Source organism: Protopterus annectens, chromosome 10.part0, assembly GCF_019279795.1.
Source record: "Protopterus annectens isolate FY-2018-M chromosome 10.part0, PAN1.0, whole genome shotgun sequence".
Lineage (NCBI taxonomy): Eukaryota > Metazoa > Chordata > Ceratodontiformes > Protopteridae > Protopterus > Protopterus annectens.
In genome coordinates this window covers 1,165,649,833-1,165,721,921 of record NC_056744.1, presented here as the reverse complement: position 1 = coordinate 1,165,721,921, position 72,089 = coordinate 1,165,649,833, and positions in this window count along the sequence as shown.

The window sequence follows — 72,089 nt, the reverse complement described above, 5'->3', positions numbered from 1 at the left end:
TAAATCAACTTATATTCCCAGAGGGCAACAACAATAATATTGATGCAAATGTGCAAATATGTTTCAGGGAGCAATTTAGAGACTATGAAAAACTTTATAAGTTTAAACATCTGCAGTGGCAGAGGTTTCACCTCGAGGCATTTTTACATTATAAAATTGTGCCAAGAGGTTTATGGGTTCTAACAATGCCCACATATGGAGATTTATACCCAGAGCGCCTAAAAAAATGTCAACAGATGAATCTTCAGTTAAGCTATGATTATATGCATTTGTTGATTAATCACTTTTTACCACAAGAACAGGAGCTGGTGAAGGAACTTAAAGAACTTTATATTCATCTACAGAACACATTTTCTGCAGATATCATACTAGATAAAATAGATACATTGCATGAACAGATATCTAGTTATGATAAGCGGCTGCAAAATGGTAAACTTAAGAAATTGCAGAGAGATATGAATGATTTCCAAACTGGGAAGGTCTTTTCATGGCCGAGGCTTGCTACAACTAATAGCGAACAGTCTACTGAATATTCGAATATTCACTGACCAATCATGCGGAGGGAAATAGAAGAGGAAATTAACACACAGGAAACAGTGATTGAGAAAGCGCTCACTCCTGAAGGGGCACAGACTAGTATAAAGAAAACACAGCCAATGGCTAGTAGTGTTGAGAATAGAATCATTGACAGTAACCCTAATAGAATCATTGACAGTAACCCTAATACATTAGCAAACCATACAACATCTATGAATTATTTTTCAGAAGAACTGGGCCGACAGAAAGTTACTCAAATTATACCCTTTCAATGAGGTTCAGGAGTCGAGGACGAAGGGGGAAAGTTCCCAAAAGACAGTTTGTACCAGAGAAGCAACAGAGACTAACGAGAAGCAAAACCACAAAGGATTGGTTTCAAATATTTTGAGTATATCTCTTACTGAAGCACAACTCTCTGTATTAGGGAAAGGACTATCCTTTATCCCTGCACAAAAAAATTGTCTTAGTAGATATATTACAGGAACTGAGCCTTTTTGCTAGAAACCTCACATTGAAGACTATTTTTAAAACAACTGACAGTGAAAGTCGTATTTTTGTTAAACCTAGCACTTTTGTTCCTAAACAACATCCAATTGTTGAGACATTTGTTTCTGTTTATGAACATGAAATAAGACAAATATTCAATAATGGCACAGCACCTAATTATTTTAATATGAGCAGAGATGAAAGTATTGCTTTAAGTGAATTAAAGATGCTGCAATCTGTATAGATAAGGCATGCCAATAAAGGGTGAGGGATAGTTATATTAGATAAAGATTTGTATATTGCTCAAATGCAGTTGTAATTGAATGATGAGCAAACTTATCAGATAATAACTCGTACACAAGTGAAAGGAATCATAGATAGAATAGTGATCATGGTATTTGATCTTTTGATTAATGGAATGATTACTGAGGACCTGTTTAAATACTTTACAGTTGAGAATCCTGTCTATCCCACCATATACCAGTTACCGAAAATACATAAGAATTGCAAGACCCCTCCGATGAGACCAATTGTTTTGAATAAAGGGTGGGCCACCAAACCCTTGTCGATATATGTAAAGAAATGTTTACATCCAGTACTAGATTGTTGCAACAGTGTATTAAGAGATAAAAAGATGTTCTTAGAAAAGCTGTATAATAAAATCAAAGAGGTAAATGGGGAATATTTCTTTGTCACATTGGATATTGTGTCATTATTTACGGTTATCCCTAATATGTGGGGGATAGAAAATGTTAGAAATTTACTAAATTCTAAACAGTTTTACACACATGAGAAGATTAATCTGATATGTTCCCTACTCGAGATTATTTTAGAAAATAACATATTTAATTTTAGAGAGGAATACTACCTACAAAAGGCTGGCGTAGCTATGGGTGCACCTTGTGCCCATAGCTACGCTAACCTAGCTCTAGTTGAATGGGAGTCTAATGCATTTTTGTCTAATGAATTTTATAAGGATAAATTGATCTGGTATACTCGATTTGTGGATGACATGTTTTTTTCTGTGGAGAGGTACACAGAGAGAACATGAGTTATTTATAGAATATTTGGTTACTACCACTACCTTTTTGAATTTCACCAGTAAGATCTCCAGGGAAAGATAGATTTCCTTGATGTAAAGTTAAAGAAATATGATGTATTGGGAATTCAAACTAGCATCTATAGGAAACCTACTAGAAGGAATGCCCTGTTACACAGGGATAGCATGCATCCGCTGTTTGGTAGAAATAATGTAGTGAGAGGACAAATCTTGAGATCAATGAGACTGCATAATGATGACTCACTGCTTGAGCCCGCTCTGAACAATCTCAGAGCTGAATTTCTAGAGAGAGGATATTCTAGCAGCACGTTTGATAAACAGGCCTCTGAGTTGGCCAGTGAAATAAACACCAGAGGTAAGGTTTTTTTTCTGAGAGAGGGGATGGACTGGATAATCGTAACAATACAAGTAAGCTTAGATTTCCTGTTACATATACCAGTGACATTGGTACCTTTTGTGAGGTATTTAATAGAAACTGGAATATTTTAAGGACAGTTAAGGATTTGGAAGGTTTTGTAGAAAATGTACCGCACTTCGCCTTTAAGAACAAGAGATCTTTAAAATGCCAGCTCTGTCATAATAGTAATAAGAAAAAGATGAATGATCTATCCCAAAGGAAAGGGACATATATGTGCAGGAACTGTTCAGTGTGTAAATATGTACATTCTTGTACTACTTTTGTACATTCAACTTTACATTTTGAGTTACATGCTAAACATTATGCAGACTGCAGAACCAAAAACATAGTATACTTTGCATTCTGAATAGCCTGCAATGTTTACTATGTTGGAAAAATGAATCGTATGCTTAAAGAACGCATACAGGAACACTATAGGGATATTTTGAATAAAAAAGAGACAAATGCTTTGGCAAAACATGTGGTAGTGGCAGGCAGTACACATTATTTTAAATTCATAGTGTTAGAAATCTTGGAGGAAGGAATAAGAGGGGGTGACTTTAAGAACAAAACAGAAAAGGCAGAGCAGAGATGGATTTTAAAGCTTAATGCATATAGTTTTCCAGGAATTAATGAAGCCATTTCGTTGAAACCCCTACTAAAAGATAGGGCACTTAGACATTAATGATGTATGATATATATATTTTTACAAATGTTTTTAAATATATAAAAATATATATTTTAAGTTTTGTATAAGTTCTTTTTATAGATTAATTGAATAACTGGATTATTGCTTACTTATGTGAGTATTTAAAAGCAAGTGCTACTGTGAAGTTTGTATTCAGTCCGAGGAAGCGGTCAGGGAGGCCGTGAAAGCACTTACTTTCTTTGTGTATATTAAAGTGGATTTCTACAGCCGTGGTGAATTAGCTCATTTTTTATTCTTTGGACTTTTGTTTGTTGTGAGCTGATTCTTCATCAGTGTACTGGTACTGTTTTCTCTTTACCATTGACTTGATATCCTCTGCAAGAAGGCAAGCAGCTGCAGTAGGCTGTGACTTACTGGTTACAGGGAGAGACCTTGCTAGGGAACTACCACTGAGCCCCAATGAACAGTTCCTAGCCAACATAAGGGATACAGAAATCTCCCAACCACATCCCAGGAGAAGCTTCCAGGTAAACCTCGTTATCTGAAAAGTTGAATACTATTGTACAGTTAAAGAATTTAAATGAATAAATTAATTCTATTTCACATGTATTTATTTATTTGGTTGGGGGTATTCCTACAGTTATAAGATTAGCTTGGAGTTTTCAGCCACATTCGTGTTTAGGAGATTGTTTACTGTAGCTATAAGGGGGCAAATGTATTATCCCCTGTGTTACTGTTGATTGTGATTTTGTTGCTTAATTTATTTCAGGACCATCAAGCCTCCAGGAAAGCTTGCCTTCTGCAGTTGGTAAGACAAATATGTTTATGTCAGTACTGGTGATTCATTTAAACAAATAATGTAGTGAGGGACTGATCTCAGGTGTGCTGTATGTATTGTTGGACTGTCTATAATAGTGGCAGCAGTTTTACTTTATTAGCGTATATCGCATTATTGTAGTGCCTGTATTAATGTATTTCTTTGTTTCTTGTTTTTTATCACAGGTGAATCTGACAGTGGAACTGTGGTCGCTGTGCCACCTGATGTGAGTGTATCAGCAGACAATGATGATGAAGGTGGCCAACCTGAGGCACAGTGGGGGGGTGCAGAGGTTGAATATGACACACAGGTTGACATATTGCCATACCCTGCATTTACACTGGACACAGCCAGTAGACCTATGCCTACCCTGTCCACTGAGCCCACAGATATTGGACAGATGGAGGATGAGGACATTAATCAGGGAAGTATGGCTACCGATGTTTCAGTGCTTGTTGAATATGGCTGCAGCCAAAGTGTGGGTGAGGTGCCACACAGGAGGATTGATAGGGGTTCTTGGAGGGGGCCTGCTGTCCTTCCTCCACATGGTAATGTTGTCACTTCCCATGCTATTTAACATATATTTAGGATTGTCATGGAGGCACAAGCATGTTTCCATAGGTGCTCCAGACAAATGTTCAGAATTCTGGATGTGGCACAGTCTGACACGGGTGACTGCCTCCACAGTGCTGCCAATTCACTGGATCAGATTAATGACATGTTGGAATGAGGGGTGTCTGTCATGGAATGAGCAGTGTCTGTGAAGGAATGTCTGCTGGGAGGGGAACAGCATCCTTGTGGGTGTGGGTCAGCCACATTATCTGCTGTCAGCCAACATGGCCATGCCTGATCACACTCCCATAGTGCCACTGCTCCATCAATGAGTGTGCTGTCCACACAGATATGGCAGACCATGGGGTCATAGTCCTGGGTGTTCCCATGAAGGGAGTTCATCCAGCAGACAGCAGTCATGTTCAAATAGCAGCACTGCATCTGAGTGTGGTCCTGGACGTCAACGTGCCAGTGAAACTTCTGGCAAAGCCAGTTATGCTCGGGGATGACGAAAATGAACTGCCACCTCTACCATGCATGGCCCACACTTGTCTAACACACCAAGACATAGAGCTAGCACTCAGCTTGGCTGTGGTCATGCACACACTTGCACACCAATTTCACCTGGAGGACCCCCTACAGACATACACACAAGAGTTACTCATTTTGTCTCATTGCCCATTTCTTGTTTTGTTAAAATGTCTCCCTTCTTCTCCTTCTTACTCACACACACTCACCAACCTTTTGCATCAGCTCAGGTTTCTGCTCCTTGTGATGATGTGAGGTATTGCCAGCTATGCCAGGAGAAGTAGAACATTGGATGTGTAACATATGCCAGCATAACTAGCTGGAGTTTTGTAAAAAATTATATGTCATTTGTATATCAAACTGATGATTTGTACAGGTGCTTGTGTTGAAAATGTATTTGTAAAGTTGCTTGTGTTAAAAAATGTACCAACAGTGGGCCCTGCTGGACAGAAAAGAAATACACCTGTATGTCAGACTGTACTGTAATTATTAAAATTAATATAGTGTAACAGAGGATTCCAGAAGTGAAGAGGCTAATCTCAGTCCAGCTTACATTGAAATATAGTCTGAAATTAAATTACCTGGCTTAGGCCATAAAGATTGCATCTTACAGTTCTGACTGCAGCCAGAGACAAAATGTCTGTGAAAACCAGGACTAGAATTCCTACTGTATTGTCCTTACTGGTGAACTAATTGCCACCCTGGGAGGGTGGAAGTTTTTGAAATGGTTTTATAGCTTCCAGATGCTATAACATACCTTAGCAAAATTCTATTTGTGTGTATGGTAACACATATGTGCAAGATTCTGGCTCAATTTCTAGTAAAGGGGGTAGTGTGGGAGCCAGAAGTCAAGTGACCAGATATATGTGATATTATGTAATCCAGCACTGAAATGATGTTTTAATACATAAAACAGAAGTCTCAGGGTAGTCTGTTTTTGAAACCTGACAAAGAAGGATCACTCACCCACTTCATCTTGCCTTGCTTTAGTAAGTAACCAGGGAATAGTAATTCTTTAGATCAGTTAGGAAATATAGTGAGATTAGCTAAATACTGATTTTCTATATCTGTGTAAATCTATCCATCTGTGTTATTTTTAATATTTCCTGTGATTGAAACTCTGGTGTTCATAGGTTCATAGGTTGGTACTAGGCTATCGGCCCTAGGGCCTATACAAGCCTAGCCATAACAATTCCCTGGATATTTCTTCCAACAATACTTACTTCCCTAATCCCCTGTCTAGCAGGGTGACTGATGTGATCCCCGGGGTGAATTTCCTATCTCCCATCCAATTGTCAAAGTTCCTTTTGAAGAGCACCAAGGAGACACTCTGCTTGACATGTATGGGCAGTCTATTCCAGAGTATGGGGAGTGTCTGAGTCAGGAACCTATCCCACCAGCATGTTTTGTTCCTTGTGATGACAAGGTTTAGATCCCTGGAGCGTGTGGCTCTGAGGGATTGGGATTTCTTTAAGTGGAGCATGTCCAACAGCTCAGGGTTTGACATGGCCTTGTATATTAAGCAGAGATCGCCTCTGAGTAGACGATATGCCACAGAGTATAGCTGGAGTTTTTTTAGACAGTCAGGATAGGAACCTGCTTTAGGCCTGTAAACAGATGTTTAGCATTTTCAAGTTATTATTTAGTATTCAATATATTTAAACTTTTCATTGTGGCTGGTCTTTTAAAGAATATGTTAACCTTTGAAAGTACTTCTATTTATTTGGTGACACTGTGGCCACTCCTGAAAGCCTTGATGCATTTGTCAAACTCTAACATTTGTATTCGTATTAATTTTACTCAGTAATAATTAGGTACCTTTGTAAGAGCCTTAGAGTAGCTTGCTTTGTAGTGTTCTGGTGGCAATATTTCCCTTACAGTCTGGGCAGAGGGGGAATAGCTGGTAAATCTGTGCCAGTATTTCCCAGGTGTTTGTGTGCATGAAAATCAAATATCAAAGAGTGTTTGTGTGTGTGTGTGTGTGTGTGTGTGTGTGTGTGTGTGTGTGTGTGTGTGTGTGTGTGTGTGTGTGTGTGTGTGTGTTTGTGTGTCAGTTACTTGGAGCAGGGACATACAGCGCTGGTTTCACAGAGAGGGTGGTGGGGGACTTGGCTTGGAACACTTAGCTGAGGACTCAGCTCTACAACTGTATCAGTGAGGAGTTTTATTTGGGGTCTGTAGAGAGAGAGCGAGGGAAACCTAGTCCCAGGGATGAATGTGATCCCTGTGTGCTCTTAAGGGAAATTGTGCTTTGGTTTAGACAGCTGCATCTGGATATACTGTGTGTATCTATTTTATTCCAAGTGAACATCCCTCACCAGTGTCAGTGGTTAGGCTTGAGGTTCCTTGATTACTGGCCCAGAGGAGGGGCATCTCACCCCCCTAAACAATGCATTTATATTATGTGATCGAACAGTGAAATGTTCGAACACATAATCATCGACCACAAGATATCAAAACACCGTAATGTCGAATGGCAAAAACAAAAAAACACCCAAACCATTAAAACACTCTAAGCAGGAGAGCAAGCCCCCCCTACACCCCACGCTACTTAAATATACCCATTCCAAGATCACACTACAGTGCAGACAATGGAAAACTTCCATGTCCACACTGTATGGAGATCTCCATTGAACCGTTCAATATTTTGACTGTTCGAAATTTAGGGGTCAATTATTACGTGTTCGAACATTTCACTGTTTAATCACATAATATAGACCCCAAACAACACCCTGTGCAAGTGATGATACTGTGACATATTCCTGGGTTCTACCTTTCTGATTTAGGGATACAAAATCTGTGTCTGATGCTAAGAGTGCATAGCTAACTTACTGCTTAGTATATCTGCATTTGTATTGTTTAACTGGTCATTGTACATCTAACTTATATTGGCCTCAGGAAGTTCAACAGTTGATAGCATCGAAATGTCACAACTTTATAGTGAATGCTCTTGTGATGGTTGTGAAGTAAGAAACTGCAATGTGTATAATTACTTTCTAACATGTCTCTTACATGATTTTCCAGTCCAAACGTATGGTGCACATCCGCCATGATATTCAGTACGATTGTATGACAACATGGCATTTTCTTTTCCATTTCCTTAGTATTCTTCACTTAAATTTCTTTTTTTGCCACTGTTTGCACAATTCATCGCATAACACAAACACTGGAACCAGAGAACCTGAACCACCTAGGAAGCAGACAGCCAAAAATAGAAAATATATTGTGTACTATATTCCTATCTGTGTATTCCTGCTATATGGGCTGGCATGGCCTTTACTTTTTCCTATAACATATATACAAAGGCCTGTACACCCAATAATCCTAAAATTACTTGCCAATATTGTGCTCTGCTTACCATTATGCACTGCTGAGCACTGTATTCGCATGATGGTAAGCATAAGGCAACATTTTCAAACAGTGTGCACACTCCCAGTAAGCGAGATAACTGCAATTGGCAGGAAAACATCATTCTAAATTGGTCTTGATCTGTGGTAGGATAGGAAAGTGGTGAAATGGGGAGCAAGCAGGGGGAAAATAAAGTGAAAGCAGGGCAGGAATGTACAGGAGGGAGGGAGGAAAGAACCATAGCTATCCATTTCTTCACCACTAAAAAAATTATCATATGTGCAGAATATTAGCTGAATTTGCACTGTCACCTCTGGTGAGAGTGGTGACCACAACATGATCATGTTGTACAGCCAACAGGACTGCATCAAGTGTGGCAAGAAGACACATGCGTGAAATGGAGAACTATGTATTGGACTAATTTTTTTTGTGGGACAGGTGCCCATTTTTTGTTTTTATTTTTCAGAGAGAGGGGAATGTTGAGAAAGGGATGTAGGTATGTCTGGCTCAGGTAGGATGCGTAGGTGAGGAAGCAATCACAGACAGGACATACAACACAAGACACAGAAATGGTGAAGGACACAAGAGGTTGGTGAACACCATGGTTGGGGTCAGGGTGGTGACATCTGAAACCCATGGTCATCAAGCTGGGTGACAGTGAATCAAGTCCTCACCAACTGGACTGTTATCACTGCAACCTCACTGCCTCACTGTGCCAATGGTTGCAATGCCTGATATCTGCATCTCCTCCTGATATTCTGCACAATGATGAAGAGCACGCACTCCATCCAGCATAGGCATGCACCAACCCTGGCAGTTTGTCACAGATGACAAAATCACCACCTGTGCCACTGCTCCCAGAAGTAACCACTAGCCTATCCTGTGGGGCAGAACTACCTGAGAGGCCAGGTAGTGCAGGGGCAGCAGAAGGAGTACTGCCAGGTTGCATCCCAGATGTGCTGGGCCTCAGTGCCGTAGCCACAGGAGGTGAGAGCAGGAGGATCCTTTGGGTCAGGTCTAACCTGTTGTGTTGTGAAAAAAAAGAGAAGATAAGGGTTGGGGTGAGAGAAAAGAAAGGGATAACATTAGTAACTTCATATGCGACATACAATGCATTGATACATTTATTTGACTCTATTCTGTTACCTTTACTTTTAAGGCTACCAACTCCTAACAAATAACTCTTTTACTTTTAAGACTATCCAGCTCATCACAGATGCACACTATGCTACAGATTGTAGCAAGTAATCCTTGATGTGTGCATATATTGCACATATGTGTATTGCAATTATACAGACTACAGTTTACAGCAGGCCATTTGTGCCACTGGCATAGAGGTTTGAATTTACCTTAAAATATTGATGACACATTAAAAGTATTGTATACCTGGGAAGTGTGGCATGTGAATCCACAATCTCTCACTACTGTATAATACTGTACTGTTGGTTTGGCCTACAGACTAATGCATGAATAGTTTAATTTTACAGTTGAGAGATGCCTGCTCACTTTGATATTAGAATATTTAACTGCTGGTTTGTGCTGTGCAGTAATGCATACATGCGTGTTCTTACAGTTGAGATATGCATGCTACAATAACAGTACTGTTCTGATGCATACATACTACATGCTTCTCTCATCTGGGCCAATCTAGCCATGTGGGTTCGCACATTCAGTTCTCTCTCCGTGGCAGCTGTGGAAAAAACAGAATAGAACAGAATACCATTATGAATACCAGTCCTGACTATATTCAGCTTTTAATTCTTACAAGTAGTCTCTGTAATTGATACTTACACATCTGTGGAGTGTCCCCAGTCCTACAATCCCCATTCCAACTTGTGCGTATGCATCTTTGTCAAAGGAAAAAACTTCAAAGACCAATTCACGTAAGGTTCAAGTAAGGCACCCTTTATTAACTTGCAGCAAGGAGACAAAGCATGCTGGCAGAATGGTTTGTCTGGACATTAATAATTAGTATGGCATTTTTATACAGTTCTTTACATGCTACACAGAAATGTTACTTCTATTGCTGACATAGTTAGACACAGCTTTCTGTATTGTTCTACAGAAAATGTTACTAGACTAATTGCTGACTAGTTGAGAATAACTGCTGATTTACAAAACATTTTAGGTTCATAGGTTCATAGGTTCATACTAGGCTATCTGCCCTAGGGCATTTATAAGCCTAGCCAGAGTGTGTGTGGCTTTCACCACCCCTTAGGATGAGAATACTATACCCATTAGTTTGCTGTGCCTCTGTCCAGCAGTGACACAGAGATGATTCCAGGGGTAAACCTACGATCTCCCATCCACTCGTCAAGATTTCTCTTGAACAGAGTCAGTGAGGGGCTCTGCCTCACATGGACTGGGATTCTGTTCCATAGTGTAGGGAGTCTCTGGGTGATGAATCTGTCCCTCCAGCATGTCCTATTTATATCCGTGTTGAGGTTTAAGTCTCTTGCTCTCGTGGCTCTGGTGGATTTGGATTTTTTGAGGTGGAGCATGTCCATTAATTCCGGGTTGGACATGGCCTTGTATGTCAGGCACAGATCACCTCTGAGCAGACGGTATGCGACTGAATAGAGCTGGAGTTTCTTCAGTCGGGCAGTGTATGACATATGTTTGAGCCCCTTTATCCTTTTGGTGAGGAACTTTTGGGGTCTTTCTAACTGCTGCAGGTGTCGGGTAAGGTACATTCCGAATGGGGTGTTGTACTCAATCATTGGTCTGATAAGTGAAGAGTACAGGGGTACAATGAACTCTCCTGATCTGGATGTGAATCCCTTCATGATCAGGTGGGCAATGTAGAAGGTCTTCCTAACCACTTTGGCAATGTGAGTGTCAAAAGAGAGGTTACTGTCAACTTGGGTCCCCAGGTCCCTGATAACTTCTTCCGTGTTTAATGGATTACCACCTATGTGGTAATTAGGGGTTACCTTGTTTTTCCCAAAGGGTATGACTATACATTTTTGGCATTTAGCTTAAGGCCATGGCTCTGGCACCAGTTATCCATTTCTATGAGACCTCTCTGGAGGATGTCTGTGTCTGATGGAGTGTCAATTATGGTGCCCAGTTTGCAGTCATCTGCAAATTTTGTCAGCCACAATCCCCCTATGTTTGTCTGCACTTCAGAAAAATAAATGCCGAACAAGAGGGGGCCCAGGACTGAGCCCTGTGGGACACCGCTCATGACCTGCTTAGAGTCTGACATGGCACCAGCAACTCTAACCCTGTGGGTTCTGTCCTTGAGCCAGTTTGCAACCCATCTTGTGACATATGGGTTTACATCTAAGCTGGTGAGCTTTTCTATGATGCCCGAGTGGGGTATTGTGTCGAACGCTTTTGCTAGGTCAAGGTAGGTTGTGTGAACTGCCTTACCCTCATCAATGGCCTTAGTGACTGTTTCGAAAAAGTCGACCATGTTCAAGAGGCAGGATCTGCCCTTGACAAAGCCAAATTGGGTAGGATCCAGTGTCTGTAGGTCCCCAATGTCTTTATTTATGAGTTCCATTATGATCCTCTCCATAGCTTTGCAGACAAGGCTCGTCAAGCTTATGGGGCGGTAATTTCCAGGGTCCGTAGAAGCACCGCCTTTGTGGAGTGGGACCACAGTTGCCGTACGCCATTCTTTGGGTACGTATCCTGTAGTAAGGCTAAGATTAAACAGCAGCCTTATGTGTGGGTTTAGTTCCTCATTGAGTTCATGTAGCACACAGCCGGGGACACCGTCCGGTCCCATTGATGCTGTGTTTTTGCTTTAGAGAGAGCAGCTCTCACCTGGGCATCTGAGATGTTTGGGAGGCTAGACTCTGGTGGGATAGATATTTCTCCTTTTGGGGGTGGGGGAATTTGCACTGAACCTCTCTGCCAGTATGTTGGCAATGTCTGTGGGTTCAGTGATTTTTGTATCATTTTGGACTAATTCTGAGCATATCTGGGAGTTTCCACCCAGGTTTCTAACATAGCTAAAGAAGGCCTTATGACTGTCTTTTGTGTCATTAGCGATTTTTCTCTCAAAGTTGGCCTTGGATGATTTTATGAGTGATCGTAGTTTTTTGCTAGTAGTGATCAGAGATGCCTTCCCTTTTAGGGATTTTGCTCTGTCATGTAGTAGTTTTCTCCTCTTGTTGTAGAGTTTGTTTATGGCTGGGGTCCACCAGACCGGGTGCCTGCCTTTGGTGGAAAGGGTCTTGATTTTATTAGGGATTGCTTGATCCATACATTCCTGGAGGTGCTCGTAGAAGGCATTTGTAAGGGTTTCAGCAGCGTGGGTTGTGGTTTCCACTGGCTCAGGGGCCTTAAAGGATACCACTCCAGTCTTAAGAAGTGTGAAGTTTGCTTTTGAGAAGTTCTTCACTGTGGTCTTTTTTGCTGGGGTTGGGGGCGGGATGTGGATCTCCAGTGAGATTAATTTATGGTCTGATCTCACCAATGAGGGATATACTTCCGGTGTGGAGCATTTTGTCCCCATGTTTGTGATGATCAGGTCTAGTATATTTTCTCCTCTTGTGGGAGTGGTGACTAGTTGTTCCATAGCATATGAGTTTATGAACTCCAGGAACCTTTGGGCTAGGGTGTTGGGGCTTGAGTAATGTTCCCAGTCTATGTTTGGGTAGTTGAAGTCACCCAATACGATGGTGTTTGGAGAGACATTCATACTCTCCAGTGTCTTCAGGAAGGCTGTGTGGGTTTCCTGAGTTTGAGAGGGTGGTCTGTAGCATGCTACAAACTGTAGGGCAGTTTTACCTATGGTTAATTGCACCTGGATGGTCTCCGATGCTTCGTGCATTGCCACTAACCTGGAAATGTGGGTATCCTTTATGAATATGGATACTCCCCCTCCTTTTGTGGTTCGGTCCGGATTTTGGGGCCGGAACGCATGATATGAGGTATAACCTGATAGTGCTGGGGTGCTCTCAGGAGCCTTGAACCAGGTTTCAGTCACAGCACAGACATCGATGTTCTCCATACTGAGGAGGGCTTCGAGGGCGTGCATCTTGAGGTTTAGACTTCTGGCATTGAGCAGTATTACCCTTAGTTTTTCTCCATTTTTGTTTTCTAGGGCGGTAGGTTCATCATTTGAGCCTTGCCTAAAAAAGGCACTATGGGGGTGGCAAGAGCCTTTGCCAATATCCGGAAGCCCAGGGGTGACAGGTACAAGCCATCCCTTGCGAAGCAGCGTGGCTTGTCAAGCATGTCATCCCAGGCAGACAGACACTGGATCCCCTTAGAATGACACCAGTAATTAAGCCAATTATTAAAGCTGATCATTTTGTCTCTGTATTGTGGCATCATTCTTGGTGAGGGTAGGATACTGCTCAGGGTCAGGGTCATACCGGCCTGGGCTACATAATCTGAGAGCTCCTCTATGTCTCTTTTCATGTAGTCCAGGGAGTCGTCTCAGGTCATTCACACCGGCATGGACAATGACTGAGTCATACTTGTACTTGCTGTGGAGTGACCTGAGTGCTTGTGTTATGTGGCGGATTCTAGCGCCTGACAGGCAGCTTACTGTGATCTTTTCCTTGTTCAGTCTGGTGAGTGGGACGTCAGTGTGTCTGACTATGGAGTCACCTATAACAAGTGTGTCTGGCATTGTGTTTGGCCTTAAGGGCTGTGACTGTTAAGCACATTGACTTTGAGAACTATGTGTTGCATGTCTTATGTCTTGAGGTGGCAGTTGCTTGGGTGTCTGCTTTGGAGGCCTCAGTAGTTTTGGTAGATTTTTGATCAGTGCCTCCGAGTATGTCTTTGTGTGTTTATGTGTTTGTTTTGCAGTTGTGATAGTTCTATGTGAAACTGGGTTTGTGGTGTGCGTGGTTTCCTTCTCCTCCTGTCTGGTCTTGCCAGTCCTGAGTTGAGAGAGCTCAGCCTCCAGTTTGGCTATATAGTTGCATCTCTCACATGTATTTGTGTTTTGTGGGAGAAGGAGTGGGTTGTCTGTGTACATGAGGCAATTGTAACATTGCCTCAAGATGCCCAGATTCACCAGCTGAACAGGAGAGGACACTAGCAACTGACCCTTGACATGCTAGAAAAAGTGAAAAAGTTTGCTGTGTAACTGAGTCAGAAGGGACCTATAGGGAAATGGGTACTCATTCTAGGCTAATGTAGTACTTTGTTTAGTATATAAGTACTTTACCTATATAAAAATGCTTTAGGAGCAAGTGCTGAGCTTTTGAGATAGAGAATAGACTGTTTAGATTGCAAGTAGAGAAGTTCTAAGGGAAAAACTGAAGAGCAGACTTTACGGAGCCAGAAATAGTTTAACTTTGTTTAACCGGCGCTGCCCGATGGTGCTCTATGGGCAACTCCGCGCTAAATCACGCAAAAGCGCGCTAAAGCGGGCTTTATAGCGGTGGGTTGAAAAGAGCTAGGAATTGACCCAAAATGGCCAATAGACTACAAGTTTCTGGCTGGAACCACTCCTCTAGGGACAAATAGGCTGCTCAGTGCTCCCCACTCCCACTGGTGAACAAAGACGCTTCCTTTTATCCAAATAAGGATATGGAATAGCACAGGAACCAAGACAAAGCCCAGAGATCAGCAAACTCTGAAGACTGGACTATTCTAGTTCAGTAAGGCGGGAAAACAAGATTTTTTTTTTGTTTTGTCTTTTTTGCAGAAAACAGAGGAAAAACAGACAGTAAATGCTATAAATGCTTTTAAATGGCTAGCGCACTTGAGTTTGTTAGCCTACAGGTAAAATTAAGCAACAAATAACTTTTTAAAAGTGCAAAACAGTTAATCAACACAAAAACAGTTTAAATAGAATGCAGAGCTGTATAAACAGGCGAAAATGCAGTCGCTAAGCAGTAAATAATCAAAAAGCCAGAAAAAAATACTTAAATCAGGAAAAAGTCACTCTTTTGTTCTCTGCTGCTTGTAGAACTCTGCAGGACACCACGAGGAGCGGTGCTGAGTTGAATACAAGCAAAAAAGCGCGCTAAAGCGGGCTTTATTACAGGGGGCTGAAAATAGCTAGGAATTCACCCAAAATGGCCAATAGACTACAAGTTTCTGGCTGGAACCACTCCTCTAGGGACAAATAGGCTGCTCAGTGCTCCCCACTCCCACTGGTGAACAAAGACGCTTCCTTTTATCCAAATAAGGATATGGAATAGCACAGGAACCAAGACAAAGCCCAGAGATCAGTAAACTCTGAAGACTGGACTATTCTAGTTCAGTAAGGCGGGAAAACAAGATTTTTTTTTTTGTCTTTTTGCAGAAAACAGAGGAAAAACAGACAGTAAATGCTATAAATGCTTTTAAATGGCTAGCGCACTTGAGTTTGTTAGCCTACAGGTAAAATTAAGCAACAAATAACTTTTTAAAAGTGCAAAACAGTTAATCAACACAAAAACAGTTTAAATAGAATGCAGAGCTGTATAAACAGGCGAAAATGCAGTCGCTAAGCAGTAAATAATCAAAAAGTCAGAAAAAAATACTTAAATCAGGAAAAAGTCACTCTTTTCTTCTCTGCTGCTTGTAGAACTCTGCAGGACACCATGAGGAGCAGTGCTGAGTTGAATACAAGTGAAAAAGCGAGCTAAAGCGGGCTTTATTACAGGGGGCTGAAAAGAGCTAGGAATTGACCCAAAATGGCCAAGAGACTACAAGTTTCTGGCTGGAACCACTCCTCTAGGGACAAATAGGCTGCTCAGTGCTCCCCACTCCCACTGGTGAACAAAGACGCTTCCTTTTATCCAAATAAGGATATGGAATAGCACAGGAACCAAGACAAAGCCCAGAGATCAGCAAACTCTGAAGACTGGACTATTCTAGTTCAGTAAGGTGGGAAAACAAGATTTTTTTGTTTTTGTCTTTTTTGCAGAAAACAGAGGAAAAACAGACAGTAAATGCTATAAATGCTTTTAAATGGCTAGCGCACTTGAGTGTGTTAGCCTACAGGTAAAATTAAGCAACAAATAACTTTTTAAAAGTGCAAAACAGTTAATCAACACAAAAACAGTTTAAATAGAATGCAGAGCTGTATAAACAGGCAAAAATGCAGTCGCTAAGCAGTAAATAATCAAAAGCCAGAAAAAATACTTAAATCAGGAAAAAGTCACTCTTTTGCTCTCTGTTGCTTGTAGAACTCTGCAGGACACCACAAGGAATGGTGCTGAGTTGAATACAAGCGAAAAAGCACGCTAAAGCGGATTTATTACAGGGGGCTGAAAAGAGCTAGGAATTGACCCAAAATGGCCAATAGACTACAAGTTTCTGGCTGGAACCACTCCTCTAGGGACAAATAGGCTGCTCAGTGCTCCCCACTCCCACTGGTGAACAAAGACGCTTCCTTTTATCCAAATAAGGATATGGAATAGCACAGGAACCAAGACAAAGCCCAGAGATCAGCAAACTCTGAAGACTGGACTATTCTAGTTCAGTAAGGTGGGAAAACAAGATTTTTTTTTTTTTCTTTTTTGCAGAAAACAGAGGAAAAACAGACAGTAAATGCTATAAATGCTTTTAAACGGCTAGCGCACTTGAGTGTGTTAGCCTACAGGTAAAATTAAGCAACAAATAACTTTTTAAAAGTGCAAAACAGTTAATCAACACAAAAACAGTTTAAATAGAATGCAGAGCTGTACAAACAGGCAAATATGCAGTCGCTAAGCAGTAAATAATCAAAAAGCCAGAAAAAATACTTAAATCAGGAAAAAGTCACTCTTTTGCTCTCTGCTGCTTGTAGAACTCTGCAGGACACCACGAGGAGCGGTGCTGAGTTGAATACAAGCGAAAAAGCACGCTAAAGTGGGCTTTATTACAGGGGGGCTGAAAAGAGCTAGGAATTGACCCAAAATGGCCAATAGACTACAAGTTTCTGGCTGGAACCACTCCTCTATGGACAAATAGGCTGCTCAGTGCTCCCCACTCCCACTGGTGAACAAAGACGCTTCCTTTTATCCAAATAAGGATATGGAATAGCACAGGAACCAAGACAAAGCCCAGAGATCAGCAAACTCTGAAGACTGGACTATTCTAGTTCAGTAAGGCGGGAAAACAAGATTTTTTTTTTTTTTTTGCAGAAAACAGAGGAAAAACAGACAGTAAATGCTATAAATGCTTTTAAACGGCTAGCGCACTTGAGTGTGTTAGCCTACAGGTAAAATTAAGCAACAAATAACTTTTTAAAAGTGCAAAACAGTTAATCAACACAAAAACAGTTTAAATAGAATGCAGAGCTATATAAACAGGCGAAAATGCAGTCGCTAAGCAGTAAATAATCAAAAAGCCAGAAAAAAATACTTAAATCAGGAAAAAGTCACTCTTTTGCTCTCTGCTGCTTGTAGAACTCTGCAGGACACCATGAGGAGCGGTGCTGAGTTGAATACAAGCGAAATTGGGGCTTATTTTAGCCCACCACAAACTTTCAATTCTTCAGTTGTGCAGTTCTAATATATGTGTTACATTTTGCCTAGATTCAAGATACATTTCTAGCTTAGGTACAAGTAATGCTGACTATGGTTTATACTTTCAAGCATCCATTGTGCTCCTTATCAAAGCTTCTAAATAGCTGTGTACTTTCTCATGGCATAAGTAGAAAATCAATAACTCTTTGTTAAGCCTCATGACACTAGTAGAAATGAAATACTTCTTGTTATTTGCTGACATTAGCAGAAAATAGAATGCTTCTTGTTAAGTTTCTAATAGCTGTGTAGATTCATGCAGTGTGAACAGAATAAATGTATTAACCCTTTTAAACCTCAAATGCACTAAGCATGCATATTACTAATACATATTTTTCTAACATTTCCCCACTTTTAATACTTTTATTCTACTTTCAAAATAAGCATAAACAGTTTTTTTTTTCTTCCCCTAACCTCTTCCTACTCAGGATTTGCAGTTAAGAGAGTCATTCAGTTTAAACTTATGAAAGCATTTTCAATTTTTCAACAATTCTTCAAGTTCAGCACCTTGGTATAAGGTTTCTGAAACTGACATGTCTATAAAGTCTTTAACCAGTCTTTTCATGCAGGGGATGCAGCAGCACAAACATACCACCTGCAGGATCATTCCTACATAGATGGCAATCAGGATGTTCATTAGGATACTGCCCCACCCCCTAACAATCTCTGGAAAAAGTCCGTCAATGGATTTGGTCCAGGCTTGGTCATAGTCGACACCTGCTGAATTACCTCAAGGTGATTGTCTATCTCGTGTTTGTGGTCAGGAATATACGAACAGCACTCTTCCTGGATTAAAGCGCAAGTACCTCCTCTCACCGCTAGGGTGAAGTCAAGAGCCATACGGTTTTGAAGTACTACAGTTCTCATGGCAGTCAGTTCATCAGTCACCAATTCTAGAGTGGAAAAGGTTGCATTGCTCATTATTTCAAGAAGTTTAGAGAGTTTTCTCAGTTCCCAGATTGATTTAGTTGCTCCATATGCTGGCAGTACACCTGCCCACGAGATGATGGTATCACCCAAGTCCATATGTGACAGTCCATTTTTCCCTAGGTTCACAGCATGATGGTTTTTCCAGCCTGCATTGATTTGCCCCACTGGGTTGACAGGTTTCTTGATTTCTCGTCGAACATTCCGAATTTTCCCCTGAGGTAAAACTGCTGTGTGTCGTATGGCCGGACCAATTCTCAGGTAACAACTTATATGCTTTCCTATCACATACAAAGTAGCAATCTTCTACTTTGATAGTAACTTTACTATGTCCTGGCTCTGGATGAAACATTTTTTGTCAACTATAATCAGTTGTTTATAGAGGTCAGCATTAGGTTTTACTTCATCAGTTGTCCTATGCATCAGTTCAAAATATGAATCATAGCTTGTGTTGCAATAGGAACCTGTGTTATCAGTTTTATTGTAGCATCTATAGGGAACAGTCACATTTCAATTGCTCCAACCCACTTGAACTGTATCAGTTTTGTAAAAACACACAGTCCCCTTCTGTCGAACAGACAAGTGCAATGCTACTTTATCTTGTGATGTGACATCTGATGTATCATAGACTAAATTTTCCCAGGTCTTGTTGGCTCCTAGGGGGACTGAAGTTAACAATAACCCCCCGTATGCTGTTGGCAAAGCTGTGCAAATCCAGCAATTCGAAACATTGAAGGTCTCAGCATACACATATTTGATTGCCTGGTAAGTGTTGAAGTTTGGGTGCCACTCTACGTGCAACTCTCCACGCTTATTCAGTTCAGTTTGTGTGGCTGGGAAAAGGAATGGCCACAACAAAAAGATTATTGTCACTAGTACAGTCAACAGGATGAATATGCAATACTTCTGAGGAAACGGTTGTTCTGCATTCCTCTTTTCTCCGACTCTTCCGAATAGGTGTATTTGGATTTTTCTGGAATCCATCGTTTTTGCTTTTGACATGTGATCTTACTCTCTGCCCTAATAGGACCTTCAGCACCGATGGTTTCTTCACTGGGGTTGAGACGGATCAGTCCTATCGATCTGAACCCCCTTTGTAGCCAGACTTTGTGCTGAGGGCCCCGATGGAGAGGTAAGATTTTTGTCCAGTTCAAAGTTTTTAACTAGTTTGCAGTGCGTCAGGTGGATCCACGAAGCTCGCTCTCCTATCTTGACTGCAGTGGGTGTCAAAAGAAGCGCCAGGTATGGACCTTCCCACCTTGGTGATGACCAATTCTTCTTTTTTATGACTTTTATCCACACCCAGTCCCCAGGTGTCACTGCCACCTCTGATGTCTCGGTTTGCTTTCTATCTGAAACAGAATTTGACTGCAACAGATGTTTAGAATTCATGACTTTCTTCATATATTCAGCTAGTGTAAAATCAACTTCCTGGTCTGAAGACATGAGAAGTTTCCATTGGGGTGTACAATAAGCCCTTCCAAAGAGTTTTTCAAAAGGAGTCAATCCTTTTGCAGTCGGAACAGTTCTCATGCTCAACAGCGCCAGGGGCAAACAATACAACCAATTCTTTCCTGTCTCAGCTATTAACTTTCTCAATTTGTTTTTTAATATACCATTATGCCTTTCAACTAGCCCTGCAGATTGCGGATGGTATGCACAATGATTTTTTAAAGAAATACCAAAATGCTTACTTAACTGCTGTATGGTTTGGTTTACAAAGTGTGTACCATTGTCACTGTAGATCCTTTCCGGAATGCCGAATTTAGGGATGATTTCTTTGACAAGTACTTTTGCCACCATGGCTGTATCTGGATTTTTGGTTGGAAAGGCTTCCACCCATCTGGAAAACATATCTACAATGACAAGACAATACTTCTTATTTTCACATTTGTTCAATTCTATGAAATCCATACAGATAGTATGAAATGGATATGGTGGTGTAGGGAAACTCCCTTGCTTGGGCTTTAATGCCCCTTGTGCATGATGTTTGTTGCAAATTTGACACGTCAAACAGAATTTTTTAGAGTAGTTTGTAAATCCATACTTTGTGAACACCTGGTTCACCAGCTGTACCATTCCCCCTGTTGAGACATGGCACTGCCTATGGCTCAACAAAGCTGCATATCTAAACAAATTAGATGGTAGTATCGGTTTCCCTTCTTTAGAGATGTACAGCCCCTTTTCGAGAATTGCTCCTCGTTTTACCCATCTTTGTTTTTCAGCTTGCGTAGTAAGTGTCTGCATTGTTTTTAACATTTCTAAGTCTAAAATCTCAGAGGGTTGTAGTTCCTCATTTAAAAGAAATACTTCTGTGGCTGCTTGTTTTGCAGCTGTATCAGCTTTTGCGTTACCTTTTGAAATCCTATCTTGTTGCTTGGTGTGAGCTGTGCATTTATAAATGGATACTTTCTGAGGTAACTGAATAGATTCTAAAAGATCTAAAATAAACTGTGCATGATTTATAGGTTTGCCAGTAGATGTTATCATTCCTCAGTTTCTCCACTGTTGCGCAAAAACATGTACAGTAGAAAAAGCGTACTGGCTGTCAGTAAAAATGTTTACACGTTTACCCTTTGCTAAGATACATGCCCATGTCAAGGCAATCAATTCTGCTGCCTGTGCAGATAAGTTGTGTGGTAAAGGTTTTGCTTCTATAATCTCAGTGTCAGAAACTACTGCATATCCTACTAGGTTCTGTCCTGCAGGACCCCTTTTGCATGAACCATCCACGTAGTATATCACCTCGGCGTCATCCAAGGGGACATGCGTGAGATCTTTTCAAAGTAGTGTCTTTTTCTCATTTACCTGCAGGCAGCGGTGCGGTGTGCTATCTTCAGGGGTCCGGAGCAGAGTAGAAGGGTTCAAAGTCGTGCATCGCTCAATTGTCATGTGAGGTTGGCTCAACAATATAGTCATACAGGAAAGATGTCTAGCAGGGGAAAGATATGCCACCTTTTCTTGTAGCAAAATAATCGCAACTGCATGAGGCACTTTCAAAGTGAGACGGTGGAATAAGACTACTGAGGCTGAAGCCTGTACTGCCATTGCAGCTGCAACTACTGCTTGTACACAGTGGGGTAAGGACCGTGCCACTGGGTCTAGCTGTGATGAATAGTAAGCAATGGGGCGTTGCTTATCCCCATGCTGTTGTGTTAACACTGATGTCATATAACCTTGCTTACAATCTACAGTTTGGAAAAAACATTTATGGTAGTTTGGTAATCCTAGAACTAATGAGGACGCTATTAACTGTTTCAGTTTGCAGAAACCAGATTCTGCCTCTGGTGTCCATTGTAACAAATCCTGTGCTGCCATAGGCTTCTTATATATAAGGTCAGTTAGCGGTACAGATTCCAAAGCATAGTTTGGAATCGAGCTCCGGCAAAAATTAGTTGTACCCAGGAAGGACATCATTTCCTTCTTGGTAGTGGGTTTTGGTGCTTGCAAAATTGTTACTTTTCTGTCCTCATCTAGTGTTCTACCTTCCTTGGATATTACATATCCCAGGTATTTGACTTGTTTTTTCCAAAGCTGCAGTTTATTTTTATTTACCTTATGTCCTTCAGCGGCTAAGAATCGTAATAGCGCTATGGTATCTTCTCTACAATCTTGCTGGGTGGGGGCTGCCAACAAGATGTCATCAACATAAAGTAAAATCTGACTGCCTCTTGGTGGGGTGAATCCCGCCAAGTTGCTTGCCATTTCTTGTGAGAATATTGTTGGACTTTCACAATATCCCTGTGGTAGTCGCGTATATGTATACCTTTTCCCCTGAAATGTGAATGCAAACCAATACTGGCTATCAGGGTGTATCTGTATCGAAAAGAACGCATTGCTGATGTCTACCACAGAAAAATACTTCTGTTGAGGTTTTAAATTATTCAACAGGGTGTGTGGGTCTGGCACCGTAGGTGCCCTTGGTATTACTGCATCATTTACAGCTTGTAAATCTTGGACCATACGCCATTCTCCATTTGCTTTTTTAACTGGAAATAAGGGTGTGTTACATGGTGAATCGGGAGATTCTACTAGTATCCCTCCTTTAAGTGAGGCTGCTATAATAGGCTTTATCCCTGCCTCTGCATCTTTTCTTAAGGGATACTGTCTTTTCTGTGGTCTAAATGCTGACTTTGGCGTGATAGTTACTGGTCCCGCTGTACGAATAAGTCCTACATCTGATTTTCCTGTTGACCATAGAGTCTCTGGTATATTTTGTAAGGCATTCTCTTCTTCCTTTAATAGGAGTGCTAATCAGCTGTCCTTGCTAGACTGCAAGTGCTCGGCTGGGTGGGTCTGAGTTATCCAATTCAACTTCTGTATTTGTATTCCCTGTTCTGATAGTTCTAATTCTGTCTGTTTCTCCCATCTCATAACTTTTTCTCCTAGGTCTGCCCATTCTATATTTCCATTTTTGGTTACGCTAACATGTGGTAATCAATTAGATTTATAAAGTGCAAAGAACTCCTGGGGCAATGAACAGCTGGCTACACTGTTCCCTTCTGTATCCCAGTACAGTTTATGTAATATCAATCTGTTTGCATGATTTTTAAACAATTCTTGCTCACATTCCTTATCAGGTCCTGGTGTGTTACAATAATACAGGGTACAGTGAAACAGGTGTTGCTTATCAATGTCAAGGGAGGGGAACTTGCTGATGGCTACATTCATTAATTCTTCGGTCACAGTCCCTGGACCAGTCGTAACCAAGTCCTGGCTGTACCAATAAAACATTTCACCCTCCGATTGCACTGCAAAGGTATCAATTTGTCACTGTGCTTTCATACCCTGCATGGTTGGGACTACTGCTATACCGAATAGTTGCATGAGGTCTCTGCCCAAGAGGTTTACTGGGCATTTTGCAGAAACAACAATTTTGCTTTTCTGAGTCAATCCTGAAACTGGATCAGTTATTGCAATATTACGGGAGAGGGGCTCCCGATACAGCTGTCCATTAGCTGCTTTTACCAGTATGTAATCAGGTGACTCCGTGTTTTCTGGTAGTTTGGAGGGATGTATCAGGGTTCGTGATGCCCCTGAGTCACACAAGAATTTGACTTCCCTCCCTTCTACCAAGAGTGTAACTTCTGGTTTCGTGTCTGCTAAATAGAGCTCCAAGCTCAATAAAGCTAGGTCTAATATTTCATTTTCTTCATTGTCACTAACTTCTTGCACTTCCTTTATCTCTGCTGTCACATCCTCTACTCCCTCTATCACATTCTCATTTGTTCTTTCTTCACTATCCCCTTCTAGTGATTCCTCACTACCATATAGTCAGTCCTCACCCTCCTTGTCTTCCATTGTTGCCTTCTTGTTTTTCCTGCAATCCTTTGCCAAGTGTCCCTTTTTACCGCATTTAAAACATTCACCCCTTTTCTTTCGCCCTTCAAAGTCCTCTGATCGTTGATCAGATTGTTTGTTTCCCTGTGCATTTTTCTTGCCCTTTTTCCCGGACTGTACTACATCAACTTCTGCTCCATCTTCTACAGAAAATACTTGAGCTTTCTTTTTCTTTTTGCTATTAAATGCCTTTCAACATGCCTAGCATATTCAAGTAATGACTGTAACCTGCTTGTACGATGGTCTACCATGTGTTTTGTAATAAAACTGCTTATAGGTGCAATACTGCCCTTTAAAAATGCATTCTTTAACTGCTGTTCATATGGGGAATCTTGTGTTTGATCTTCAGGAACCTGCATTCCACAGTGGTTGTTAAAACATTCTAATAGTCTGGCATAATACCGGTCAATAGTTTCACCTTCTTGTTGGATGCATTGATTAATGCAAGTCCAGTCTGCCCTAGGCTTCCATTTTTCAGAGATGCGGTCTGTAAGACCTTTTACTCTGTTGTCTAATTCTGCACTGCTATGTGGGAGAGGTCTTTGTGCAGCGTCACGGGGATTCCAGTTGCCACTAAGCATGTGCCAATCTGGCCCCACAATTTGTCTAACTACTTTTTCTACCTCTTCTCCGTTTAGGTTATAACTCAGCCTCATTCCTTGCAAATCTTCTGAGAATTTTCTAAAATTAACTTTCGGGTGGGGAATTCTCTCAGTGGCTTTCCGGATATCTTCCGGAGTCCAAGGTCTATACACTACAATAGTTGGGTCCTGATTATCTTGTCCTGCCTGAGGATTGGGTAGTTCTATAAGTGGTCATATTTCTTCTTCACTCATAGATCGTGAATTCTTAACCATTTGATATAATTCGATGCCTTCATTTGAGTTACCTGCCCTTGTTCGAGACCTGGTCCCGATGGGATCTCTAATATACGTTTTTATTTTCATAATGCCTCTTTCTTCAGTGACCACAGGATATCGTGGGGGTGGACTAACCTGTTCACTTGCTTCATATTCCGGTAAGGGAGGCGGAGGTGCTGATGCTATAACTAAGCTATTGTCCTCCTTGTCTAAAAACATTGCTTTTGAATTTTTGTTCTTTTGTTCCCTACGGTTTACTTCCTCAATCCACATGTGTGCTTGAGGAATTCCTAATTTACGTTGCTTTTTTACCCGACCTTTGGAATCGGTATTGAGCTGTTTGATAAGTTTGATAAGTGAGGATTTTTCTAATTTTCCGTCAAATTCATATTTATTAACCCATTTTGAATAATATTTAGTATTGTCGGCGCGCTGCGACTGCATGTATTTTACGTCCTCTGTTAACGGCGGATTTTGGGGTCTTTTTGTGCAATTATTACTCATTTTGTTCTACCCTTTTGATCGTTACGTAACTTCTCTTATTTTTAACGTGGTACCACGGATTTTGTTATAGTCTCTTCAGAATGACTGCCTACTTATTCTGTTTCTCCTGCTCTATGACAAGACAGTAATCTTTTCTGTCCCTGACTTGTAAGCAAAAATACAGTCTTGACAGAAACAATACAAATCTGGTCCCTGATCTAAAACAGAAAACAGGAAAAAGTAGATTCACCTTACCTGAGCCTGCGTGATTGATCACCTGATTCGTGGAGACCCGTCCGTCAGTCGCAGATTAGAAAGTGGCTGGCCTCTTTTGAACAACAATTCAGTCGGAGGGCTTTTCAAATAAGAAGAACCGATTTGGTTTCTTCCCCGTACGGTTTCAACCACCTGGCCCGTCTGATCCGAGGTGAAGAGAGGGTTCCGGTCCGAAGGACCAATCTGTCAAAGGAAAAAACTTCAAAGACCAATTCATGTAAGGTTCAAGTAAGGCACCCTTTATTAACCTGCAGCAAGGAGACAAAGCATGCTGGCAGAATGGTTTGTCTGGACATTAATAATTAGTATGGCATTTTTATACAGTTCTTTCCATGTTACACAGAAATGTTACTTCTATTGCTGACATAGTTAGACACAGCTTTCTGTGTTGTTCTACAGAAAATGTTACTAGACTAATTGCTGACTAGTTGAGAATAATTGCTGATTTACAAAACATTTGAGAAAAACAACCTGGCCTTGGGGCTTATTTTAGCCCACCACAAACTTTCATTTCTTCAATTGTGCAGTTCTAATATATGTGTTACATTTTACCTAGATTCAAGGTACATTTCTAGCTTAGGTACAAGTAATGCTGTCTACGGTTTATACTTTCAAGCATCTATTGTGCTCCTTATCAAAGCTTCTAAATAGCTGTGTACTTTCTCATGGCATAAGCAGAAAATCAATAACTCTTTGTTAAGTCTCATGACACTAGTAGAAATGAAATACTTCTTGTTATTTGCTGACATTAGCAGAAAATAGAATGCTTCTTGTTAAGTTTCTAATAGCTGTGCAGATCCATGCAGTGTGAACAGAATAAATGTATTAACCCTTTTAAACCTCGAATGCACTAAGCATGCATATTACTAATACATATTTTGCTAACAATCTCACTCCTCCAGAGGTCATTGTACTGGTGTCTACATTACTCTCCAGTGTGGGAGATACTGGTATCACTGGTCACAGCCCAGGCAAGACAATCCCATGCCTCTGGCTTGTACTCTAAGCTGGAATAGTTCTTCTGCAATAGTCAGTGCACATGTTTTTTCACTAGGAGTCCAACAAACACTTTGGACTCCTGGACACCCCATTTTTGAGCACAGAATCTCAATCCCTCACCACGCAATCCTGCCATACCTGCCACAGATCAAGACTAATGCAGAATGATGTGTTCTGTCAATTGCAATTAAAAGATTTACTGCGAAAGTACACATTGTTTCAAAGTGTTGCTCACTGCTTACCATCAAACAAACATGCTGCTTGGCATCACACACTTTCAAGCATTTGTGTGATGTTAAGCTCAGCAAATGAAAAAGTATTTGAAAGTGTTAAATACACCTGTATTGGAACCCAGTACCATCTGGCCCCAAAAAGGAATGGATCAATGCATTAATAGGTGGTGCCACAGACTCAGTTGAGTAGCAGGTATATTTTAGAGACTGAATAGCAACTGGCAGACTTAACTGAAGTTTCATACACCTGCTATTTAACTGACTCTGGCAACAGGTATTAATGGGCTTAATGCAGTGATAAGTTCCTTTTTGGGCCAGATGGATGGCAACAGGTATTAATGCACTTAATGCAGTGATACGTTCCTTTTTGGGCCATATGGTACTGGGTCCAAATACACATGTATCTAATACATTTAAGTGCTTTTGTATCAGTGTTGCTGCGATTTGGTGCATGATGTGCACTATTGCACAATAATGCTTTAAAGGATACAAATGGGGAACATAGAACAGTGGTGACATGGGGAGCAGGCAGGGAGAAGAACAATAGGAATTCCCTACTAAAATGTGACAGGATTAATTGTATGAAATGCAAGTACTGGAAAAGTGACTGTGGCAGCACATGTTAATGCATTGATATATTCCTTGTTGTTTGGGCCAGATGGTACTGGGTTCTAATACAGGTATACGTAGTACTTTTACAGGTGTCTATGATACATTGACATACATCTATATACAGGTATCATTCACTGTTGCTTGGTGATCATGCACAATGTGCACCATTGAGCAATAATGCTTTATAAAAAAGAAATGGGGAAGACAGGACAGTGGTGATATGGGAAGCAAGCATGGGGGAGTACAGAAGGAAATTTTGCTAAACTGTAACAGTTACTATTGACTATATAGTCATAAGAAGATACATATTGTAACAGCTTCCTCCACTATACTAGCTCCCACCCAGAACATCAGAAGCGATCGGTGGTCAAGGGACAGCTCGTAAGGGCATCCCGGATGATCACGAAACAAAAACATTTTTTGGAAGAGTGTGAGAACTTGCGAATTATGGTTCAGAAAAGGACATATCCTGATGTAATAATGGAAGAGCTAATGTGGTTACATTCTTGAAGCTCAGCACATAACATACAGTTTAACACATACTTCTGCACCAGCAGTTTATTACACACATAGCATATAGTTCTCTTACATTTGTAAGACAAGCCGATGGATCATATTAATATTCACAAATGACATATGGTTATTTACAAAATTCCAGATAGCTGGACTGGCAGTATTTTCCATTTGTCACATTTCTATATAAATCATATTGGTATTTTCAAGTGGCATACAATTATTTACAAAATTCCAGATAGCTGGGCTGGCAGCATTTCAGTTTGTTACACTTCTTCCCCCAACGAGAACTCAAGTTAGGTTCTCAAGTAACACTTGAGAAACGTTGCTGGAGAGTGTTGAGCCTATCTGGGAATACCTTACCTCATCCCCTGTCGAGATTCCAGCTGCCTTGGCATTGCTGACCCCAGTACCGCCCTGCGCTGTCCCATCATATGCCTGCAACCCTAGGTTCCACCCTAATAATCTGGATTTTCCTGGCTGGCTCCCTGTAGCCATAGGTTCCCCACAGACTCCTCCTGCCTCATATTGCAAATACTCAGCACAATGGCCTCCATATCATGGTATGGTTTCATCATGTTAACATGGTACAATTTCTGCCCCTGCCTCCTGCCTAGTAGTTCTACCATGTAGTTAACATCACTGACCTTCCTAACCACCTTGCAGGGTCCCTCCCAAGCTGCTTGCAGCTTCTTGTGTCTGACAGGAATGAAAATCATTACCTGCTACCCTACAGCATACTCTCTAGCTTGAGCATTCCTGTCATACCAGACCTTTTTCTGCTGTTGGGCTTCTGCAAGGTTCCCCTGGACCAAGCCCATGAGTTCCTTGAGCCTTGTCCTGAAATTTAGGATATATGCCACAACACACTCCTTGTGGGATTCACACTCACCCTCCCACTCATCTCAAGTTAAATCTAGAGGCCCTCTCATCCTATGCCCATACAGCAATTCAAAGGGTGAAAAACCTGTGGATTCCTGGGGCACTTCTCTGTAATCAAATAACAGATGGGGCAAATATTTGCCCCAGTCCCTCTTAAACTGGTCTGCAAATGCCTGTAGCATGGTCTTGAGTGTAGAGTTTAACCTCTCAACAAGACCATTATTCCGAGGATGGAAGGGGGTGGTCTTTAGGTGCTTCACCCCACAGTATTTCCACAGACAAGCCAGCAGGTCTGACACACAGTTGGCACCTCTGTCAGTCAGTATTTCTTTTGGGAAACCTACCCTGCTGAAAATCTTTAACAAAGCATTTGTCACCTTTTCTGCCTCAATGGAGGACAGAGCAATTGCCACAGGGTATCTGGTAGCATAATCTGGAGCATTTCTCCCCGGGCCTCCACTGAAAACAGGCTCTGTGGAACCTAGTCGGACTTTCCCGGTCAACAAATGTTAAATAAATAAAATAAAAAAATAAAATAAAAAAAAAATCTACTACCACTAGGATATATTTTTTCCCTGTGGAACTTGAGATACCCAGAGGGCACACAATATCCACAGCTACCCTCTGAAATGGTTTCTCAATCACAGGCAAAGGCATCAAAGGAGCTTTCACCTTGTCTCCTGCCTTGCTTACCTTTTGGCACTGCTCACAGGTCCTGCAGTACCCTGTTACATCTCTGGAAATCCCAGGCCAATAAAAGTTTGGCATAATACATCTCTTTGTACGTTTTATGCCCATATGATCTGCAAAGGGAATATCATGGGCTATGGCTAGAAGTGCCAGACGGTAGGTTCTGGGCACTACCAGCTGTTGTATTCTCTCACCTTGTAGCCCTCCCTCAGGGGTCCACTCTTTATACAGTAACCCTTTGTCCCAGTATACAAATTCCTCCTTCCCTTGAGAATCAGGTGCCTCCTTAGCCAACTCCCTCAAGCCTTGTAATGTAGGGTCTGAGAACTGAGCCTGTCTCAATTCTCTCTCTCTGTAACCCTTCAGAGCTCCCCTTCCACAGGAAGTCTGGTATCCTCTGGCAGTGGTGCCTCACTGTCAGCCTGGGTACTACTACTCACCTCTGCCCTTGCAGTCACTCTGTCCAAGGGAACATCAGTACTCACAAGCAGCTGTGGCAAACCTTCAGTCTCACTGCTACAGGGTAGCTCCCTCCCTGAAGTAGCCACCTCACTAGTCCTTCCTGCAAGTGTACAGTCTGTCTGGGTCTCCCCTGACTACCAGAACCACATGCTTGTCTCCAAGCTTGACTGTGTGTAACTGCATGAACACATGGTACTACATTATCAAAATCATTCCCTATCAGGACATTTGCAGGGTAGTGGTTTGGTACCCTTATTGTCTAGAGACAGCCTACTGTTAGCATTTTGTCATTCCCACCATACCTCCCAACTGTGCTGAATTACTTGGTAAAAAATGAGTTTTGGGGTCCAAATAATGGGGTGCCACAATTCCTGAATGGCACTCTTTAATTTCTGAGTTTTCTGGTGCTTTTATTTTAAATTTTATTCCCTGGCATTTTGAGCTGATGTCATCATGTGAAACGGCCTGCCAGCCTGTCAGAATTGAGTTGAAGCTCAATGTGCATGCATGACTGAATAAACAATGCTGTGTGTGTGTAATGCCCCAGGTGAATATACCTGCTGGCTAGAGGAGGTACTCGGGCTCAAACCTTGTACCTTCGGTACAGGTAACAAGAGCCTAAGGTCTCTACCCACCACCCCTTCTGAAACCTTTCCACATTTATGCATCATATTTTGTTCTATTCCTCATACAATCTGTGGTTCTCTGGATTTCAGTGAAGGATTGAATTCACTAAATAATGACAGGCATTTTAATTTCAGACTACATATTCTTTAGAAAAGAAATGGTAACACCAAACCTTTTATTCTAGCAATTTTCTAAGTTTATAAGATTGATATGGCTGTATTCCCACATTATTGGGTTTGTCCAGGTTTTTTTGTGCTAAGTTTCTAAGATCAGTATGGCTGTATTCCCCCATTACTGGCTTTGTCCAGGCTTTTTGTGCTAAGAGGTTGAGAGCTACGGTGAGAAGTGAGAACTGAATTCACTAAATGATAGCCATTTAAGTTTCAGTCTTTCTATTTTTCAGGAAACTGCTGATTTGGCATAGTGGTATGTTGCTCTGCCTGTAGTGCATACAGTCCTGGGTTCAAGACTTGGCAGTGAAATGTATGGCGGTAATACAATATTTTATTCAAGCAACATTCCAAAATTATAAAACAATGTTTAAAATGTGTTCCTGGTTTTTGAGCTTTTGCCCCCCCCACCCCACCCCCACCCAATAAATTTTGGCTTTTTCCAGATTTCTTGTGCTGCAAATTTGAGAGATACAGTTGAGTGTCTAGTGGATGTTACAAGGAACTGAGAGCTTCAGGGGAAGAGAAGTTTAGTGTTGCTTATGCTGAGTCTGCTTCCATTGTTAATAGCGTAACAGGTTAAATATTTGCTTTTGATGCAGAAGGCTGTGGGTTCTACTCCCACAGTATGTAGATGCATTGCTGATATTGTACTGTGTTGTTGTACTTTTAAAGGGGGTGGGTGTAACAAGTCAAGGGTGTAACTACAGATACAACAGAAGTGAGAAAATGTCATGTGCAAGGGCATTTGTACCTCAGTGGAAAGAGCAACAAATATCATTAACCCAAATTCAGGAACAGAAAATCAGAATTATATTCTGTGCTGCATTATAAAAAAAAATATTTTTAAACAAGTACAGTACATTTTCCAGCATTCAAGATAAAACACATATTTTTCCACTGCAGACAGTGGAGAAGCAAGAATGGCCAGTTAACAGCACCTGGACTGCAATCATAGTTTTTATGCTTCAGGATTAATATAGGAGAGGGTCTGTCATTACTTGGACTAAAAACTGGAAGTTTTAAAACATGCAGTTAGCCTAGTTTATTTTGTTGTGCGTTTATAGTTATTGAGTTGGTCTGATAACACAACTCAGTGTAAGTAAGGAAAAAACTGAAAATGAAAATAAGTTCAAGAAGCTATGCAAGATACCTATGGCTTACACTACTGTCATTCTATATATATATATATATATATATATATATATATATATATATATATATATATATATATATGGGATCCAGACACATGCTCAACTAGCATATGTCCGAATCACAAAACATCGATCACAGATACACGAAAGCGCTTAACATCGAAAAGCGCTTCCGTGTATGTGTGCCTGTTTCATAGATCAGACTACAGTGGTGGTAAGGGAAAATTCCCTTTTCCCCACTGTAGTGCAATTTTAGAGTGAGAATATTAAAGTAGGGGGGTGGGGCGGTGCAGGGGGGCAAAGCCCCCCTGCAGAAACGTAGATTTTTTTTTGAACTACACATACACGAAAGCACTTTTCGTTTCGTGTATATGTGTTCGATGTTTTGTGATTCGGACATATGCTAGTCGAGCATGTGTCCTAAATCCATATATATATATATATATATATATATATATATATATATATATATATATATATATATATGTATGTATATATATGTGTGTGTGTGTGTGTGTGTGTGTGTGTGTGTAAGTAGACATTTATGATGGAAATGTTCTGAATTGGGCAGTTTTGTCATTAATGGTTCATGTATTTTGTTTCATTGCCTACTGGAGAAATGTTCAAACAATAAATTTAAAATGTGCTCTTAAGTCTAACAAGTGTGCTGTATTATACAAGGAATACAATTTAATAAAGTCAGGAAGGTGTATCAAAGAACACATGTATGTTTCTTGTTTTGTGTGCAAGGGGCTTATGATTTGAATTTTGAAAACAGCCCAAAGGTAATCTTTATCCACCAATGGCCAGATGCATTTTATTTGGATGTGGTGTGGGTTTTAATGCTGTTTCAATGAATGTGAGCTTCAAGGACAGAGAAGTTTTAATGCTAAGTCTGTTTTCATTGTGAGACAGTATTGCTTTATTTAGCAGATGTCTATTAGTGTTTCTGCATTGTGCTATAAAATGTAAAAATAAAATCCAAATAATCCTTGTAGAAGTAAAACAGTATGCACATTAATGTTTATGGTAAATGGGGCAAAGTAGGCAGGTAATGGGACATTGGAATGGCTGCAGGGAGACTCTGGTGCCATATTTTAGTTGTCTGTTCTTCAGTTTCATTTGAAAGATGGTATCCCACAATTCCATTGGAGTGGTGGGGTTATGTAATTATGTATGCAAATGTTATTTTAATCAGCATAAAGATTTGTACCTATTTTTCATGGACCTTGTCCAGATTTTTGATGTTTCCAGGTTGAGAGGTATGATTCCCACTTACTAACCCTCCCACCTTTTGTTCCCGACCTTGCCTTCATGGACATCTATATGCTACATGGCCCCGCTGGTTGAATTTAAAACAGTTAACCCTAGGGCCTGGACGTGCACATAGACTAGTGGCTCCCCCTGCTACTGGTAGACTCTGTTGGGACCATCTGGACTGCCCACCATGGGTTCCCTTAGACCCATGAGCAGCACTGGGTGTCCCTTTCCTGTACAGTGATGCCCTGCTTGCTAGGTATAGGTCTCCCTTCTTCTCCAACTCATCTACAGTAAGGCATTGTCTATCAGCTAACCAGATTATCATGTCCTCAGGCAAAATGATAAGGGCTTGTTCCTCACCAAAAGGTCTACCAGCCCTTCAAAAGTGATGACTTGACATCCACTCCACCACCTATGAAAATAAGTGCTTAATTCAGCAACATATTCAAACACACTTTCATCTGCCTTGCATCTGTGCTCACAAAACTTTTTCCTATAAACTTCAGGTGTTAACTTAAAAAATTATAGCAAACATTTCTTTACAACATTATAATTTAAACAGTCAGTATCAGGCAGTTTGAACATTACAGTTACAGCTTTACCATGGAGTAAGGGGGTCAGGAAACATACCCAGAGCCCTTGGTCATCATACAGTGTTTATATATCCTCTCAAACATATGAATGAAACTATCAAATTATTCCTCTCTGTAAATTTTGGAAGTAATGTACTGACCTTTATTGCTTCTGGGGTTTGGTTACTCTTTTCCCCATTACCTCCATTACTGTGGCGAAGAGTCAGCATCTCCTTTTCATGTTGCCTCTACCTCTCCTTCTACTCAGCATCCAGGCATCACAGTTTCTCATTTTCCTCAGCCTTCAGATGTTGCAGCTTCTCATTTTCCCCAGTCTCTAGATCGCTCAGTCTCTCTGCTGCTTCTATTTCCAAAAGCTTGGCCTCCAACTCAAGTCACTTTAAATCCAGATGGATTTTTAAGTCCTCTGTGGAAAGGATGAGCTGTCCATTTTCTGAGAGTTGTACATCTCCACAGCCAGTCTGATTGTCCTCCTGGTTGCTATTCTCTGGTGCAGCTGTGACTAAAGCTTGCTCTCCGGGACTAACTAAGCTAACAAAAAAAATAATAAAACAATTGTGATATGAACTCTGAATGTCCACTTCATGGCTGATTAAGAGTACAAACACCTTTAGTGATCACTGTATATAGGCTACAGGAATTCAATATCCACACCACTAAAAGCCAATCAATATGTGATGTGGCTATCTCACCACTATCAACCAATTAATATTTGATGTGGATATCCCACCACTGCCAAACTATAAATATGTAATGCCCCTGCACTGGCCCAATTAATCATGGAGCCTCAATCCTTACCACTAGAACCAGTGAGGGACGTGCACATTGGGAGAATGACAAGTACACACAGTAAAGTGCAATTTCCCTTAAAAGCACACAGAGATCACAGTCAGTCTGGGGCTGGTTTCACCCTCTCTCTCCAGATCCCCAATAAGACATCCCAATGGCACAGCTATAGGGTTAAGATCTGAGCTGAGTGGTCAAGCCAAAACCCTATCTGTCCAACCAGTGCTTCATGTCCCTACCCAAGTAGCTGACACACACACACTTTTAGATTTGATTTATATACAAACACACACACTCCTGGGAAAGGCTGGCACAGGTTTGCTAGCTATGCCCCCTTCTTCCCAAAATAAAAGGTAGTTATCACTGCCACCAACCAGCTCCTTATTAGCTACTATAAGGCCCTTCCCAAAGGGTAACCAATTATACTGTGTAATGTTACAATTATCCAAATGGTAAGTGTAACCAAGACTTTAAGGCTATTGGAGTGGCCTATACAATGTCACCAAATACATATGCAAGTACTCTAAGAGCTTAAATATCACTAAACAAACCAGCCACAATTAAAAAGTTTAAATTTTAAGTTTCTGTTACCCATTTTTACTAACCTTTCAAAAAAATAATCTCAACAAATTGGAAATGTCCTACAATAATATAGCTAGATTTGCAACTGGTAATCCTTTCAGAACCCATCACTGCCTTAATTTAAAACAGCTAGGTTGGCTTGAACTTCAAAATCTAATTACATTCCATCAGCTAACTATAGCCCATAACACTCTTTACAAATCTTCTAAAACACCTATTCTCTCGACACTAATCACCCCCTATAAAAACCTAGCATCCTTAAGGTCTTCTCAGAAATTTCTAGTACATACCACTAAAACATACAACAAAGCTGGTGACTCCCTTTTCTCTAATATAGTTGGGAAGGCCTGGAACCTCCTTCCAAATGAACTCTCCATACTTTCCTCATTATCTTCTTTCAAAAACAAATTGAAAGTATTCCTGAAAACACACTGGTTATGTCAATGCACTAAACCTGACTAGTCAAAGTGTCTCTATATACTCTACTATGTCTAACCCATCTACTCATTAAGCAATTCTATTTTCCTTTTTAAACTATGTTGCATATGTCTCTTGACTACTCTGATTGTATTTTCATCCCTTTATTATTCTTGTATCATGCACTGTACATTTTACTGTGATAACCTGTTTATGCATACTGTTAACACTTCATATTTGCTCATGTATCCTTATACTTTATTGCATTAATTTTTTTTTGTCCTAACTTGGAGCTTAATTCCTCGGGCCTCTACTGAAAATGGACATGTATCCAGTTAGACTAGCCCGGTTAACAAATGTAAAATAAAATAAAAATAAATAAAATAAATATATTTAATAATAAATTATCAAAACACAAGACAATAACTCAAGGGAACACAGTGACAATAGAGTTCAGAATCACAGGAAATATTTCAAAACAACATTGCAGGACAGCCTCAAATAAATACAGAAAAAAATCTAAACTAATCTTTACTGTATTCCTATCTACATGTAAGAGATACTATGTCCTAAATGACTTACTTACAGAGTAAGGCAAATGTAGTGCTGAATGGATGTTTTCATGTCCAAAGACAAATACAAAATGCACAGACTTTCTCTGAGTGATAGCTCTTAAATTAATAACACATATTACTGATGGGATGGCTGGATGACATCACTCTTTATCACCACTGCCTTCAGTTCCCAGGCTAACAGAAACTTAAAATTTAACACCTCTGTGTCAAAAACACTTATCTCTCAGATGTTTGCCTAGAACTGGTAGTCATAAAACAGTTAAACACTTTTACATTTGAAACTTGTAATTATTTATGTTTCCAGACAATGGAAATAAACCTCTAGCTGCACACATTCTGTCTCCTAGCTGAAACTGAAAGATACCATGATCGTAAACAATTTCCACTTATTTTCTTGAGGGTTTGCAAGTTATCGCTGTATGTTCCAGCTATTTCTAATAAAACATACATTTGCACAGGTATATACATTTCTGTTCTTTTCCAGTAGGGTACACTGTGGTTACATTCTTGAAGCTCAGCACATAACATACAGTTTAACACACACTTCTGCACCAGCAGTTTAATACACACCTAACATATAGTTCTCTTACATTTGTAAGACAAGCCTATGTATCATATTAATATTCACAAATGACATATGATTATTTACACAATTCCATATAGCTGTACTGGTAGTATTTCCCTTTTGTCATGTTTCTGTATAAATCATATTAATATTTTCAAGTGGCAAATAATTATTTACAAAATTCTAGCTAGCTGGGCTGGAAACATTTCAGTTTGTCACACACCACAGTTAGAACTTTTCAGGAAAAAGAGATTTTTTTTAACTGACTTGTTCGAATGTGACTACCTGGGACTCTGGGCATGAAGATTTTTTTTTCATAAAGACCACATTTTTCCTTGTTGGACATTAAATAAGAAGGATTGACAGAAAGTGCTTATAATGTAGACATTTTCTTGGATGAGGTTACAGCTACAAGGAAGATTAGTGTTTCATTGGTACATACTAGGCTTTTTACCAAAGAATAGACTTGTGGGCAGCAGCAGCACAGACTCTACATGGTGTCCTGTAGGGGGAAGGGTTATAAAGGCCATCTGCTTTGGTCATCTACTGTAATGCACAGTATCCTCAAGATAAGAGAACACAGATCACAGACTGTGAGCCACAGCAGGACTAGCCACTCGGTGTAAAATATGGCTCTAGGTGATTCAATCATGTTGACTAATGTCACCAAATGGGCATGGGTATTTGTCAGTGATAAGTGGATTAAGGACCCAGCCTACAACGATCTATACCAGGGACCCAAGCTAATGGTGGGAGGGGTATATGTGTTCCTGTTGGACAGTGTCTACCCACTATAAAGTCCAGCAGCCCTGAGTCAGTTAGCTACTGGCCAGCCAGTGTCCAGCTGCCCAGCTTGTGTTACCTAGAATAGCTTACTTTAGTGAAAGCCGTAAGTAAAACCAATCAACCTGCCAAACATGAAATAAGAATTGCTACACTCAATGTAGGTTCACTGACAGCATGGAACTTGGAAATGGATGACATGATGGTAAGGATGAGACTGGATATCCTATGTATCCAAGAGAAAAGATGGAAGAGCAATTCAGCAAAGCCACTTGGCTTGGAATCCAAAGTTTACTACTCGGGAGAAGGGAAGCCTAGAAATGGTGTGGGAATTATGGTGAGGGAGAGGCTTCATAAGTCAGTGAGGGATGTTGCCTGCAGACTCATGGCAATAAGACAACAGCCTAATGATAGGGCCGCATTCATAATCTCAGCCTATGCCCCAAAGCAAGTTGTGATAGTGAGGAAAATAATTAATTCAGACAGCAGTTGCAGGACCTACTAGACACAGCAGGACAACATGAATTGATGCTGATAATGAGTTACCTAAATACACATAGTGGGAGAGACAGAACAGGATATGAGGACTACTTGAGTCTATATGGGTGGGTGAAGAGAAATAAAGGAGAGGCCATTCTAGACTTCTGTCTGGCATATGGCTTGACAGTAGTCAACACATAGTTCAGAAAGAGAGTCATAAGATCACATACAAGAGTGGCCAAAACGCAGCTTAGGTAGACTTTCTCCTAGTAAGGAAAGGGTATTGGGGTAGAATCAGTGATTGCAAAGTCATCTCCAGTGAAACAGTTGCCCCATGGCAGTCATCAGAGAAGGTTCTAAGTCAACAGAGGCCAGGTTGAAGATCTGGAAATTGACTGGAGAGAAAGCACAACAGTTCAAGGAATTGCTTAGGGCTCTAGCACCTCAAGAGGAAGAGGAAAAAGGTGGAGATGAAGAATTTCAGTGCCTCAAAACAACATGTGTGAGGACTACTAAACAGATATGTGGCAGAGCCAGATATGGAAACAAGGTACATAAGGAAACTGGTGGTAAAATGGAGAAGTCCAGGAAGGGGTGCAGGCAAAAGTGGGAGATAGAAAAGACAGACCAGGCTAGGAAGGAATACTAGTAGGCTAACAAAGAGGCTAAGAAATTAGTTTCAATAGCAAGGAACAAGGCATCAGAGGCACTCTACCAACTTCTGGAAAGTGAGTCAGTAAATGGCACAAAGGAACTATATCTGAATGCAAGGCAAAGACAAAGAAGGCAGTCAGACATCCTTCATAAGGGATTCCAGTAACAACCTGCTCACCAGTCCACAGGACATCAAAGGCAAATAGAAGTAATACATCCAGCATCTTCTAAATCTTCTGTGACCTTAGTCTGCAGAAGCATTTTATGCAAAAGCTCTCACCTCATGTCAATAATAAAACGTTTTTTATGAATAGATTGATTGCTGTTTATGCTGCCTTGGTTGCTCCGTTACCTGTTGACTTTTTACTTTTTGATTATATTATTCGTGGGCTACGGAGTGTTTGCCTTGTGGGTTGCCGCCCCCTTTTTTATTGTATATATTAATTGAGTGTTTTCTGCAGAAGAAAAAGAATGGCAAAAATAAAAAAAACACCTCAATATCTTGAAAACTTCAGAATGCTTTGCAATTGTACTAAAAAGCAAATAAATAAAGACAAAAATATACTATAATAACTTTCAGAATAATACTGAACACAACCCTAAACATTTTTGGACATCCATTAAAGAAGTCTTACATCCCGGGAAAAAAATTCTACCCAAATCCGTGTCCTGATAACTCACTACTTGAAGCTGCAGTACAGTTCAACTCTTATTTTATATATAGTATAGCATCTCTAACCAAGGGCTACTCAACATCTAATTCCAGCCCCGTTCAACAGCCACATATCATTACATACTCTTTCACCTTCAAAATTGTGCCCACGTCCTATATAAAACTACTCATAAGCAAATTTAAATCATGTTCTTCAGCTGATGACCTTCCAAGCAAGTACCTAAAAATAGCAGCAAACAGCATTGTCTATCCTGTCTCGATCTTTATAAATAGGTCAAGCCAGGAATCTCACATTCCCTCTCTCACTGAAAAAAGTCCCACATTATTCCCCCTGCACAAAGGAGGAAATTCAACAGGCATTAATAACATTAGACATACAGCAACCTTATCTTCCCTCACCAAAATACCTGAAAAATGTATTAAAAAACAATTGTTTGACTATCTCCTGCAGGAAGAACTCATATCCCCTACACACCATTGCTTCCATCCTTCCCATAGTACTTGCACTGCCCTTCTAACCTATACTGATATTGTCAATAAAGCTAGAGATAATGGCAAACTAGTCCCTTCCTTATTTCTAGACTTGTCTAAAGCCTTCAACACAATTTGTCACAATAAGCCTCTACTTCAAATGTCCTCACTAGGTCTCTCTCAGCCCACCTCTTCTGTGGATCCAAAGCTACCTGTCCAATAGGTATCAGTAAAATGGCACTCCATGCTCTGCCTTACCTCCCAGAAACCACCAGTGTACTATGAGGCTCTATTCTTGGTTCCTTCCTCTTTAACATTTTCACCAAAAACCCTCCATACATCCACACAACATGCCACCCAAATACAGTACACAAATGATTCCACTATTATATCCACATCAGACAACATGATACACCTCCAAAAAATACTCAGGTTTTTTAACAGTCACTGAAGCATGACAGCATAACTCACAACTCATGGTCAACCCAAAAACTAGCAAACTACTTCTTTGTTTCCCCAAATCCCTCATGAAAATACAAAATTTAAAGTCCTCTCTCTTTATTTATTATTTATTTGTTTGACATTTGTTGACCGGGATAGTCCAACTGAACTATTGCCCTTTTTCAGTGGAGGCCGGGGAGAAAGAATCCACAAACACAAGGAGATAATAATTATAGTAGTAATAATAATAATAATAATAAAAGAAAAAGTTAAAGTAGTATCTCTTGATAATACAACTATTGAAGTCACTTCTCATAGCAAACTATTAAGGGTGATAGTGGATGATAATCTTATATTCACCCTGCATGTACAAAATTGCATAAGAAAAATTCATCAAAAACTAGGGATTCTTTATAGAGCCAAAAACATTTTCACTGACACAACTAAATCTACACTTGCCACTACTTATCTCTTCCAACACTTGTTTATAGTGCGCCCATCCTCGCTAAGCTCCAGGCTTCACAAAAATTAAAACTTGAATGATGCTGTAACAAAGCTGCTGAATTTACAGCAAATACCCCTTTCAGAACCCACTACTGTATAGCACAAAAAAAGCCTAAACAGGTTATAACTGCCTCATCAATTAGCATATTCACAGCCTCTTACCATCTATCAATATTTAAAAATAGAAATTAACTGCATTCAAAAATGAGTTTCTTAGTAATGAATACAAGTGGCAATGTTTTGACAATGGCTAAATAAGGTCTATACTAACTAGCTCATATGTGAACAGCTAAACACTATGTTATTTCTAAACTGTACACAGTAGTTTGGTACGTGTTATACATTAGTAAATACTGCCTTCAATTCCTTCTTTAATCACTTCAAAGTCTTATTTCTATAAACCTGTATCGGTTTATATGTATTTAATAGGCTACTGATCCATGAGGATATTTAAAAGCCTAGCTCAGTTGTTGTTGTTGTGTCTTTTGGCTTTTCCCAGTTAGGGGTCGCCACAGTGGAACTCCGGTCTGCTAATGATTGGCAGTAGATTTTTACGTGCCGAATTGCCAGCCCTGACACACAACCTTCAACGAAGGTACGCCCATTCACGCATGTCTCCACACAGAAGACGCTTTAGCTGAGAATTGAACAGGACAACGTCTTACTGTGAGGTGACAACGCTACCGCAGTACCACCACCGCAGTATTCCCATGAAATGTTTGGCCCTTGTAATTTAAGCAAGCAATAACACCCAATAGGGTGTGTGTTATTGTGGAAATAAAGCCTTGAAAATGCACTGAAACTCACTTCCTTGAAAATGTACTTTGAGTAGGCTGGTAGCCAGTGCAGAGGATGCAGGCTCTTAACTACATTTTACTCTGCTTAATGGCACATATATTCCTCCTGCCCACAATTTAAACTAAAAAAAAAAACATTCAAAGTGCATATCAGTTCAGAAACTAACATTTTCATATCAAAACATTAGAATAACCGCATATTTTTCATTATTGAGCCATCCAATATACATGTATACCAAAAGGTAAAAAGGTCAGTTAAACAAACCATTCAGTAAAAAACTGTAAGAAAAGGCCCATGGGATATATCCAAATGACCACTTAAGGACATCAAGTGTTTCATCTACACGTCTTCTGAAAGCCCATGACTTTTTACTTTTTAAGTCTTTATGGCTACATTCAGGACAATAAAGTCAAACCCCACTAGCTGTGGACATGCATGTTTCAGTCTTTTTATTGACATCATCAGCATGTTTTGGCCTTAGCATAAGTGGATAGTTTGGCTATACTTCTGAAACACAGGGTCTTTGAATCCAGATGATGCCCATAAGCATCCAGGTGCCATATATAAAATATATGTATTTACATACTGAGATTTTAAAGTTTTCACTGAGTGAGGAAATGAGTATGACTCTTAAACAACTAAGTTGCCTGAATAAAGATTTTATAAAGTTTATTCCACAGTTGTCGCCATTTTATATGTTAAAATGTTTCCCTTTCTCAGGTCTGGATTCTAGCCTATGCATGAACTCGGGAAAATGAGTAATGAATAATACTGTAACAATTTCCTTTGATTTACAGACTTGCTCTATTTGCCTCATCTATGCAATACCATTTCATTTGCTGCTGTAACCATTTTCACTGTTAAGGATTTATTTGTTTCATTTTTCCTAACGGATTTGGTGTGCTGATCACAAGCTTCCAGCCCAACCCAGGCCTGTAAGATAACTTAAAATACTAAAATAGGAACTATTTCAGTGCGAAAATAGATACAAGCTACCGTGAAGTGACGTATTTGCTGACTGACAAGTAGCTCTTGGAAAATCAACAGCACAATCCAAAGCATAAGTCTGAGCTTTGCAAATGGCTACTGTAGTTAGCATTTATTTAAGTAAGAAGAAAGTTTCACTTGCTTGTAGGCACAGTACACCTGCCCTTCTATTAATTAAAGTGACAGGTGAGAGACTGAAATAAAGTGTGCAAGAGAAGCTGGAGTGCCACTCAACTATCTGAGAAGGCAAAATACAGGAAACAAAGAGCACTTTAGCAAAACTACTAACAGCAGAACTAATAATGTCAAACAGGAGGCAGGGATAAGAAACCTCCAATTTCTGTGTCACTTTAGGATTGTACATTAGCTCTTGCAGCTACTTTTCCAATTATGATACTTCATGAAATATTGCCAACAAGGGCTGTAAGAAATAAACATAAACTACAAGGAGCTGGTATTGTATGCAAAATCAAGCTTCACATGCTTTCCGAATAATATAAGGTTTATATGGCAGAATAAAGTTTTATTGGTTCAGAACCCAGTTTAAGACAGCTATGCAAAGCTTAGTGTCATTGCAATTTCTTTATATTCTTTCATACTGCAGCAGTTTACAAATTCACTAAGAGTATTGGTGGCATGTTTTGTGAATGGAAGACTCCACATAAGGCAGCAATATAACATCATTAATACTGCTGATCTAAACTAAATGAGCAAGCTGTACCTACATAATTCAGGACTATCATCAAAAAATGCCAGGTGAGTTAGACTCACTAGAGAAAAATACAGACTTGAGCAGTAGCATTTCTCTGTTTATCAGAAGCACTTAATTCATTATAAAATTTGATTCAGGGGTTAATTAATTGTTTTCAAATCAGTTAGCATTGTACAATATTGCAGAAAGCAATACTAAATTGCTCTTGGTGACTGGTATAACACTTCTGGAAACATGAATAAATTAAAGCTAAATAAAATAAAAGCCAGGAGCCTATGTTTGTCAGAGCTAATATCTATAATGTGAAGTAAACTTGCCACATGAATACATAAATCTGGCTCGCTATATATTTGTAAGAAAAACTTGGATATCTGGGTGTGTAGCTCAGCTTTTGATCCTTCTTTATGATTACGGATGTTCCTTGACAGACTCAAGGCCTGAACACCTGTTTTTAACACAAAGTTAAGAACTTATAATTTCCTTTTTCTTTATAGATTTATCACTAGGGCAAATCAATTTAAGAGGCCAGATCATTCCAGTAATGATCCTTAAAATGAAATTATAAAGGCCAGATTTATAGATGATGGGAGTAAGAAGAGGAAAGTTTATTAAAAACCATTAACAATCAGTGTTGTCAGTTTATTGAGCAGTATAAATGATGTTATGCCCATCTGACTGGTGAGCTAAAATGCCAGGTATATGTAATCATGAAAGCAGGTAGCCTAGTTTATGAATGAAGTAAAAGATACAAGTTAACTTTTGGATAGCTGCCAGTATGCCACAAAAAAAAAAATGGAATAGTGGGAGAGGGATCAAACTGACTTAAAACCCAAAGGAGTTTCTCAAAATAACCTGGAAAATTAATATAATGACACTAGGGGGAAGGATTCCTTAACTAAGCAACTTACCAATTAATAAAAAGTAGCATATGAAAGTACAAGGGCTGGGCGGCCATGATGGTGCAGCAGTTAGCATTGCCACCTCACAGCAAGAGGTTCTCTGGTTCGATCCTCGGCTGGGGTGCCTTCTGTGTGGAGTCTGCATGTCCTCCCTGTGGTCGTGTGGGCTTCCTCTAGGTGCTCTGGTTTCCTCCCACATCCCAAATACATGCTGTAGGTGGACTGGACACTCTAAATTGGCCCTAGGCGTGTGTGTGTGTGTGTGTGTGTGTGTGTGCCTTCTGTGGAAGGTTGGGCGCCAGGCTGGCAACTCGACACCGTAAAAATCCACTGCCAATCATGAGCAGACAGGTGATCTGCTGTTGGGACCCCTAACCGGGAAAAGCCAAAAGAAGAAGAAGCATATGAAAGTACAAGGTGTAAGTTATAAATTACACTTAAGATTATTAATCTGGGATGTCCTGCAGTAGAGATGATGCACTGTTTGTCACATACTAGACTAGACATATTATTTTTAAGTAATTATGAAATATGCAGTGTTTCTACAAGTACATTAATATTTCCAAAACCAAGTGACTAAAAAATCACTGCATGACATCAAGTGAAACCTTAGATGATGCTGAAGAAAACTGTTGCTGGTCCTTGCATTCTAAGTCAGTTAGCTTGAGAAATAATGAGAGTTACTCATATTGTTAATTATGGAAATAGAAATAATTTTTCATTTTGTTGTAAATATCTGAAACTGCCAGTCTGGGCAGAACTATGCAAAGAGGCATACTGTTTCATATTTCTGTAAATATCAGAAAGAGCTAGTCTGGGCTGAAGAAAAGTATTTTATATATGTTTAGGTTGCACAGTTTCCAAGATATGAAAAGTTGCTTGTAAATATTTGAAAATTAATATTACCCTAGATTTTTTTCCACTATAATATAGTTAATTACTAATACATGGAGTGTGAATACTGTGGTCTAGCAGTTAGTGTAAAGGCTGAAGAAGCTGCATTATTAACAAGCTGCTTCTTGTGCCCAAGGTACAACATTTGATTCATTCCTTCTCCATTTGTCTAACGTATGGCTCTGAGCAAGTCATTTAACCAGACAGTGTTCTAGGGCTGCTACTAAAAACAGACTCTTGCCCCCACTGGGCTTTTCCAGTTAATAAATTAATAAAATACTTTTTTTTTTTAACTCTGTGGTTTGTACTTTAACAGCTTGTGTTGTTCACAAGATATTTAATATTGCTTATGCTTTTTAATTTGATTTTCAGAAAATGCTTAGGAATCTAAGGATGTATATAGGTTGCTAGAGGTGACATTGCATAGCTAGTGTGTGAATGAGTTAAGTAACAGCTGGAATAGAAATAAAAAATATAAGTAAAAAAAAAAGATTTTTTTTTAAATAAAGAGTGTCTTTTTTATTCACTCACTCTAAAAGTAAAAAAAATAAGGAAGAAGACCGAAAACTTTGCAATAGAAACATAGTCAAGCTGATTTCAGCAAAGCATTTGAGGTTGGTTTTGCTGACTCTGGTAATGAGGTAGCAGTTTTAACCCATTGCAAGGTATCTCAGTTGCATTTTTTCCCTTACCAGCATTCCTGTGTAACTGATGCCCTCCCTTGCAACTACTGTGATTTTATCCAGCCCTACTCACATCTATAGGTACTCTATACTGATAGTACCCACTCTACCATCCTTTACCTCTCTTCCACAGATTCTGACAACCATGGACAGACAATTTCCTGTGGATGTTCATCGTGTCGTGTTTCACTGTTGCAGTCCTAACCAATGGGTTATCCGGCACCCGGTAGCCCTCGATCGGCCAGAATACCAAAGGTAAGCAAAAATTACGTTGGCTGTCGTCGACTGTAAAGGACGTCAGGGCATCCGATACAAAAGGAGGCAGCCGACGTCACTTCCTCAGTCTTTCTTGCCGCGGAGCCTGAAGCAGAAGCATTTCTTGCACGAGTGCCAGTCGGCAGTTTACCTTTTTTTGTTTCCAACTACAAAGTTGAAGTCAACTACAGCTAAGTACCCCATTGGGGATCCTCTTTTCTTGCCTTAATGAATGTCAGAAAAGGTTAATAATTGTCTTACCTGTGGAAAGCAGATTCTCCATAGAGATTTTCATTCCTATTGTATTATTTGTTTAGGCCTTGACCACAACATTCCTAATTGTGATCTTTGTGCTTCCTTTAATCTGCATACTATTCGTCATCGGGCTAAGCTTTTAGCTAAACACTTTGGAGTTTGGCCTAAGTTTGTCAGTATGGTGTCCACTGGTCTTCAGGCTTTGCATATCCCCAAGAAGTGTAAAGATAAGGACCGCGACAGGGTTCCGAAGGTCAAGTTCTCGGATTATGTTAGGTTGGTCATCAGTCATGCGGTAGCCAGTGAGGTGCCTTTGCAGCCCCTGCAGCCCACAGATTTTCAACCACAGGCCTCAGTTGAGACCATTTCAGAGGCACCCAGGCCTCCAGCATCCATTTTGCCTTTTGACCTTCTGCCTGTTGCCTCTTCAGCTGGATCTGGAGCCGCGAAGCTGACTCCGGTGTCTGAGATGTCCATTCTTCATTCAGACAGCAAGCTCATACCAACGACTTCGGCTGCAACTTCAGCAGTTGTTAGGCCTCCCGAGTCCTTTAGACTTGCAGGTAAATCTTCCAGTCATAAGCCTGTGAAGAAACAGGCTCCAGTTTCCTCTCGTTTCTCTCATTCTCAAATGGTTAAAATGGCTAATGACCTTTTGACTCTTATTAGGTTTTCACAGCCTCCTCCTTTAAAAAGAGGAAGGGATGTCTCTCCTGAGGCTTTGTCCTTTTCAGGTTCTGATACTTCTAGCATTTCTGTTGATGAAGAAGAAGTTTCTCAAGCTTTCTCTCCTTTTGAGGATTCAGACGCAGAGGAGTCCATCCCTTCTGCTTCTCCTCAAGAAGATTTATCTTTTGGTGATACTTTAAATACTCTCAGGGAGCATTTTAAATGGGAAAGTCAGGATTACCCCCTTTCTAAGAAAAGGATTAGGGAGTTTTTGGATTTGCCTCAGCATAAGCCTTTGGCTATTCCACCTGTGTTGGAAGTGGTTGATGATGTTTTTCTGGAAAATTCCTTGACTCCAAATTCGGTTCCTCCTGCTCCCAGGAAACCTGACAGGCACTATAGAGTCCCTGATTCTCATTTGTTTCTTTTCAGGAATCCGTTGGCTGATTCAGAGGTTATTTCTCAAGGCCCTAAAGGAGTTAAGGCCACTGTTACTAAAAATCCTGTTCCTTCTGACAGGGAATCTAGGAACCTAGATAGGTGGGGTAAAAAGGTTTATACCTCTGCATCTCTTGCTATTAGGTCTACTAATTGTCTTTTTTATATGCTGAAGTACCAGCAGCACAATCTGGAAGCTATTAAGTCTAGGATAGCAGGTGTGGCTCAGTTGGTGGAGAGTAAGGATATGCAGGATTTGCTGAATTCTGCCAGTCTAGTCAATAAACATTCATTACATTGTGGTTTTGACATTCTAGAAGCCTCCTGTAGGGCTATAGCTACTGGCTCTGTTATTAGAAGGCACGCTTGGCTCAGGGAGCAGCCCCTACCAGAGCCTGTTAAGGCTAAGCTTTTAGATGTACCTTTGCATAAGGACAGTCTTTTTGGCAGCAAAGCAGAGGAAGTGCTCAAGAAGATGGAAGACAAGGCCCATTCTAGGACTAGAGGTTACAAATCTTCTAGGGGACAGGTGGTTACCCCTCAAAGGTCTAAGCGTTGGCAAGCTTCCTCTTCCAAGGTGGGAGGTGGTAAGCCTGCATCTCAGTCTAAACATTCTCAATGACTCTGTCCAACTTCTGCCTGTTCTTGCCTGCCTGGAGAGTCCTTTAGGGGGAAGGCTGGTCCTTTTTACAAAGGTCTGGGCCACCATCATGGATGACAAATGGGTACTCAGAACTGTATCCCTAGGGCACAAGGTTTCTTTCCACACCTTTCCAGTACCCAAACGATTCCTGAACGCTCCTCCAAACTAAGGGGCAGAAGTAGAAAAGCAAATTTTGTCTCTATTACATCTGGGAGCAATAGAATCAGTTCCTGCTCAGCAGGTAGGCCAGGGTTTCTATTCCAGACTTTTCCTAGTTCTAAAAAAAGAAGACACCTGACATCCTATCCTAGATCTATCCATCCTGAACTCTTTCTTGATAATTCCAAAGTTCACAATGCTCACTCTGCATCAGTTGCTGCCAGTGTTAGAAAAGGATTCCTGGCTGGTAACACTGGATCTCAAAGAAGCTTATCTGCACATCCCTATCAGGGAAAGTTGCAGGCAATACCTTCATTTCAGGGTGGGCAAGCAATATTATCAGTTCTCTGCGCTGCCCTTTAGCTTATCTATTGCTCCCAGAGTTTTCACAAAGTGCCTGGCTCCAGTTATTGCTTTTTACAGACAAAAGAAAATTCAGATTTAGCCATACTTGGACGACTGTATAATTCAAGCAAATTCTCAGGAACAGCTGTTAAAGGATCTAGACTTTGTAAAGACTCTTCTGTCTTCCCTGGGTTACACTCTCAATGTGGAAAAATCAAAAATGGTGCCATCCAAAGAGATAACATTCCTGGGACAGAGTCTGAACACAGCTGCCCAGATGATATACCTCACCCAGAAGAAGTAGACAATGATTTTAGTTTAATTCAAGGACTTGGCAAGCCTGTCCCAGTAAGGAAATACCTGCAAGCTCTGGGATTAATGGCCTCTGGAATTCTCTTGATTCCATATGCAAAACTGCATATGAGGAAACTGCAATGGTACCTCAAGAACACTTGGAGTCAACACACACAGGACCTGGATGTGAAAATTCCTCTGCTTCCATGTCTGTGGACAGAGTTTCTATGGTGGGCAGCAGCCTGTCTACAGGACAAAGGCATGCCTTTTCGTCCACCCCTGGCCACTCAAGTTCTTACCAGAGATGCATCGGACTTCACCAGGGGAGCTCACCTAGATGGCAGATGCATACAGGGAAGTTGGAATGCCCAGCAGATGCACCTGCACATAAATTTAAAGGAGTTGATGGCAGTCCAGCAGGCCTTACTAGCTTTCAAGTATTTTCTTTCTCCAGGGACCCTTCTTGTCAGGACAGACAACACCACAGTCATGTGGTACATCAACAAACACAGAGGGACTCATTCTTACCTCCTGTGCAGACAGAGCATGAGTCTTTGGTCCATAGCAGCATCTCTGGGCCTGCATCTCCTAGCTCAGTTTCTTCCAAGAAGGCTCAATGTTTTGGCAGACCAGTTGAGCAGACAGACCCTGGATCCTCATGAGTGGCAGCTGAACAGAGCAGTTTTTTACAGCATCATTCAACATTGGGGCATTCCTCAGGTGGAACTCTTCTCCTCTCCAGACAACCCTCTTCTACCTCTTTTTTTGCACCAGACAGCATCACAGCAGAGCCTGGAGAGTGGATGCTCTGTCCTTCCCTTGGACGCTGCTGTCAGTTTATGCCTTCCCTCCTCTTCCTCTTCTTCCCAGAGTATTATTGAAGATCAGTGACGAACGACCAAAGACTATTCTCATAGCTCCGGACTGGCCCAGGCAGCATTGGTATCCACTGTTTTGCAGTCTCTTTCAATTTCTTCATTGGCATCTTCCTCTGAAGCCAGATCTTTCGGTACAGGAAGGGGGAAACATTCAACATCCTCATCTTTAGTCTCTCCATTTGGCAGCATGGCTCATTGTATCACTCCATCCTTTTCTTCTTCCCTTTTCCAGCAGGTGGTTGATGTGCTGAGGGAGGCCAGGAGGCCTAGCACTAGGAAGTCTTATGCTGGCAAATGGGAAAGATTCTCTCTTTGGATGCAGAATAGAGATGAATCTTCTTCTCAGCCTACCCTTCCTCTGATCCTGGAATACCTGGCTGATTTGCATCAGGGTGGTCTTTCTTTTTCCTCTATCAAGATCCATGCTTTAGCCATTTCTGCTCATTGTTCTTTTGAACAGCCCATTTTCTCTCATCCTCGGATGAAAATGTTTCTCAGAGGTGCTTGCAACTTAAAACCTCCCATAAGGGTGCCTACTCCAGCCTGGGATCTTCATTTTGTTCTAGAGAAACTCACTCTTCCTCCTTTTGAGCCAACTGTCACTGCAGATTTAAAGTTTCTCTCATGGAAGACTGCCTTCCTCTTGGCTATAACTTCAGCAAGGAGGGTTTCGGAGCTGCATGCTTTGATGGCTGTGGAGCCTTTTCTTATTTTCCATGCAGATAGGGTCTCTCTGAGAACCAACCCCTCCTTTATGCCTAAGGTGGTTTCTAGTCTGACTCTTAATCAGTCCATACACCTTCCTACCTTCTTTCCTAATCCTCGAAATAGAGGTGAAAGGATCCTACAGTCTCTTGATATGCATAGACAACTCAGGGTTTTACCTGGACAGGACTAAAGACCTTCGGAAATCAGCACAGCTATTTGTCAGCTTTGCCCCTGGACCCCAGGACAAGGCTATTTCTAAGCAAACCATTTCTAAATGGATTGCTCATTGTATTACTTTTTTTATTCCTTTCATGGCAAGGTTCCTCCTTAAGGGGTTATGACCCATTCGACTAGAACAGCTTCCACTTCTGCAGCCTTTTTAAGGGGTGTCCCTACTAAAGACATTTTGAAGGCTGCCACATGGTGCACAAAGCATTATAATCTGCCTTTGTTATCTAGAGCCAGGGCAGGGTTTGCCACTGCTGTTCTGCAGGGCATTATCTCCAATCCTTAATTCGGTTGGTTCCTCCTCCCTTTTCTCTGGGCTTTGGTAATCAACCCATTGGTTAGGACTGCAACAGTGAAACACGATGAACATAGTACAGTCGTGTACACTTACCATAAATGTAGATGTTCAAGTGTATTCACTGTTGCAGTCCTGCTTTCCCTCCCTCCTTCCCCCTTTTCTCTTTCCCTAAGGTACAGGCTACATTTGGTTTAAGCCTTGTTTTCTGGGAGCTTCTGACAGTTATGGCAAGAAAGACTGAGGAAGTGACGTCGGCTGCCTCCTTTTGTATCGGATGCCCTGACATACTTTACAATAATGACAGCTGACATTATTTTTACTTACCTTTGGTATTCTGGCTGATCGAGGGCTACCGGGAGCCGGATAACCCATTGGTTAGGACTGCAACAGTGAATACACTCGAACATCTCCATTTATGGTAAGTGTACACAACTGTACTTTTCGCCTGCTAGTCTTGTTGATATGGGCATCCTGAGACAGTGTAGCAACTGCCTCATGTACATAGGCAACCATCTTCTTTTACCACCTAGGAACATAATATGTGAGAGATGCAATTACATTAAGAACCTAGAATCCTTGCTGTCTCAATCACAAGCCAGCACATCTGGCACTGAGAAGGTTATCTGTACAAACACCACAAGCACCACACCTCTAACACCACCCACACCTGTACAGTACAGTACATTCTTACACAGGTGGAGGGTCTCAACAAAAACATACCTAAACAAAAGAGAACTCTGAGGCAAAAGCTCACACACAACATACATAGTACACATGCCTGTGTCTCATAGCCTCTAAGGCCAGCCACAAACCCAACATACTAGTCATAGGAGACTATCGTGAGACACATAGATATGCTCCTCACCAGGCTAGACAAGAGGAAAGTCACGGTAAGTTGCTTGTCAGGTGCTAGAATCCCCCATATCACTCACACACTCAAGTCTCTCAACAACAGGTACTGTTATGACTCTGTCATAGTCCATGTTGGTGTGAATGACTTGAGATGTACCTCACTGGACTATATGGAGAGAGACATGATTGAGCTTGTTGATTATGTGTCCCAGGCAAGGAATGTCTCTGGCCTTAAGCAGCATCCTACCATCACCCAGAATGATCCTCAGTACAAACCGAAGATGATTGACTTTAACAATTCCTTAGTTTATGGTGTTATTCCAAGGGGATCCTGTACCTGACAGCCTGAGAGGACATGACTGACAGACTGCGATGCTTTGCTGGAGATGGCCTTCATCTGTCTCTCCTGGGTTTCAGGCTTCTGGAAAAAGCTATTGCCTCCCCCATAGTGCCTTTTTTAGGCAAAGTCATGAGGACAAAATTAACAATGTGAACAATTCTTCTAAATGAAATGTAAAGCTTATGCTGCTAAATGCTAGGAGTCTTAACATGAAACTGCACTCATTGCAAGCATTTCTCACCCTGGAAGATGCTGACATTTGTGCAGTCACTGAGACCTGGTTCAAAGCTGTGGCGAGCACCCCAGCCTTACCAGGTTACTTGTCCTACCATACTTTCAGACCCCAAACAAAGGGTTACAAAGCCAAAGGAGGTGAAGTTTCAATATTTATCAAAGACATACACACCTCCAGGCTGGTCAAACAGTATGACACAGAGAAGAAACTCCAGGCGCAGTTAACTATTGACAAAACACCTAGTCAAATCATAGCTAGCTACAGACCACCAACCATGACTCAGGAGGCCCACTCCACCTATCTGGACCTATTTGAATCCATAAAGATTCAACCCTCTAACCTGATCCTGGACGACTTTAACTACCCAACCACAGAGGGGAAGACCTATTCTAGCTCAAACAGGGATGCCCAGAGATTCCTCGACTTTGTCAATGTCAATGCATTGGATCAGGTGGTTGACACCCCCACAAGAGGTGAAAATATCCTGGACCTGGTAATAAGCAACATGAGTAGCCACTGCAGCACCTCTACAGTGTCATCCTCCTTGGTAAGATCCAACCATAAAGCAATCACTTTCAAAGTCATCATCTCCCCTGACCCCCCCCCTTGCCAGTGTCAAACAAAAAAAAACTTTTCCAAAGCTGACTACAACCTCCTGATAGCATGTATAAGCAGCTTCACAGCCACCATCCCTTCAGCTGAATCAAGCACTAATGTCCAAGCCTACACCAAAAAACGACATGAGCACCTATATAGCTGCATGGACTCAGCAATACCTGACAGAACCAAATCATCTTCCTCAAGGAAGAGTAAACCTGTCTGGTGGGCAGCAGCAATACACAGACTCTATAATAAAAGGAAAAAAAATGCTGTCCAGGACCAAGAAGGAGTAGGTGCCAAGTTGGAAGCAATCTCTCCTTTGTCTGAATAACAAATAAGGTCACTAGTGAAATTTTCTAAGGCTAACTTTGAGTCCAAATTGGACACATCCACTAAGGACAATCACATGGCCTTCTTCCCATATGTCTGCAATCTCGAAGGTAATTCCCAAATCTGCTGTGAATTGGTGGTCAAGAATACCACATACACAAACACCATAAATATAGCCAACCTACTGGCTGACAAATTCAGTGAAAACTTCACCCCCCACCCATCAGTAAACCAGGACATATCCAGCACCTGCCCCCCTCCCCTCATCACCAGGGAGCATGTTATTAATGCCCTCTCAAAGGCAAAAAATACAGCCTCCATGGGACCTGACAACATGCCTGGCTGTGTACTACATGAACTCAGGCAAGAGCTCTCAACACCACTAGGCACCTTATTCAACCAAAGCCTGTACATCAGCTTCATCCCTGCAGAATGGAGGACAGCCACTGTCATCCATCTCCACAAAGGTGGAACATCCACCGACCCAGGCAATTATAGGCCCATCAGCCTAACTAGCCTGATCTGCAAGGCCATGGAACACATTATCATGGATCTTATAAACAAGGACATTAGCAGCCTCCAAATGCTTGATCCCACACAGTTTGGTTTTGTCAAAGGGAGATCATGCCTGTTAAACTTGGTCACCTTGTTTGAAACAGTCACCAAAGCCATGGATGAGGGCAAGACAGTGCAAACCACCTACCTTGACCTAGCCAAAGCCTTCGACACTATTCCTCACTCAGGTATAATAGATAAACTCTCCCAGCTAGGCATCAATCCATAAGTTACCAGATGGGTAGCTAACTGGCTCACTGATAGAACCCACTCAGTCAAAACAGGGGAAGCCACCTCTAGTAGTAGACCTATAACTAGCAGCATACCCCACGGATCAGTCATGGGACCTCTACTGTTTGGTATATACTTTTCTGAGGTGCAAGCCAAAACCAGTGGTCTGTGACTGACCAAGTTTGCAGATGACTGCAAGCTGGGCACTGTCATAAATTCCCCTAGTGATGTGAACATCCTCCAAGAGGGCCTTAACCAAACTAGACTGGTGCCAGAAGCATGGCCTCAAACTGAATGCCAAGAAATGCATCATTATCCCCTTTGGGGAAAATGGTGTCCCCACTACTTATCACATTAATAACAATGTACTAAGCACGCAATCAGTTGTGAGGGACTTGGACACCCGGGTTGATAGCAACCTGACTTTTGACCACCATGTTGCCTCCATTGTATGGAAGGCTTTCTACATGGCCCACCACATAAGTAAGGGTATTTCATCCAAGAACAAGGAGGTCATAACATCCCTGTACTCCTCCCTTATCAGACCCATTATCGAGTACAGTGCCCCCTTCAGCATGTGCCTTGCCAAGCACATGGAGCAGTTGGAGAAACCACAGAATCCAAAAATCCAGGGTCTCAAACACCTATCCTATACAGATAGGCTAAAAGCCCTGTCCCTCTACGCAGTCTTATACAGACTGCTCAGAGGTGACTTGTGTCTGGCATACAAGGCCATCTCAGAATCAGCCTTGATGGAGTTGCTGCATATCCGTAAGTCAAATTCCACTCATGCAACCCACACAAAAGGTCTCAACCTGGTCTGTGACATTAATAGAACATGTTGGTGGGATAGACTCAACCATCTGTGGACTAAACTTCCTCTCCATGTCAAGCAGAGTACCTCACTAGCCCTCTTTAAGAGGAACCTGGAAGACTGGATGGGAAACAGAAAATATACCCTTGGGATCCCACCTGTGTCCCTGCTGGACAGGGAAAACAGGTGCTGATTTTGTGGGAACATGGGTGAAATTCTTGGCTAGGCTTATATGGGCCTCCGGGCCAATAGCTTAGTATTGTCTTATGAACCTATAAGAAGAAGTAGCAGAAATCAGGAAATCAGCAAAACAAACCTCAAATGCTTTTCTGAAATCAGCTTGTCTGTGTTCCTTTTGCAAAGATTTCAGTCTTCTTCCTTAGAGTGACTGAATAAAAAGCATTCTTTATTAAAAATCTTTTTTTACTTATATTTTTATTTATTACTTTTTAGTTTTCAAGTAAAACACAGCTATAATTCTGTATTTATGTAGCTGTATCAAGATTTATTAATAGTAATCAATCAGTATTACCCTATATGAATTTAAGATTGCCTATGTCATATGTGATAATTTAATAAAGGTGTTTATTGAAAAAAATATTACCCTAACTGTTTATTGACTGAATTGACTGAGTGGTTGAAGAATGTAAGTGGGAAGTCAGCAATGCAGGGAACACCTACACCCAGTGGGGAGCAATCATTATACAAAACAGACTACTTTGGCACCCTGGGCAGCTCAGTGCATAGAGGAACATGACTAAAAAGCACTTTTTTTTTTTTACGTAAAATACAACAGTAATTCTGGGTTCAGCACCCTGGGCAGCTCAGTGCATTGAGGAATATTGTACATCTGTGGAGGAAATGAAGCAGAGAGATGCAACAGCAGGCAAGACCTACATCCAGTGGGAACCAATCATTATGCAATACACATTACTTCAGGACAGTGGACAGCTCAGATGCAGGAACAGCAAGCAATAGGAGACAGTGGGAAATAATCATTATGCAAAACACAGTAGTTCAGCACCCTGGACAGTTCAGATGCAGGAACAGCAAGCAACCAATAGGAGAAGCAGGACAGAGCCACAAAGCCAATTTCAATAAAAAGTTTTCTAAATTCTAATAAAAAATGTATCTTGAAAGCTTTAGTATTTATAATGTGACTTAGTAAATCCTATAATCAAGACACCAGATAAAAAAGGCATATCTGTACACTAAAAGTTTATATTGTGTCTACAAAATGTGAAAGTCTCACTAACATTTGTCCTTAAGACAGTAATAGGTTATTTTTAAATTCCCTCATTAAGGTGGGATAATAACTTAAATTTAAGTGTAAAAAAATAAATAATCAGTTAGACCTTATTTGACAGGTAGTTGGAAAACCTACCATAATGTATTACGATAAGGTTCTTTATTAGATGCAAGAAGCATAAATCATCATTCACTTTGAAAAGGTCTGCAATTCATGCATATTTTTGGAGGACACAAAGTACATTAGTGATAGGTTGTAGTCAATCTGAGCAAAGGTATCCCTTTATGAATAACATTGTGCACTTACCACATAGGAAACTGGAGATTTCAAGCACCATCTTAGTAAGCTACTGGTTTTGAATTTTAGATATTTGAAATGTCCTGCATGAGACTTGGGCAGCAGTCTGTCTTGGGCAACACAAGATAAACATTTGACCAACCCACAGATGTTATGTACAACTGTTTATTACAAAACTAGGCAGTCAAAGCTGACTTGTCTTGTTGTAGCTCTGCTTCAAATGGGAGATATGGTCCAGAACTTCTGCTAATAACAGTCTTAAGCATAAAGAAAGGTTGGGAAATAGCGCATACTTTTCTTTATTTCTTTGTCCATTAAGCAGGTAAGTGATCTGGTACTTTTTATACCCGTTTCAGGCACAACCTTGGCCACAACAGCAAGGATAAAAACAATGTTTTAGTGCAGTGAATCAATCAAAATGTTTCAGGTTTGGAAAGTGGAAAAATATGGAACACCTGGAGAAACCACATGCATACATAGGGAGAACTTGCAAACATGCATGAAGGCAATAACCAGAGGTCAAGATTAAACCACAAACTGTGGAAATGTAATAAAGATTCCTTCCCATTTCCACTAGTACATAATCACTGCCGCCACCACCATCATCATCATCATCATCATCAACATCAAACCCCTCTTTTTCCCATTTCCACTTGGGGCTAGGGTGTTGTGTCAACTGTTGCCACATCTCTTATTTCAGAGCCATTCTCTCACCTTGTAACCTTGTTCACCAATCATGCCTGACTGTTGCAGGTCTTCAGTCACACAAATAATCCATCTTTTGACTGACCAACCTAGTCTACATTTGCCTTCTTCTTGATTCACCCAAATCTTTATCAAATTGTCTTCTACTTTCCTGCATCTGTGATGAAACCAAGATAACCTGTTTTCTTTGGCTTTCTCTGCAATTGGAGCTACTTTGGCATCTGCTTTGATGTCCTCATTTCTATGACTGTTCCACAATGTGCAGCCTACTACCTGTCTCAAGGACTTCATCTCCATTATGTTGATTATGTCTATAAATATTGGGGTATTAAATATCAACCCTTATTGGGTAGAACACCCAACACAATTTACAATAATAACAATAATGCATTGGTACGGGAAGAAAATAATAGAGTATGTGTTTTGATGTATACACCATATGCACAGTATGTTAAGGAGATTGTGAAACGTCATTGGGATGTGATTATAGCATCAGAAAACATTAGAGTAGTATTGGGCAGCCTTCCACATTTTGTATATAAAACAGCACCAAACATTAAAAGGTTACTCAAACAAGCAACCAATAATGGAATAAGGAGGTATATAGGTACCAGGAAATGCGGGTCGTGTAAACAATGTAGAGATTATTGAAGCGACTTATATTAAATTAGAAGACATCAATAGAACAACTATTAGATGCAGGGCAGGCAATTGCAATATTAAACAAGTAGTGTATCTTGCAACTTGTTGTGCCTGCCCTGCATTTTACATTGGTAAGACTGAGAGACATTTTAAGAAACGTATATATGAACACTTATATAAGATTCAGGTTCAGGATAAAAACAATGCCTTATATAAACACATTAGAGATAAAGGGGACTTCCATAATTTTAAGTTTACAATTATAGATCAAGTGGACAGTTTAATGCAAGGGGGGAATTGGAAAGCCTTATTAGCTTTAAAAGAAAGTAAATGGCAGATGTTGACTGATGCCACTAGCCCCCCTGGTATTAATGAATATATTAGTATCAAACCCTTTCTTATTTTAGATTAGATAAGCATATATTTTTAGCATGTTTTTAAGCTTAGTATTTATAGTATTTATAAGTATTTTATACTATATATACCATTTATGGATACATATTATTATATATATTTTTTATATTTTTTATTATTGAGTATGTCTTTAAATGTGAATGAGTGTATTTTTTGGCGCCAAATTAAGTATATATATCATTAATTATCTTGTGAATATGGTTCTGATGAAGTCTGTATTCTAGGCAGATGAAAGCGCTTAACCATTCCTTGGCAAGAGTATATCTGTGTTTTTTACAATAAACGTATCTCCTAGTTCGAGCTGTGCCGTTCTTTGTGCTTTGCATCAGTTTGGATTCTGAGTTTCTACACTTCATTGGTTGGATTTCATCTCCATTATGTCAAGCTTCCTCAGCTGCTCTGCCCTCACTGCACAGGTTTCTGTGCCATACAGAAGCACTAGTCACATCACTGTTTTGTACAGATCATTCTTCGGCTTCTTTGGTATTTTTCTGACATAAGCTATCCATGACATTTTATACCAGTTTGGCTGCAGCACTGCTGTTTCTAGCTTTGACTTCCTTATTCAACTTCCCTTCTCCCTAATTACACCTTCCAGATACCTGAAGCTGTCAACCAATGCAAATATTCTGCCTTCTATCTCAACTTTCAGCTCCATTTGATTTCTCCCACTTGCTGCCATAACCATTGTCTTGTCTTGTATATATATACTCAGTTTCATCCCATGCATCTACAGGTCAGCATTTCATTTCGCATCTACAATTCAGCATTTCATTTCCCTATCATTTGCTAAAGTTCCTGTACAGAGTCTGCTTGTAATGCCACACAGCATACAGCAGCTTTGTTGATCTGTGTCCTCCCCACCTGTTTGCTAATATACTCCATTACCAGAATGAAGAGGAGTGGACCCAGAGATGAACCCTAATGCACACATGAACTCACACTGGTAATCCCTCAGTGAGTCTAAACAGAAGTTATGTACTCACCATAACATTCCATCTGTCCCATCCATTTTCATTCTTCCTCAACTAATGAGTAGGGATCCAATCCTCAGATCTGACTTGGCTGTTACTGTAGCTTGTGGCCATCAAGAAACTCTCAAGCTCTTTCCCCTACTCATAATGCACCAACCCCTAATATATCTCAGATCTTGTTTGCTGCTTGACAGAAAGACTATTATGATATGCCATATCTGGAGCTCAACATAAAAGATATTAGTTTTCTTGAAGCATCTCATTCCTCCAGAAGTCAGTCATTAAAAAGGATGGGGGTTGGTGGGTGGGGAGTTGAGGAAGAATGAAAATGTACAACACAGATGGAATATTATAGTGAGTACACAACTTCTTTATCTGATGTTGTAAATTTTCATTCATTCCTCAACTAATAGGACAGAGTCCCCAGCTACCTAAAATCCAGGATGGACTCAAAGGAAGGATATTGCTGAGTACAGCTGAGCCAAAGGCTGCTCTTTCCCATGAGACCAGATCTAGTTTGTAATGAGTGATGAACATATGAGGATTTGACCAAGTTGCAGCCGCACATATATCATCCATGGAAGCTCTAGATTGGAATACAGAAGACATTTCCATAGATCTCGAATGAGCTTTTAAAGTTTTTAGTAAGGACAGATTCAACTTGTTATAGATAAATGATATGGAATTCATCGACCATCTAGCTAGAGTTACCTTTGTAACTGATTCACCCAATTTAGTATGTACAAAGGAGACAAATAACTGATCTGTCTTTCTAATTTATTTTGTTCTGTGTAAGTAAAAACATAACTGTTTATGGACAGCCAATAAGTGCAACATATATTCACCTTTATTTGCAAATTTAGGAAAGAACACTGGCAAGTTAATGGATTGGTTGATGTTGGATTCTGACACCATCATAAGAAGGAAAGAAGGAAGCACTGGTACATAACATAACCCTATCCTTAAGAAAAATCAAGTATGGAGGTTTAAAGGATAATGTTTGAAGGTCTGAAATTCTTCTATCCAATGTAATGGCCACTAGAAAGATTTCCAGGTCAGGAATTTAAGATCACATTTAACTGTTGGTTCAAAGGAAGAATGAATTAAAGTTTGCAGTACCAAATTTATATCCCATGGTGGAATGGGGTCTTTGTAAAGGGAGGGGTCTTAGCATCAGGGTGCCTCTCAAGAAGGCTTTCCACAGCTTAGAAAAAGGCAATGAAGAATTTTGAAATCCAACATGAAAATTACAGATTGCTACATAATAGTTCATGAGCTAGCACCTTCATTAAATAGACTCACCAAAAATTCTAGAACAGATAGTACTGGAGCTAAGAAGGGGTCAACTTGATTTTGCTCTGCCCAACAAATGAATCTCTTTCATTAACTGCAATAAAGTTTCCTAGTAGAAGGTTTATAGGAAGATAAAGGTATGTGATGGACATGGGAAGAGAGCATTGGTTACCTGGCTATTAAAGGAATTGGAGAAATCACACTGTCAGTTTGAGGTTTGAGATATCTGGGTGAGCCATGCCTGTTGTGTAGGACAGAAGGAATGGAGTTGGAGCCAGAGTCCAAGGTGGATATTACAGGTGAGGCCAAAGGAAGGGAAACCAAATCTGCTGAGACCAGTAAGGTGCAATGAGGATAACTTTGCTCTTCATCTGGGCTGCTTTCTACAGGAATTTGGGAATGGGTGGGTCAGCGGGTAGGCATACAAAAGACTGGAGGGCCAATCATGGAGTAGAGCATCCCTTAGTGATTCCCCGGTGGAGGGTTAGGGCAAAAAAGCTGCTGCACTTGTTTATGGGACAGGCAAAAATACCACAGCAAGGCTGGCTGCATCCATAATTTTTTTGTTGAGAGACCACTCATGAGGTAGTAAGATGGACCTGCTTCATTTGTCTATTATCATGTTGGACTTCCCTGTAATATGTATTGCCATCAGAAAGCGGTTGGAAGATATGGCCCACTGCCATACCCTGAGGGCTTCTCGACACAGGATAAGATCTGGCTCCCCTTTGTTTGTTGATGCACCAAACTACTGACATGTTGTCTGTCTGGATTGCAATTGTCCTGAAGGGAAGAGAGTCTTGGAATGCCTGCAATGCCAAAAGCACTGCCCTCATCTCAAGAACATTGATATGCAAGTTTGCCTCTTCTGGGGACCAAGTGCCTTGGACTGTTTTCCCCAGGAATGCCTCCCCCCACTCAGTCTGGGAAGTGTCCATGGTCACTATGGCCCTGGGGTGAGGGAGGATGAAAGGATGGCCTTGTATTACTTGTTGCAACTGCATTCACCAGCAGAGATATCCTTTTCATATCTGAGTTATTCTTATCTTTGCTGACATGGGTTAAGAAAGTATTGACCATTGTATTGCTAGCATCCATGACAGAATTCTCATGTGAAATCTTGCTAAAGGAACTATAATTATTGCTACTGACATTGATCCCATGGCTTGCAGAATCAATTGAGCTGAAATTCTCGTACTGCAAATTATTTTTCTGCCCCTATGAATTCTAATGTTTGAGTTGGTTCTAAGTGAGACTTGTCGTAATTTATGGTTATTCCAAGATGTAAACAAGTTTGTAGCACCTAATCATGTGCTTCTATCAGTAGATGCTTGTTTGGGGTGGTAATGAGTCAGTCATCTAAACATGGAATCTCTGCAGTCTCAAGTGAGTGCTTTTGGTGAACACCCTCAGGCTGTGGTAAGGCATGAACTGATAGTGACTGGCTTCCAGCTGGGAGTGTATATGTACCTTCTGGATTGTCCGTTCATTTTTAAGTCCTGAAAGTCTGTTGAGCACATCCAGTCATCCTTGCCCAAAAATGGCAGAATGGACTGAACCATAACCATCCAGAACTTTGTGTGTTGAACCAACTTGTTCAATATACTGAGATCCAAAAGTGGTCTCCAGTCCCCTGTTTTCTTTGGCACTAAAAAGAATTTTGAGTAAGATCCGGATTCTTTTCAGTCTGGTGGGACCTTTTGGATGACTCTTTTTTTCTAGCAGCTTTTGAATTTCTAGTGCTGCTGCTGCTTTCCTCTGACTGGCTGGAACATTAGAAATCTTCTTACCGATGGAGGAGGTAGGGAATAGGGAATTATATAACCTCTGCATATAATCCTCTGTACCCAAATGTCTTTTGTTATATATAGCCAGGCTTTGTGGTGCAGGGATATGCAACCCCCAACTGCCTCCAGACATAGGCAATCAGGCCTTCTTTTAGGAGCACTGATAGGTTCTGTCAGAAAAAGGAATCTCTAGACCCCTAGTTTTGCAGGCCTCCTCTGCTAAGGGGGCATCACCGTCTATTGTAACTCTGCCCTCTGTCTCTGGGGGAACTATTTCTATGTGTGTCTTGGAAAGGACTCTGGGAATTCTTGAACTACATTTTTTGACCTCCCCATTATTTCCTGGAAAAGGTCCTTTGAGGGGTCGAAAAACACATGCCCACTGCAGAGAGGGTCTTTCCCATACTTCTTACATCTGGAGAGTGTGTGTCCTTAGCTGTGGAGGAAAACAAAGACGTGCCGTCAAAAGTAGCACTCTGCAAAATCACATAGGCACATCAAGGCATGTCTCCTGACAGAAATGCCTGAACCTCACAGTCCTTGAGGCACCTACTGCAGCATAGGTTCATAGGTAGGTACTAGGCTATCTGCCCAAAGGCATTTATAAGCCTAGCCGGAATGTGTCGGCTTTCGCCACCCCCTTAGATTAGTTGCCTGTGCCTCTGTCCAGCAGAGCCATTGAAGTGATCCCTGGGGTAAACTTTCTGTTTCCCATCCACTGATCAAGTTTCCTCTTGAAGAGGGTTAGAGAGGAGCTCTGCTTAATGTAGATTGGAATCTTGTTCCAGAGCATGGGAACGCTACCGTTGTAGCACCACGGCTTAAATTTGAACATCCATGCATGCAAGATAAGCCTCATGGACAAATTAGATACAGCTTGTAGGGTAGCCAACTGAGAAGCTATTAAAGATTGAGCTTCAGCAGTGTCAGTTCCAGAAACAGATTTTGATAGCCCTTTAATCAAATCTCTTTGAAGTCTTGTAAAATGTGACAGTTCAGTAATCCAAGTGGAAAAGTTGCTGAAGCATAAACATTCTTCCCACAAATCTATTACCCTAGACTGTCTGTTAGGAGGATGGACAGTGGAACTCTTCAAGTTCCTTCTTTGTGGTTGCCACCATGGCCATGGCATCTACTGGCTCCCCCTTACTCCAAAATTCTCTTCCTATTGTTGGAGCCAGAATCTGGTCTGGTATTTTGGGCATTGGATCAACTGAATCAAGTTCCTTCCATGCCCACCTAGGGACCAAGTAAATTAGCTCATTAGCGGGTGGAGTAACCCAGGAGGTAGACAGACTGGCACCAAAGGCCTCCAGAAATACTGATTCCTCTGGAGAAGGATCTAGGGAAGACCAGCCCACCCTTCTGCTTAAGGATGGTCAGGAATATCTCTAAATGAGACATCATTGGGTAATGATTTTGGGGACCCCTCTCCTTCATCAAAATCAGTATCATCAGTGAGTGATTCTTGAGGAGAGTCTAAGTGCCTCCTTTTACACTTTTTCTTCTAAGGGAGTTCCTCAGTGGGATGTTCCAGTGAAGTATCAGACGTGATTAGAATACCCTGCTGAGTAGTCTAGAGGCTTTTATCCAAGAAGTAGAGGGAGGATCTGAAGGGGTAGGATCCATCTATCCTACCAGAGCAGAGAACACTCTCTTCACAACCTCAAAAGCAGATCGCTCTGCAGAGAAAGAAGACAATGGAGTTAATAAGCAAGTTTCTGGGCCATTGCCTCCCTCCACTACAAAAACAGATTATTAGTACTAATCAGAAGGAACAGATTAAGAAACAAGTAAACAGTTTTAGAAAAGGTAATATATACATCAAAACTTATCTCCCACTCTATGACTCAAGAGATGAATGCGACCACGTGTAGATGTGAAAGCGACAAATGAAATCTGAGACATATTAGGGGTTGATGTATTGTGGGTAGGGAAGGAGCTCAAAGAGTTTCTTGGTGGCCATGAGCTAGTGTAATAGCCGAGTTGGATCCAAACCCATTAGTTGAGAATGAATGAAAATTTGCATTAGAGACACTGTTCTTGTGCCACTGGGCTCTTCTATGCAGCCTGCACTAATTCTACCAATGTTTCTGGAACCTCAAACCATTTCAGGAATACCCAAATCAGCTGTTTTGTTTTCTCATATGTTTTCTCCAAGTCTAGGAATGCTCATTTGGACTTTAACCATCTTATTTTCTAGTGTTCTTCGTGTTCATTTATCAGTCATACTCTCCAGTACTTTCATGCAATGTGACATGCATTTGATACTTCTGCACTGTCTGCATTTGTGAATGTCCCCTTTGTTCTTGTGAACTGATACTATAATTTTTATTTTCCACTCATCTTAGATGTGCTTTTCTTTCCATACCATGGCAAGTACCCCAGGAGCCATGGCTTCCCAAAAGAACCCAACATCTTGGTCATACCTGCCATGACTTCATCTAAGCCTGCCATTTTCTCTGACTTCCTTTTCCGTACTGCTGTTCTTACTTGCTCTAGGGTGGATTCTTCTTTCACTCTCATCATAGGGAGTGCATGAGACAATACAGCTTTTGTGGGGATTCTTCATTCATATGCTTCTTGAAGCACTTCTTCCATCTGCCTTTGTTGGTCTATGTACTGGTGAGCAGATTGTTGTTGCTATCGCTTATGAATGATGTTTGATGACTATCTTCTTTATCTTTCTATCATTGCCTTGCAACCTGACAGATTCCTTGTACCGTCTGCTGAGTCACTCACCACTAGTGCACTATGATGCCCATAAGTAAGGATTACAGTAGCCTCAGAAGTACATGTATATATATTTGTGCTTCAGAAGAAATATGGTTCAAAGCTTGACTTTGAAAGATTTGAATTTGAGAAGGAAAGCATTTTGTGTACAACCTCTGTTTTCAGTATGTGCAGAATGAGGGTATGATTAACAGTATCAAAGGCTTTAGTTAAATTGACAAAAATGGCACTGACTAATTTGCCCTTGACAATATTTGTGAGAACTGTGCCACTGAACATGAGCTGCTTTCATTCTACTCTTTTAAGCTATGTTAAATGCTCACAAGCATATTCATTAATTAGTGTAATAGCAATCTGTAAATCACCCTTCTAAATAACATGGTGAGGTTACTGACTAATGAGATAGACCTACTTTCAGTTATAGATAAAGGCGGGCTTACCTTGGAGATGGAAACCACAAGAGCAGCTTTTCAGTAGGGGAAAGTTTTAAGATTTACAGAGCTGGAATGCATGTCTTACTGGCTTACATATGCACAGTTTATGTATCTCACTGGAAAACATATGTTGATTCCTCCGATAACTTTAAATACTTGAGAGCACGAGACTGCTTTTTAAAGTGAAAATGTGTTCTATTCTAAGAAAAGAAGCAGGTTTGACCTACACTATGGATGCTGGGTAGTTAGTAAATTATTTCTAAAACTTCTCAGTAATCTGCTGTAAAGAGGTGTAGTGACATCCATTAACTTTCACCTATTATAGTTCATATGTCTTCCAACTAGAAAGTTAATTTCTTTCCAGAAAATATATGAGTGTTCTATCATCAGAGGTAGTCTATCTCTAGTACAGATTAGTTTTGCTGTTTGAGTGTCTGTTTTGAAATAATTCCAGAGTTTCTGAAAGTTTTCCTTGATGGAGGTGCAACAATACTTTTTCCAGTTAGGCAAGTCAGCATTATGCCTTCCTCTGCAGCAAATGATGGGACACTGTGAACCTGTCTTCTTGTAATCTGGAAGAAGTACTTTTTTTCTGGGAAAAGCTGAGTTGCTGTAGTATTAACTGGCATTTTACTTTTGTGGATATCTTTTCAATGGAGGCTATATAGTTCTAAAATTAGGACACAGCCACCCTTCATGATTATAGGGAACTGTGAATGTGTTGTACAAGTGCTAACTTAGAATTGAAACATGGCTTGTAAGGCTTATTTGCAGCCATGCATACTTTAGCCCAGATGAAATAGTTGCCAATCACATTATGTAGGGATGTTAGAATCCTGTCAACTTCATTGTGTTGGGACCAAGAAAATTAATGCTGAGGTCATCCAAAAGTGGTAAGCTGCTGTGTTTTCAGCTTTTGGGACAATTCCACAGCTATTGCTACAGATCTGCTGCTGAAGCTGGAGGTGGCCACTACAGCACTAGTACATGTAATACAGTGAGGCCTGCTACAGCAAAGGTGTACAAAAGACAGCTGTGTTTGTACAAATCTGGTAACAAAGATGAGTCTGATGATACTTCCAAAGATAGGATTTTAAAAAGTCAGATACCTCTATAGCAAGCCTATGTCTTTGTCCTTCTCAGAAAATTATATCCTGCAAAAGATGGGAGAAAAGCTGCATCAAGGCTTTAGTGACATTTCAATTATAAATATAATAACATGGTTGTGCTGAATAACCAGATGTGAAAATAAGATTTATTACATAAGGCTTCTACATAAAGCTGACCTTTTTAGGCCATGGTTTATTGCCGTGCTTGTCAATAAGTATTACACTTCCTGGAAAATGGTCATATTCAATGTTACAAGCTAGTTTTAAATAAAGAAAGAATGAGTTGAACAATGTAACAGTTTGATAGTCTGAAGTGCCAATGTAGCACCTAAAGTTGTACCCATCATTACAGCAGAGCACGAGCCTGTAAAATGGAAATCTATCTTTTTTGAGGTGAGATAATAAACAAGTACTTAGATTAAAACTATCTCTATCTGTTCCACTGGATGACTACCATAAAAGCCTCAAGTAAAAACTTTGCCGAGGACATCAGTAGTTAAAATACTCAAGAAATTAAGCAAAGCAACAATGGCTAGTTGTACTGCAGTGGCAGACATGCTCACCTTTTCAATACGTATAAAGCTTCTGCTAAATTAAGTTGCAAATGTTGCAAAACAAGTGAGTAGGTAAATAGCTCTGATACTACAGCTGTGAAAAGTGCATATGACTACTGAAGTAGAGGCTATCCCAATAGTCTACAGGGGTTTGTCTATAAATTGCAGAGTGACCACTGATGGGAAAGGAGTGGATGGGAGACAGGCCCCAGCAGCCTTGTTTGAAGAAACTAACAATAGTGGAGGGTGTTTAAAAGTGGCAGTGGTAGCGTGAGCAGCTAATAGACCTCTAGGATGAGATCCAGTAAAATAGCAAAAGCCTGTATGCTACTATAAACTATTAACAGAAATTAGTAGCTTAAGCATCTATGACATCAAGGTCAAAAATTAAAAGAAAAACAAAGCAAAGGGGAGAACAACTGTAAAAATTCAGAAGGGGTTAAAGACATAAGAAAAACTGATGGCAATTGCAGCTGATGGGGAACATTTTTCAGGCACCCTAGAGAGAAAGATTAACCAAAGGTTTTCTGAGATTTTCAAGATAAATGTCTTCCTGCTGGAATATACAAAATGAATAACAGAAAGCTGCAGGAAATGGAAGATGTTTTAATCAGTCATTCAAATGAAATAACTGGGATGCAAACTGCTGAAAAGGAGATGAATGAAAAAATTGTGGAAGAGCAACTAAAATATGAAGAAATGGCTCAGAAACTGGTTGAACGCAGGGATAGGTCAAGCACAGATTACTTGAGATTTTATTACAGTGCCATACCAAATTAAAGGGAAGGACTGTGAAGACTTTATGAGAAAATTTCTTGGCCCATGGACTGGAATCATTGTGTGAGGACAGTAGTTTAACTGCATGGGAATATATATATATATATATATATATATATATATAGAGAGAGAGAGAGAGAGAGATACACATACACACACACACACACACACACACACATATATATATATATATATATATATATATATATATATATATATATATATATATATGTACACATACATACATCCCAAAACACACAGCCAATTCCACAAACTGGGACAAGAAGCAAGGCACTAATATTGTAAAATAAATAACATTTATTGCTTTATGTCTAGTGCTTTCATCCTAGTTCAGATGTTCTGATGAAGTCCATTGTGTAACTAATTAATTAGGATAAAAGCTCTCAACATAAAACACATATGGCGATATAATCTTTTATCAAAAATTACAAGTATCGATCCTCTAATGATCATGGGCAACATATAAATGTGTGTGTGGGTGCACTCACAGTTGTCAACCAGATCATGATTGACTCAAAGACAATCAATCAAAATCCAGTAAGACCTGATACATCAACTGTGAAAATCAAGGAGAGCAGGACAAGCCCTCCAGCCTGCAAAACCAATGTTAAAGCCCATTCCCAAGGCTCAGCAGTAAGTCAATCTTAATCTGAGTGACAAATAAGAACTGAATCAAAGTAGTAGAAGCATCAGTCGAATTGTTGATTTACTGAATGTGAAATTAACTCTGCTTATGGACTGAAAGTAACATTTGTCAGTTGTGAGGTTTACTGAATGTAGTTTGAAAGAGTATGATTTGGTGTTTGTGAGGTAGGTGTTACTGTGGTAAAGGGAGTTCCAACTGTGACAACTGTTTTTTTTTTTTTCTTAAACAAGAAACATTAATTATCACGCATGAAATAGGCAATCTTACATTTATATACATGAAAACAAACATTGACATAATTTTAGTTGCAAACATTATGCAATACAGACCATGTTGACACAACTGTAATTGTAAACATTATACCTCACTTATAATCTATCCAGTCACTGTCAGTTGAGCATTACATAGCTCAATCAAATCCTGCCTTCTTTTAAACCTCATTCCTGCTCTGCATATACTGTTCCCAAAATTCCCATTTTTTTCCTATGTAGTTTGCTCCTACCCTTTTCTAAAGATCCCAATTCCAGTTGCTTTAACTCTGTTACTGTATTCACTACTTCTAGTAGAGTTGGCTCAAACTTTGATTTCCATTTTCTAGTAATTGCTTTTTTGGCAGCCACCATAATTGCACTCAGCAAGATTTTACTATGTGTAGGCAATTCTGATTCTGTATCATAGCTCAAAAAAATCATCTCCCTAGTTAAACCAATCTGCTCACCCATATCTCTGACAGAGCAGTCTGCATGGAATCTTAAGTCTGCTGACTCATTACACTCCCAGAAAATATGTTCCCAGTTACCTCTTTCTTTCCCGTCACACCTCCAATATTTGCTATCTACCTGAAGAAAAATTCTTTGGAGTATACTTGGGGTATAAATATACCGATGTAAACAATTCCAATCAAAGATCCTAAATCTTCTAGACTTTGTTGCATATTTGGGTGATATACATATATCCCCAAATTGGCTCTTTGTGAATTGTTTATCCAATCTCTCTTCCCAATCCTTTCTAAGCCCCTCTGATTGATTCTTATAGTTATTTAATATTTTATATGCTCTACTAAATATTCCTTTTTTAACGGCAGTTTCTGGCCTAGATTCTATGAAAAACTCTACCAGTGCTGATCTTTCATTAAGAACCCCCCTACTCCTTTCTCTTTGCCTATACTCTGATATCAATCCCTGATAGGGAAGGCAATCTCTAACCTGCAGTTCAAATAAATTCTTGGCATATTCCCATTCTATGACATTTCCCTTTCTAGTTATTTGCTCCCAATACCTTGGTTGCTTTGCCAGTTTTCTACAATAAATTCCAGCCCCATCTTACATATTGTCTGTATCCCTAATTGCAGTCATTCCTATCAGCAGAATCTCTTTTCTCCATTCCCGTGTTGGCTTAGTTCTTAGAATACTGTTACTTTATGAAAATAATATTCAGCATGATTATTGTTCTCCTTAAAGGTCTGCATCCAAAATCTCTCTTTTTTCTTGAGTTTCCTCCATTTCGTCATTATCCCCTTCCACTCTGAAATACAGTGTTCTACTTGTGCTATGTATAGGAGCCTTAACTGTACTGCAATAAAATACCCCTTCAAATCGGGTAATCCTAGTCTGCCTTGTTGTATTGGAAGAATCCACTTATCCCATTTGTGTATTGCAGTCTTCCCCACCCAGATAAAATCCTTCAGCTGTTTTTTAATTGCTATCCACAACTTCTCCTATAGGTTAATAGGAGGTTACTAGGCTAATGACCCTAGGGCCTTTACAATCCTAGCTATTTAAAAACCTGAGTTCCCTTATTGACCACAGTTAGACAATCAATGTTAGCAGAGCAATTTTATGATCAGCACTAACTGCCCCTGTCCATGAGGGACATAGGTGCCACCCCGGGGTGAATTTATAGTCACCCATCCAATTGTCAAGGTTGCGCTTAAATAGTGCCATTGAGGAGCTCTGCTTCACATGGAGTGAGAACTTATTCCAGAGGAACAGCAATCTCTGGAAGATAAATCTGTCTCTCCAGCATGTTCTACTGATGCAATGTCACAGGCTATGCCGAGTTCCTTGGAGTGACTCACTCTTGTCCTATTTGATTTGTGGATGTGCAGCATTTCCATTAGGGCAGGGTCACAGTCTGCTCCGTACACCAGGCACAGGCTGCCTCTCAGCAGTCTGTATGAAACAGAGTACAGTGACAAGCCTTTCAGTCTTTTCATGTATGTCATATTTTGGAGGCCTTGGATTCTCCTGGTTAGAAACCTCTGTGGTGTCTCCAGTTGCTGCAGGTGCCTGGTGAGGTACATACAGAAGGGACCATTGTACTCAATACGTGGTCTGATAAGGGTAGATTGCAGTGGAGTTAAAACCTCCTTAGTCTTGGATGCTATGCCCTTATTTATGAGGTGCACAATGTAGAAGGCTTTCCTAACCACTAAAGACACATGGTGATCGAAGCTTAGATTGCTGTCAACTTGTGTTCTGAAATCTCACACCACTGAGTTTCAGCTAAGAGGGGTGCTATATATATCATAATTTGCAGAGGTTTCCTCTTTGCCAAAGGGGATAATAGGCTTTTTTGCATTAAGTTTTAGTCTATGCTTTTGGCACCAATCATTTATCATCATTATCCCCATCTGCAATATGTTAACATCATTCGGGAACTCTATTACTGCACCCAGTTTACAGTCATCTGCAAACTTAGTTAGCCACAGGCCATCACATGGACTTCAGAGAAATATATTCCAAGCAGTAGAGGGCCCAGCACAGATCCTAGTGGTACCCCACTGGTAACTAGTCTGCAAGTGGAGGTGGACTCCCCAACTCTGAGAGAGTGTGTTCTGTCAGTGAGTCGGTTTGCTACCCATCTAGTGATGTATAGGTTAATCCCCAGCTGGGGGAACTTTTCAATGATCCCTGAGTGGAGGATAGAGCCAAAGGCCTTGGCTACATCAAGAGAGGCAGTATGTACTGCTTTGCCCTTGTCCAGGGCTTTGGTGACATTCTCAAAGAAGTCCACTAGGTTTAATAAGCAGTATCTACACTTACAAAACCAAAATGGGTTAGGTGAAGAGTTTGAAGGTCACCTATTGTCTTTGTTGATAAGATCCATGATAATTATTTCCATGGCCTTGCAGATAAGGTTGGTTAGGCTTTTGGATCAATAGTTCCCAGAGTCAGTTGATGGACCTCCTTTGTGCAAGGGGATTACTGTTTCTATCCTCCACTCTGCCAGATCAAAGTCAGTGCTCAGGCTGTAGTTGAAGACAGTGCTAAGTGGTTCTGCTAGGTCTTGTTTTAGATTGGTTAGCAAGCAGCCTGGAATGTTGTCTGGTCCCACAAATGCTGTGTTTTTGGCCTTGAAGAGTGCTTGTAAAATCTGTTCAGTGGAGATGCTCAGTACAGGACTGGTGTCAGGGATGCTTTGGGGTATGTCTGGTGGAGACAGGGGCTGAAGTTATTTCCAAATCTGTCGGCTAGCATGTTTGCAATTTCCTCCAGTAAAGTAAGAGTGGTACCGTCCACTATAAGTTCAACACACAGCTGGGCATTCCCTTTA